The sequence below is a fragment of the Balaenoptera acutorostrata genome, chromosome 1 (genome assembly GCF_949987535.1).
Source record: "Balaenoptera acutorostrata chromosome 1, mBalAcu1.1, whole genome shotgun sequence".
NCBI classification, from domain to species: domain Eukaryota; kingdom Metazoa; phylum Chordata; class Mammalia; order Artiodactyla; family Balaenopteridae; genus Balaenoptera; species Balaenoptera acutorostrata.
This window is the reverse complement of record NC_080064.1, coordinates 118,315,391-118,387,479: the sequence shown is the minus strand read 5'-3', so window position 1 is coordinate 118,387,479 and position 72,089 is coordinate 118,315,391. Positions and strand designations below refer to the sequence as shown.

Below are 72,089 nucleotides of genomic sequence, written 5' to 3'. Positions count from 1 at the left end.
AGTCTATAGCTTGTTGTTTTGGTTTTATTTGTTTTTTTGTTCTGTTTTGTGGTTTTTGTTTTTTTTTTTGCCTTTAAGAGCCCTTCTTTTATTGGGAAATAAATACAGAGTCAAATAGGTGGGCCAGCCAACATCTGTATTTCTGGGGGCTAAGAGGAAGGAGTCTGATTTTCTCAGAACTCAGTATCCTAGCTTCTCCCTCTTCCCTGGACTCACTTCAAGTAAGCCCACTTCTTTGTCATGACAGCACAGGAATCCCTGTTCCGGGCTGCATACATGACCCATGAGCATCTCAGAGGATCATGGAATGACTTCGTGGAGCATGCAGCCCTCATTCCCCAGCTGTCTCTGTCTCCCAGGGAAGCCTTGGTTGGTTGGGGACTGGAACTATTCAGAGACAAAGGAGAATCCAGCTCTGTGCCAGCCTCTGCAGGAAGAGTGCTCAGTGGATGTACCAAAGAGTCTTCTAGAACGGCCAAAGATGCGGCCTTGGTTTGAGCTTTGTACAGAGGGAAGAACAAAGCTGAATGTGGTTAGTCAGGGTTTCTAGGGTACTTCGCAAATTATTGTCATATTTACCACTCTTGTCTAAGAAGGTAGATCAGAGTTATGGGAGGCAGTTTTTGGTGCACAGAAAAGGTTTGAGGTTGGTGACTCAACAGTCACAGTTACTGGTCCCTAAACCCTGTTCCTTCCTAGAAGGTGTGGAATGGTAAGGCCATTTCCCTCTCTCAAGTGGCTTATGGCAGCAGAAAGCAAGCTAGCAAACTACGTGGCTTGCCATGTAGGGTAATTTGAGGGACATTAAAAAGTACCCCCAACCCTACCAAGAATACTTCTCAAAGAGCTGTGGAGGCACTTCTAACAAGTTTCACGTGATGTTGATTTCGCATCCGGGTCCACGCACTGTAAAAACCACTGCCTTGCCCTCTACTAAGGTGCCTGAGTCTTTCTCTGGCGGGCGTTCTCTCCCATCGTCTTACATCAAAAGCAGCGTTCTCCGACCCCCCAAAGGACGTGAAGAGATATCTGCCCACCTTCTGTAAGACAAAACTGAAGTTCTTCTTGAGCTGCTGTGTGGACGAAAGGCTCTTGGTGCTCCAGCCAGGCATCAGGGCCGTGCCTCTGAGGTGGGAGAGCCAACTACAGAACACTGGTCCACAAGAGACCTCCCAGCTCCACGTAATACCAAACGGCAAAAATCTCCCAGAGATCTCCATCTCAACATCAAGACCCAGCTTCACTCAATGACCAGCAAGCTACAGTGCTGGACACCCTATGCCAAACAACTAGCTAGACAGGAACACAACCCCATCCATTAGCAGAGAGGCTGCCTAAAATCATAATAAGGCCACAGACACACCAAAATACACCACCAGACGTGGACGTGCCCACCAGAAAGACAAGATCTAGCCTCATCCACCAGAACTCAGGCACTAGTTCCCTCCACCAGGAAGCCTACACAACCCACTGAACCAACCTTAGCCACTGGGGACAGATACCAAAAACAACGGGAACTACGAACCTGCAGCCTGTGAAAAGGAGACCCCAAACACAGTAAGATAGGCAAAATGAGACGACAGAAAAACACACAGCAGATGAAGGAGCAGGCTCAAAACACACTGGACTTAACAAATGAAGAGGAAATAGGTAGTCTACCTGAAAAAGAATTCAGAATAATGATAGTAAGGATGATCCAAAATCTTGGAAATAGAATAGACAAAATGCAAGAAACATTTAACAAGGATGTAGAAGAACTAAAGAGGAACCAAGCAATGATGAAGAACACAATAAATGAAATTAAAAATACTCTAGATGGGATCAATAGTAGAATAACTGAGGCAGAAGAAAGGATAAGTGACCTGGAAGATAAAATGGTGGAAATAACTACTACAGAGCAGGATAAAGAAAAAAGAATGAAAAGAACTGAGGACAGTCTCAGGGACCTCTGGGACAACATTAAACGCTCCAACATTCGAATTATAGGGGTACCAGAAGAAGAAGAGAAAAAGAAAGGGACTGAGAAAATTTTTGAAGAGATTATAGTTGAAAACTTCCCTAATATGGGAAAGGAAATAGTTAATCAAGTCCTGGAAGCACAGAGAGTCCCATACAGGATAAACCCAAGGAGGAACACGCCAAGACACATATTAATCAAACTGTCAAAAATTAAATATAAGGAAAACATATTAAAGGCAGCAAGGGAAAAACAACAAATAACACACAAGGGAATCCCCATAAGGTTAACATCTGATCTATCAGCAGAAACTCTGCAAGCCAGAAGGGAGTGGCAGGATATACTTAAAGTTATGAAGGAGAAAAACCTACAACCAAGATTACTCTACCCAGCAAGGATCTCATTCAGATTTGATGGAGAAATTAAAACCTTTACAGACAAGCAAAAGCTGAGAGAGTTCAGCACCACCAAACCAGCTTTACAACAAATGCTAAAGGAACTTCTCTAGGCAAGAAACACAAGAGAAGGAAAACACCTACAATAACAAACCCAATACATTTAAGAAAATGGGAATAGGAACATACATATCGATAATTACCTTGAATGTAAATGGATTAAATGCTCCCACCAAAAGACACAGGCTGGCTGAATGGATACAAAAACAAGACCCATATATATGCTGTCTACAAGAGACCCACTTCAGACCTAGAGACACATACAGATTGAAAGTGAGGGGATGGAAAAAGATATTCCATGCAAATGGAAATCAAAAGAAAGCTGGAGTAGCAATTCTCATATCAGACAAAATAGACTTTAAAATAAAGACTATTACAAGAGACAAAGAAGGACACTATATAATGATCAAGGGATCGATCCAAGAGGAAGGTATAACAATTGTAAATATTTATGCACCCAACATAGGAGCACCTCAATACATAAGGCAAATACTAACAGCCATAAAAGGGGAAATTGACAGCAACACAATCATAGTAGGGGACTTTAACACCCCACTTTCACCAATGGACAGATCATCCAAAATGAAAATAAATAAGGAAACACAAGCTTTAAATGATACATTAAACAATATGGACTTAATTGATATTTATAGGACATTCCACCCAAAAACAACAGAATACACATTTTTCTCAAGTGCTCATGGAACATTCTCCAGGATAGATCATATCTTGGGTCACAAATCAAGCCTTGGTAAATTTAAGAAAATTGAAATCGTATCAAGTATCTTTTCCGACCACAACGCTATGAGACTAGATATCAATTACAGGAAAAGATCTGTAAAAAATACAAACACATGGAGGCTACACAATACATTACTTAATAACGAAGTGATTACTGAAGAAATCAAAGGGGAAATCAAAAAATACCTAGAAACAAATGACAACGGAGACACGACGACCCAAAACCTATGGGACGCAGCAAAAGCAGTGCTAAGAGGGAAGTTTATAGCAATACAAGCCTACCTCAAGAAACAGGAAACATCTCGAATAAACAACCTAACCTTGCACCTAAAGCAATTAGAGAAAGAAGAACAAAAAAACCCCAAAGCCAGCAGAAGGAAAGAAATTATAAAGATCAGGTCAGAAATAAATGAAAAAGAAATGAAGGAAACAATAGCAAAAATCAATGAAACTAAAAGCTGGTTCTTTGAGAAGATAAACAAAATTGATAAACCATTAGCCAGACTCATCAAGAAAAAAAGGGAGAAGACCCAGATCAATAGAATTAGAAATGAAAAAGGAGAAGTAACCACTGACACTGCAGAAATACAAAAGATCATGAGAGATTACTACAAGCAACTCTATGCCAATAAAATGGACAACCTGGAAGAAATGGACAGATTCTTAGAAATGCACAAACTGCCAAGACTGAACCAGGAAGAAATAGAAAATATGAACAGACCAATCACAAGCACTGAAATTGAAACTGTGATTAAAAACCTTCCAACAAACAAAAGCCCAGGACCAGATGGCTTCACAGGTGAATTCTATCAAACATTTAGAGAAGAGCTAACACCTATCCTTCTCAAACTCTTCCAAAATATTGCAGAGGGAGGAACACTCCCAAACTCATTCTACGAGGCCACCATCACCCTGATACCAAAACCAGACAAAGATGTCACAAAGAAAGAAAACTACAGGCCAATATCACTGATGAACATAGATGCAAAAATCCTCAACAAAATACTAGCAAACAGAATCCAACAACACATTAAAAGGATCATACACCATGATCAAGTGGGGTTTATCCCAGGAATGCAAGGATTCTTCAATATACGCAAATCAATCAATGTGATACACCATATTAACAAATTGAAGGAGAAAAACCATATGATCATCTCAATAGATGCAGAGAAAGCTTTCGACAAAATTCAACACCCATTTATGATAAAAGCCCTGCAGAAAGTAGGCATAGAGGGAACTTTCCTCAACATAATAAAGGCCATATATGACAAACCCACAGCCAACATTGTCCTCAATGGTGAAAAACTGAAACCATTTCCACTAAGATCAGGAACAAGACAAGGTTGCCCACTCTCACCACTATTATTCAACATAGTTCTGGAAGTCCTAGCCACAGCAATCAGAGAAGACAAAGAAATAAAAGGAATCCAAATCAGAAAAGAAGAAGTAAAGCTGTCACTATTTGCAGATGACATGATACTATACATAGAGAATCCTAAAGATGCTACCAGAAAACTCCTAGAGGTAATCAATGAATTTGGTAAAGTAGCAGGATACAAAATTAATGCACAGAAATCTCTTGCATTTCTATACACTAATGACGAAAAATCTGAAAGTGAAATTAAGAAAACACTCCCATTTACCATTGCAACAAAAAGAATAAAATATCTAGGAATAAACCTACCTAAGGAGACAAAAGACCTGTATGCAGAAAATTATAAGACACTGATGAAAGAAATTAAAGATGATACAAATAGATGGAGAGATATACCATGTTCCTGGATTGGAAGAATCAACATTGTGAAAATGACTCTACTTCCCAAAGCAATCTACAGATTCAATGCAATCCCTATCAAACTACCACTGGCATTTTTCACAGAACTAGAACAAAAAATTTCACAATTTGTATGGAAACACAGAAGACCCCGAATAGCCAAAGCCATCTTGAGAACGAAAAATGGAGCTGGGGGAATCAGGCTCCCTGACTTCAGACTATATTACAAAGCTTCAGTAATCAAGACAGTTTGGTACTGGCACAAAAACAGAAATATAGATCAATGGAACAGGATAGAAAGCCCAGAGATAAACCCACACACATATGGTCAACTTATCTTTGATAAAGGAGGCAAGCATATACAGTGGAGAAAAGACAGCCTCTTCAATAAGTGGTGCTGGGAAAATTGGACAGGAACATGTAAAAGTATGAAATTAGAACACTCCCTGACACCATGCTCAAAAATAAACTCAAAATGGATTAAAGACCTAAGTGTAAGGGCAGACACTATCAAACTCTTAGAGGAAAACATAGGCAGAACACTCTATGACATACATCACAGCAAGATTCTTTTTGACCCAGCTCCCAGAGAAATGGAAATAAGAACACAAATAAACAAATGGGACCTAATGAAACTTAAAAGCTTTTGCACAGCAAAGGAAACCATAAACAAGACCAAAAGACAACCCTCAGAATGGGAGAAAATATTTGCAAATGAAGCAACTGACAAAGGATTAATCTCCAAGATTTACAAGCAGCTCATGCAGCTCAATAACAAAAAAACGAACAACCCAATCCAAAAGTGGGCAGAAGATCTAAATAGACATTTCTCCAAAGAAGATATACAGATGGCCTACAGACACATGAAAGAATGCTCAACATCATTAATCATTAGAGAAATGCAAATCAAAACTACAATGAGATATCATCTCACACCAGTCAGAATGGCCATCATCAAAAAATCTAGAAACAATAAATGCTGGAGAGGGTGTGGAGGAAAGGGAACACTCTTGCACTGTTGGTGGGAATGTAAATTGATACAGCCACTATGGAGAACAGTATGGAGGTTCCTTAAAAAACTACAAATAGAACTACCATATGACCCAGCAATCCCACTACTGGGCATATACCCTGAGAAAACCATAGGTCAAAAAGAGTCATGTACCAAAATGTTCATTGCAGCTCTATTTACAATAGCCAGGACATGGAAGCAACCTAAATGTCCATCGACAGATGAATGGATGAAGAAGATGTGGCACATATATACAATGGAATATTACTCAGCCATAAAAAGAAATGAAATGGAGGTATTCGTAATGAGGTGGATGGAGTTAGAGTCTGTCATACAGAGTGAAGTAAGTCAGAAAGAGAAAAACAAATACAGTATGCTAACACATATATACGGAATCTAAGGGAAAAACAAAACAAAACAAAAAAAGGCCATGAAGAACCTAGTGGCAAGACGGGAATAAAGACACAGACCTACTAGAGAATGGACTTGAGGATATGGGGAGGGGGTGGGGTGAGATGTGACAGGGTAAGAGAGTGTCATGGACATATATACACTACCAAATGTAAAATAGATAACTAGTGGGAAGCAGCCACACAGCACAGGGAGATCAGCTCGGTGCTTTGTGACCACCTAGAGGGGTGGGATGGGGAGGGTGGGAGGGAGGGAGATGCAAGAGGGGAGAGAAATGGGAACATATTGTATATGTATAACTGATTCACTTTGTTATAAAGCAGAAGCTAACACACTATTGTAAGGCAATTAAACTTCAATAAAGATGTTAAAAAAAAAAAAAAAAGAAAAAAAAAAAAGAGCTGTGGAGACTGCGGGGACATGAGAAGTTCAGGGTCAAGTCCCAGGAAGGCCCCAGAAGGGGAGAGATTCCACATATTGGCTCTGGGGTCTGGAAGAATGGCAGGAGCATCAGGAAAGTGACAAGGGTTCGGGGAGAAAATCCTCAGATTACAGATGCTCATGAATCTCTCTCCTCAACCTCCCGACTCCAGTGCTCTGAACCAGGTCTGAACCCTGGAGGAGGCACTGATGTGGAAAACCTGGTAAAAGCCTTGGAGTGGGCTTTCTGAGTAGCACAGATTGGGTAAGGTCCAGAAGGCACTGCCAGTGGGCGTCATCACAGACCATACTGGGCTATGTCCCCAGCTCCCTTCCTTATGCCTGGGCACATCTATCTTCTCAGGAAGGTGACTTCCTGAATTCTCAGGGCAAAGATGCTGGATAAAACCTGGGCCTAGATCTGAGAGAGAGCCACCTCATAGTCTCATTTTCACCCCCATCTCTGCTCAACCTTACAACCCCAGCCCACGGCAGGGCTGTTTGGTACACTGGTCTGCTCAGCCTCCATATCAGACACCTGTCCCCATGGGCTTCCTCATCTCACCCAGCAGGGCTGACCCCAGGGTATTTTTCCCAGTGCTTTCCCCAGGCCAGTTTTAGACTCTGCAATCAGATCTCCTAGGAGATGTTTCAGAGTTTGGGGGAATTTTATACTTTCATTTTGTTTTTGTGGGGGTTTTGTTTTTTGATTTTCTTTTACTTATCCAGATAAATGTACTCATCATGGACTCCAAGTGGCCAGGTTGTCTGGACTGCTTCTCAGTGACCCTTCACTGTGGGGCTGGCTTATATTATAGAGACCTCTGGTCAGAGACCGTGATGAGAACCATCACTGGCTGGGAAGATGGGATGCTCAGGGGCAGCCCAGACCCAGGCACCTTCAGGCAGGTCACTTTGCCATCCTAGGCCTTAAAGTGTCAGAAGGGAGAACAGCAAGTCTCAGGGGGATATTTAGCCTCTCTTGTTTAAGAACAGGAGATGACCTCATTGTGCAGCCCACCTGAGATTGTTTAGGGAGGGGTTTTTCCCACAGACACATGATCCTCTTTGCTTTCAGGGAGGGACTCCACATAGCCAAAGGGAAGGAAGTGGTGCTTTGTCACAAGTGATGAAGGTGTGGGGCAGGAAATGGTGCTCACCTGGGATGCTCTTGTTGCCTATACGTTTCTCTGTGCCAGATGGAATGTTCCACGGATAATGGGCTAGTGACCAACACAAGCTTGAAGATTGGTTAAGGTTCTTGCCAGTGTAATAAGTGGTATGGTGCGTGGATAGAGCACAAACTCTGGAGTCAAATTAGGATTGAATCCAATCCTCCCATTTTTTTTGGCTATGAGCCATTAGACAAGTTATTTAGAAGCTCTGTTCCTCAATCTGTAAAATAGTGATAAATATGCCTGCTTTTTACTATCATAAAGATTAATGGAATAATGTATGTGGAGGCCCTGGACATTTAGGGAGTTGAGTTAGCAGAATTTTCCTCTTCCTACCCTCTTGAATATTCATGGGGAAAATGAGTACACTCCAGGGGAAGAGAAAGAGGTCTTGACCCAGGGTCAGGATTCCCAAGTTTGGTTCAGACCCTGCCTTACACCACCACCAGCACTGCCTCCTTCATAGGGCTGTTGTAAAGATCAAATAAGGCAGTGAATGTGAAGGCCTTTGAAAACGGCTTTGTAAATACAAGGCATTGTCACCTGTGTATCTTTTGTTCTTGGTCTGCCAAAGTCTGTTCTTTATAGCTGATGAAGCAGCTTGGTGTACCAAGCATAATAACTGCAAACCTTAGGTTAGTCACCTTGCCTCTCAGGTCCTGTAACTGTTCCCTGCGGCTGCTATAACAAATTACCACAAATTTGATGGCCTAACTGTAGGATTTTGTGGATATTCTTTATCAAATTGAGAAGTTCCCCACTATTTCTAGCTGGTCAAGAGTTTTTATCATGAAAAACTGTTCAGTTGGTAAATGATCTACCTGGGTTCTCTGGAACTTTAATCTTCTGTGATCTCTAAGAGTAAAGGAGAAAAAAGAGCTTTTAGATTTGTGCAGGAGGACCTTCAAGAAGGCAGAGGAGTAAGACGAGGAGATCACCTTCCTCCCCACAAATACATCAAAAATACATCTACATGTGGAACAACTCCTACAGAACACCTACTGAATGCTGGCAGAAGACCTCAGATTTCCCAAAAGGCAAGAAACGGCCCACGTACCTGGCCATGTGGCTGACAGGGTCTTGGTGCACCAGCCGGGTGTGAGGTCTGAGCCTCAGAGGTGGGAGAGCCAAGTTAAAGACATTGGTTCACCAGAGACTTCCCAGACCCATGTAATATCAATCAGTGAGAGGTCTCCCAGAGATCTCCATCTCAATGCTAAGACCCAACTCCACTCAATGACCAGCAAGCTACAGTGCTGGACACCCCATGCCAAACAACTAGCAAGACAGGAACACAACCCCACACATTAGCACAGAGGCTGCCTAAAATCATAACAAGGTCACAGGCACCCCAAAACACACCACCGGATGCAGTTTAGCCCACCAGAAAGACAAGATCCAGCCTCATCCACCAGAACACAAGCACCAGTCTCCTCCACCAGGAAGCATATACATCCACTGAACCAACCTTAGCCACTGGGGGCAGACACAAAAAACAACAGGAACTATGAACCTGCAGCCTGTGAAAAGGAGACCCCAAACACAGTAAGTTAAGCAAAATGAGAAGACACAGAAAAACACAACAGGTGAAGGAGCAAAGTAAAAACCCACCAGACCAAACAAATGAAGAGGAAGTAGGAAGTCTACCTGAAAAAGAATTCAGAGTAATGATAGTAAAGATGATCCAAAATCTTGGAAATAAAATGGAGAAAATACAAGAAACGTTTAACAAGGGCCTGGAAGAACTAAAGAGCAAACAAACAATGATGAACAACACAGTAAATGGAATTAAAAATTCTCTAGAAGGAATAAATAACAGAAAAACTGAGGCAGAAGAATGGAGAAGTGACCTGGAAGATAAAACAGTGGAAATAACTACCACAGAGCAGAAAAAAGAATGAAAAGAATTGAGAACAGTCTCAGAGACTTCTGGGACAACATTAAATGCACCAACATACGAATTATAGGGGTCCCAGAAGAAGAAGAGAAAAAGAAAGGGATTGAGAAAATAATTGAAGAGATTATAGTTGAAAACTTCCCAATTATGGGAAAGGAAATAGTCAATCAAGTTCAGGAAGGACAGAGAGTCCCATACAGGATAAATCCAAGGAGAAACATGCCAAGACACATATTAATCAAACTACCAAATATTAAATACAAAGAAAAAATATTAAAAGCAGCAAGGGAAAAGCAACAAATAACATACAAGGGAATCTCCATAAGGTTAACAGCTGATCTTTCAGCAGAAACTCTGCAAGCCAGAAGGGACTGGCAGGACATATTTAAACTGATGAAAGGGAAAAACCTACAACCAAGATTACTCTACCCAGCAAGGATCTCACTCAGATTTGACAGATATATTAAAATCTTTACAGAGAAGCAAAAGCTAAGAGAATTCAGCACCACCAAACCAGCTTTACAACAAATGCTAAAGGAACTTCTCTAGGCAGGAAACACAAGAGAAGGAAAAGATCTACAATAACAAACCCAAAACAAGGAACTGATAATAGGAACATACATATCAATAATTACCTTAAATGTAAACGAGTTAAATGCTCCAACCAAAAGACATAGAATGGCTGAATGGTACAAAAAGAAGACCCATATATATGCTGTCTACAAGAGACCCACTTCAGACCTAGGGACACATACAGACTGAAAGTGAGGGGATGGAAAAAGATATTCCATGCAAATAGAAATCAAAAGAAAGCTGGAGTTGGAGAGGGTGTGGAAAAAAGGGAACCCTCTTGCACTGTTGGTGGGAATGTAAGTTGATACAGCCACTATGGAGAACAATATGGAGGTTCCTTAAAAAACTAAAAATAGAATTACCATATGACCCAGCAATCCCACTACTGGGCATATACCCAGAGAAAACCATAATTCAAAAAGACACATGCACCCGAATGTTCATTGCAGCACTATTTACAATAGCCAGGTCATGGAAGCAACCTAAATGCCCATCAACAGACGAATGGATAAAGAAGTTGTGGTACATATATACAATGGAATATTACTCAGCCATAAAAGGGAACGAAATTGAGTCATTTGTTGAGACGTGGATGGATCTAGAGGCTGTCATACAGAGTGAAGTAAGTCAGAAAGAGAAAAACAAATATCATATATTAATGCACGTATGTGGAACCTAGAAAAATGGTACAGATGAGCCGGTTTGCAGGGCAGAAGTTGAGACACAGATGTAGAGAATGGACACATGGACACCAAGGGAGGAAAGCTGCGGTGGGGTGGGGATGGTGGTGTGCTGAATTGGGCGATTGGGATTGACATGTATACACTGATGTGTATAAAATTGATGCCTAATAAGAACCTGCAGTATAAAAAAACAAACAAACAAAACTAATACTAAACTTTCATTGGGTTATTTGTATGGAAATATGTTAATATAAATGTTTCAGACATTACATGAAATTTCTAAAAATCTTATATTTGTATTTGTATGGAAATATGTATGGAAATATGTTAATATAAATGTTTCAGACATTACATGAAATTTCTAAAAATCTTATATGTTCTGGTATAATGTTATAAGTAATAATCCTAGTTATTACTTTAAAATGTATATCTCAGAAATAACTAATTTTCTTGTCAACTGCATTATTATGAACTTTCATCAAATCTTTAACTGCGGTCACTTTTAAGTCTTTTGTCATTTACAGACAGTTCTGGGTGTACTCTGATGCTTTTGCAAATATGTTCCTATAAAAGGGTTTCATCTTCAAGAAATTCATGGAAAAGACTCTGACAAGTACAGGTTTCTGTTAACTGACTGTACTGCTGAACTGAATGAATAAGCATTTTCAGAACTCTAAAACTGATGAACTCAAAAAAGTGCTAACAAAAGATCAAGATGAAAAAAAAATTTAATTACATGGGACTGAGTGAACTGATGAGGATGAGTATAATTTTTGTGACTTTCTGTCTGAATTAAAAAAAAAATCCCACAAGGACTCATAGGCAAAGAATATACAAATCAATTTTCACTGCAAAGTAAAGGAGATGTTACAGTGGAGGATTACTGGACTGAATGTCAATATTATGACATAGTATGAGTGTGTTTCAGGTTTGGTAATTGCAATCATTGTTGCTTTTGTTGTGGTCATCCATGTACAATGCTTGGTGTCAGTCTATTTATCTCTTGTAAAAATAAAATACAGTGTGTGTGTGTGAAAAAAAATAGTTCTATACATTACAATTCTTGGCTTCATGTCCTTCACCATGTTGTAAGAGAAATTATTTAAAAAATACTATTTTAGTCATAAAATTAAAGTTTGCATTGCTATCAGTAAAAAAAAGAAAAAGAAAAAAGAAAGCTGGAGTAGCAATTCTCATATCAGACAAAATAGACTTTAAAATAAAGACTATTACAAGAGACAAAGAAGGACTACATAATGATCAAGGGATCAACCCAAGAAGAAGATATAACAATTGTAAATTTTTATGCACCCAACATAGGGGCACCTCAATACATAAGGCAACTGCTAACAGCCATAAGAGGGGAAATTGACAGTAACACAATCATAGTAGGGGACTTTAACATCCCACTTTCACCAATGGACAGATCAACCAAAATGAAAATAAATAAGGAACCACAAGCTTTAAATGATACATTAAACAAGATGGACTTCATTGATATTTATAGGACATGCCATCCAAAAACAACAGAATACACTTTCTTCTCAAGTGCTCATGGAACATTCTCCAGGATAGATCATACCTTGGGTCACAAATCAAGCCTTGGTAAATTTAAGAAAATTGAAAGTATGTGAAGTATCTTTTCTGACCACAATGCTATGAGACTAGGTATCAATTACAGGAAAAGAAAACTGTAAAAAGTACAAACACATGGAGGCTAAACAATAACTAATAAATAACCAAGACATCACTGAAGAAATCAAAGAGGAAATCAAAGAACACCTAGAAACAAATGACAATGAAAACACGATGGCCCAAAACCTATGGGATGCAGCAAAAGCAGTTCTAAGAGGGAAGTTTATAGCTATAAAAGCCTACCTCAAGAAACAAGAAAAATCTCAAATAAACAATCTAACCTTATACCTAAAGGAACTAGAGAAAGAAGAACAAACAAAACCCAAAGTTAGCAGAAGGAAAGAAACCATAAAGATCAGATCAGAAATAAATGAAAAGAAATGAAGGAAACAGTAGCAAAGAGCAATAAACCTAAAAGCTGGTTCTTTGAAAAATAAACAATATTGATAAACCATTAGCCAGACTCATCAGGGAAAAAAGGGAGAAGACTCAAATCAACAGAATTAGAAATGAAAAAGAAGTAACAACTGACACTGTAGAAATACAAAGGATCGTGAGAGATTACTACAAGCAACTATATGCCAATAATATGGACAACCTCGTAGAAATGGACAAATTCTTAGAAAAGCACAACCTTCAGACACTGAACCAGGAAGAAACAGAAAATATAAACAGACCAATCACAATCACTGAAATTGAAACTGTGATTAAAAATCTTCTAACAAACAAACGCCCAGGACCAGATGGCTTCACAGGTGAATTCTATCAAACATTTAGAGAAGAGGTAACACCTATCTTCTCAAACTCTTCCAAAATATAGCAGAGGGAGGAACACTCCCAAACTCATCCTAGGAGTCCATCATCACCCTGATACCAAAACCAGACAAAGATGTCTCAAAGAAAGAAAACTACAGGCCAATATCACTGATGTACATAGATGAAAAAATCCTCAATAAAATACTAGCAAACAGAATCCAACAGCTCATTAAAAGGATCATACACCATGATCAAGTGGGGTTTATCCCAGCAAAGCAAGGATTCCTCAGTATACGCAAATCAATCAATGTGATACACCATATTAAAAAATTGAATGATAAATACCATATGATAATCTCAATAGATGCAGAAAAAGCTTTTGACAAAATTCAACACCATTTATGATAAAAACCCTCCAGAAAGTAAGCATAGAGGGAACTTACCTCAACATAATAAAGGCCACATATGACAAACCCACAGCCAACATCACTTTCAATGGTGAAAAACTGAAATCATTTCCACTAAGATCAGGAACAAGACAAGGTTGCCCACTCTCACCACTATTATTCAACATAGTTTTGGAAGTTTTAGCCACAGCAATCAGAGATAAAAAAGAAATAAAAGGAGTCCAAATCAGAAAAGAAGAAGTAAAGCTGTCACTGTTTGCAGATGACATGATACTATACATAGAGAATCGTAAAGATGCTACCAGAAAACTACTAGAGCTAATCTATGAATTTGGTAAAGTAGCAGGATACAAAATTAATGCCCAGAAATCTCTTGCATTCCTATACACTAATGATGAAAAATCCGAAAGAGAAATTAAGGAAACACTCCCATTTACCATTGCAATGCAAAGAATACCTAGGCATAAACCTACCTAAGGAGACAAAAGACCTGTATGCAGAAAATTATGAGACACTGATGAAAGAAATTAAAGATGATACAAACAGATAGAGAGATATACCATGTTCTTAGATTGGAAGAATCAACATTGTGAAAATGACTCTACTACCCAAAGCAAACTACAGATTCAATGCAATCCCTATCAAACTACCAATGGCATTTTTCACAGACCTAGAACAAAAAATTTCACAATTTATATGGCAACACAAAAGACCCCAAATAGCCAAAGCAATCTTGAGAAAAGAAAAATGGAGCTAGAATCAGGCTCCCTGATTCAGACGATACTACAAAGCTACAGTAATCAAGACAGTGTGGTACTGGCACAAAAACAGAAATATAGATCAATGGAACAGGATAGAAAGCCCAGAGACAAATCCACACACATATGGTCACCTTATCTTTGATAAAGGAGGCAAGAATATAGAATGGAGCAAAGACAGGCTCTTCAATAAGTGATGCTGGGAAAACTGGACAGCTACATGTAAAATAATGAAATTAGAATACTTTTTAACACCATACACAAAAATAAACTCAAAATGGATTAAATACCTAAATGTAAGGCCAGACACTATCAAACTCTTAGGGGAAAACATAGGCAGAACACTCCATGACATAAATCACAGCAAGATCCTTTTTGACCCACCTCCTAGAGAAATGGAAATAAAAACAAAAATAGACAAATGGGACCTAATGAAACTTAAAAGCTTTTGCACTGCAAAGGAAACCATAAACAAGATGAAAAGACAACCCTCAGAATGGGAGAAAATATTTGCAAATGAAGCAACTGACAAAGGATTAATCTCCAAAATTTACAATAAATGCTGGAGAGGGTGTGGAGAAAAGGGAACCCTCTTGCACTGTTGGTGGGAATTGATACAGCCACTACGGAGAACAGTATGGAGGTTCCTTAAAAAAGTAAAGTTAGAACTCCCATATGACACAGCAATCCCACTACTGGGCATATACCCTGAGACAACCATAATTCTAAAAGAGTCATGTACCACAATGTTCATTGCAGCACTATTTACAATAGCCAGGATATGGAAGCAACCTAAGTGTCCATCGACAGATGAACGGATAAAGAAGATGTGGCTCATATATACAATGGAATATTACTCAGCCATAGAAAGAAATGAAATTGAGTTATTTGTAGTGAGGTGGATGGACCTAGAGACTGTCATACAGGGTGAAGTAAGTCAGAAAGAGAAAAGCAAATACTGTATGCTAACACATATATATGGAATTAAAAAAATGGTTCTGAGGAACCTAGGGGCAGGACAGGAATAAAGACACAAACGTAGAGAACAGACTTGAGGACACTGGGTGGGGAAAGGGTATGCTGGGATGAAGTGAGAGAGTGGAATAGACATATATACACTACCAAATATAAAATGGCTAGTGGGAAGCAGCTGCATAGCACAGGGAGATCAGCTCCGTGCTTTGTGTCCACCTAGAGAGGTGGGATAGGGAGAGTGGGAGGGAGACGGAAGATGGAGAGGATATGGGGATATATGTATTCATATAGTTGATTCACTTTGTTATACCGCAGAAACTAACACAACAATGTAAAGCAATTATACTCCAATAAAGATGTTAAAAAAAAATAAAAGATTTGTGCAGAGGGAAGAAGAAAACTGTTCAGTTTTGTCAAATTATTTTTCTGTGTCTATTAATGTGATCATGTGATTCTTCTTCTTTAGCCTGTTGGTATGATGGATTAATTGTTTTTCAAATGTTAAACCAGTCTTGCATACCTGGGATAAATCCCACTTTGTTGCAGTATATAATTCTTTTTGTACATTGTTGGATTGGAGTTTCTAATATTTTGTTGAGGATTTTTCTGCCTATGCACATGAGAGTTATTCGTCCGTGGGGTTTCTTTCCTTGTATAGTCTTTGTCTGGTTTTGTTATTAGAGTGAGTTAGAATATGGAAAATAATGAGTTCAGAAGAATTCCCTTTACTTCTAGCTTCTGAAAGAGATTCTAGAGAACTGGTATGACTTCTTCCATTAAATGTTTGGTAGAATTCACCAGTAAGCCCATCTGGAACTGATGCTTTCTGCTTTGGAAGGTAATTAATTATTGATTCAATTTATTTAATAGATGTAGGCCTATTCAGATTGTCTATTTCATCCTGTGTGAGTTTTGGCAGGTTGTGTCTTTCAAGGAGTTAGTCCATTTCATTTAGATTTTCAAATTTGTGGGCATAGAGATGTTCATAGCATTTCTTTATTATCCTTTTAATGTTTATGAGGTTGGTAGTGATGTTCCCTGTTTCATTTCTAATATTAGTAATTTGCATCCTCTTTTTTTCCTTATTTAGCCTGGCTACAGGTTTATCGATTTTGCTGACCTTTTCAGAGAACCACATTTTGGTTTCATTGATTTTCTCTATTGATTTCCTGTTTTCAACTTCATTTCTTACTGTTCTAATTTTATTATTTCTTTTCTTCTGCTAACTTTGGATATAATATGCTCTTCTTTTTCTAGTTTGATGAAGTGGAAGCTTCAATTACTGATTTTAGTCCTTTATTCTTTTCTAATACATGCATTCAATGCTATAAATTTCTTTCTAAGCACTACTATTGCTATATCCCACACATTTTGATTAGTAGTGTTTTCATTTTCATTTTGTTAAAAATATTCAAAAATTTCTCTTGAGATTTCTTCTTTAACCTATCTTATTTAGAAGTGTGTTGTCTAATCTCCACATATATTGAAGTTTTCCATTTCTTCTGTTGATTTCCAGTTTTATTCCATTGTGGTCTAAGAGCAGACATTGTATGACTTGTATTCTTTTAAATTTGTTAAGGTGTGTTTTATGGCCCAAAAGGTGGTCTATGTTGGTGAATGTTCCATGTGAGCTTGAGAAGAATGTGTGTTCTGCTGTCGTTGGATGAAGTAGTCTATAGATGTACATTTATACAGTTGATTGGTGGTGGAATTGAGTTCAATGATGTCCTTACTGATTTTCTGCCTGTTGGATTCGTCTGTTTCTAATAGAGGGATGTTGAAGTCTCCAATTATGACAGAGGATTTATTTCTTCCTCCTTGTAATTCAAACAGTTTTGCCGCACATGTTTGAAGCTCTGTTGTTAGGCACATACATGTTAAGGGTTGTTATGTCTTCTTGGAGAATTGACCCCTTTGTCATTATGTAACATCCTTCTTTATCCTGATAACTTTCCTTGCTTTGATGTCAGTATATCCGAGTTTCTGGCCTTTATTATTTTCCTTCTCTATAAAGAACTTCTTTTAACATTTCTTACAAGTCAGAACTACTGGCAACAAATTCCCTCCATTTTTGTTTGTCTGAAAAAGTCCTTATGTCTCCTTCACTTTTGAAGGGTAATTTCAACAGGGTACAGAAAATTATAGGTTGGTGGTTTTTTCCTCAACACTTTAAATATTTTACTCCACTCTCAATTCTTGCTTGCAGTTCATTTTTTTAAGTTAAATAAATGTGGAGACATTTTGAAGACATATATTGTGACCTTACTTGCTCTTTAGCGACACTACTGACTTTATGCTGAATAAGATGATAGTTTTTAAGTACTAGAAAATATTTCCTCAATTTTTTTATGTATTTCACAGTGATCTGATATTTTATCTCCACAACAGAGATACAATAGATGTAAATGTTCTCAAGAGCATAGAGAATAGTAAAATGTAAAATAATTAAGAAGTAATGAGTTTTTATTCCCTTAGTTTTTGATATAATTTATTTAATTGTAAGTTTATATAATTCAATTTTTAATAATGTAATGTTTAGCAATAACCAGCTCACAAGATTTCTGAAAATTTAACAATTGGCTCTCATGAGTTGGTATGTGCTGGCCCCAGCACACCACTGGGTAGTGTTGTGGGGAGGATAGTTGGGTGTCAGGTGTTTGTGTGTGTGGGGGTGATGAGAATAAAGAGCACTTTCACATATATCAGCAGTTCTTATTACCCTTGTCCTCTTAGGGAGGCCCATTGGAAAGTGCCTTTGACCTGTTAAAATGGCCTTTCAGTTTCCTTGTGAGCCAATAATAGCATCTTTCCCATGTTTCATATTTATAGCTTAACTTATGGAAAAGCACAAGATCTTTCTTCTGTCAACTCTAGTCCCTTCTCCTCAACAAAAAATTAGTTACAAATTCTAAAATAAGGTGGCCCCTCCAAACACAGCACAGGGCTCACTAAATTCTACCACAGTGTACCCAGCAGGGAAATTGGGTTTCTGCCAGCTGACCCACCCTTGCCCACCTCCATCTCTCTGTGACTTTGGCACCAGGACCTGACTGCATGGAGAGGTGTTCTCTGAAATTATGAAACAAATCAGAAGTAAAAGTTCCATCAGCTCATTAAAGGTCAGTCATCCAAGTTCAACTTTGAACTAACACATCCAAATTTGGGGTGGCCTGACATGACTACATCTCTTTCTTTATATAATAAGAGTTACCAGACAGAACCGCCCAGAGAGTCTTGACATCCCTTTCCGGAAGACAGCTAAGAAAGGGAGGGGGGAGCACATTTCTGCCCAAGGCTGGGGTTTGACCGAGGTGACTACACAGCTCCCTTCTCGGCTCTTGCAGTCTAAGCACCTGACTTTGACTTCTTGGGAACAGCAGAGTGACTTAAAGCCTGAAAGGAGATGAGCAATCCTCGAGGCACAGGCAGAAAAAGTCCCAGTGAGACAGGAAGCCTGCTGGTTCCTGATGCATAAACTAGACAGTAGAGGCAGCACTTGCCTGACAAAGAGCTCACTCTGCCGTGGCGTCTGCGAGCAGCTGCCGGGCTCCTCACCAGGCTCCCTTCCCTCTCCTCACTGGCTGATGGATCCCAAGGGGCTCCTCTCCTTGAACGTCCTGCTGTTTTTCTCCCTAGTTTTTGAGCTGAGCTGCAGAACAGGTGAGTGCTCATCTGTCTGAGGGCTTGGGTCCCATAATTACCTGCCAGGAATCAGCTGTAGCCCATGGATGGAGAGAAGATGCAGGGGTGACGGGTTGTTTTTCGGCTGCCTCTTCCTCAGAGACTGACTCTGAGTTCTTCCTGCCTCTTTTAAAGAGGAAGGAACATTGTAAGTTACTGGGATCCTGGCTTCTGAGGCTAAGCCCCACCAGTCCTAGTTTCCAAGGAAACCAGGAGCTCTAAGCCAAAGGCACTGGTCACATTCTAGACCAGCCTCTCTGTGTGAGAGGCTCCAGTCAAAGTCCTGGCTGAGTGGTTGGTTTTGCATGAGTATCCTTCTGGCAAAGACCCAGGCTAAGGGAATGAGCTGTAGGGATGGAGCTCTGGGAGAATATTACTCCTACAACCCTGTCCTGGATGGGGATCATCACACACACACAAGCAGACAAATGAAAAGCATGGTCCACCTACATGAAAGGGTTGTAGTGGGAAGAGAGGGTAGAAGTGAAAACCCCAGGCACTGGCTGAGAACAGATAGTGGCCACAGTGTGGTCATACTGGTGGCTACTTTCCTGGAAGAGAAGGCTCCAAGGCAGCAAGAGGGGGAGAGGCCAGGATTTTTGGAGCCCAGGGCTGGTTACAGTAAGTGATAAATGCAAATTGGAAATGCTCAGGGTCAGGGCAGCTCCAGTGTAGGGCCGGACACAAGACAAAGTGTTTGGAGCTGGGCTCTGCTCCTGTCTTTCTGGTTTGCTGGAATTCTCTGTTTAGTAATAGCTGAGCTATGAGAAAATGTGCTTGAGAAAGAAAAAGCCAAGCAATGGGCAGACTTTGGACTCACTATGGAGTGGGTGAGAATCTCCTTTCTGCTTAAATGCCTTGGGACTGTGGGAAGCAGTCTGGAGTGGAAGCGGCATTAAGGGAGGGGAGACGTCCTGAGGCTCCGGATGTTCTGTTCTTGGGGTTTTCAAGCCCACAAATCCATTATGGACTTTTCCAGGAGAAGCCCAGGGATATGCTAGGATTGTCAGAGGGGCTGCACTTGGGATCTCTCTTTTGCCAGATTCCCAGATGAATAGCCCTTCCTTGGCCCCACTTTTCCTCAGAATCAGGCAGACCCATGGCTCTTGCTACCCAAGGTCTCAGAGAGCAATAATTGAACTGAGGGCTCAGAAAGCCAAACAGAACCACTTTAAGCCATCACAGGGAGAGTCAAACTTTACTGGGTGCACCCCATTTGTGACTCCACCATTTTTGGAATTCTTCTTAGTGACTATCAGGCGTGATGGGTTTGAACAGTGAGCTGGACTTTTCTATCTCTGTGCTGGCTTGCCTCCTGGCCAGCCTGGCCCTGGCATTTCAGGTTCTGCTGACAGCTGCTGCACGGAAAGCTTTGAAGGTCACTGGTCAGTGAGAAACAGCCCAGACCCATAGGCATGTCTACCCAATCGGTAGTGTCTCCCTTCCTTGCCTTTGTCTTCTCTGAAATATGTACAAAAATTTTAGTGTTTTGATTTTAAAATATGCACCCTTTTGTGAAACCCCAATAAAACCCAGATGGAAATGCTTTGCAAATGGGACAGGTCATTCATGACAGATTCACCCAACCAAGAAACCCCATTCTTGTAAAATCAGTACCCACTCCCTTTCCCATCTCTACTCAGCTTGACTTCCAATTCCCAGTCAAAACTGTAAAAGTCAAAAAGTCCACATGTCCCTCCCCCCAATAAAGTGAATTTTCCATTTCACCCAATGATACATTTTTTAATAGACTTCATTTTTTTAGAGCTGTTTTGGGTTCACAGCAAAACTGAGCAGAAGATACAGAGATTTCCAACTACCTCCACACAGGCACAGCCTCCCTCATTATCAACGTCTCCACCAGAGTGGTGCATCTCTTACAACTGATGGATCTACCCCAGTGGGATTTTTTATTCCTTCATTCAGGTCCTCCTCACCTCCTTCACACACATAAGGGGAGAGGTGAGGGACAAGTGGGGGCATCCTAGACTTGGCCCAACCTTGTTGTTCACTGGCCCATTGTACCCCAAGATGCAGATCTAGGCACTTTCATCTCTCAAAAGCTTTAATACTGTGATATAATGCCACTACCTTCACTGTCTCCAGTGTTGGACTGGAAATCAGAACCTCAAGGCTATTTGGTTTTATCCATAGATTGCCTTTGAACAATCCCATTCAGCAATGGTCTACTAAGGACACACGATGTGGCTAGCACTATGTGAGGTGTGGGGGAAGTAAAATGAACAACCACAGCCTCTGCCTAGTACTTGACACAGTATCTGGTACATGAGAGCCCTTCCATGAATGTTTGTTGAATGAATAATAATAGCATGTACAGCATCCTGGCTGTATACCAAACACTGTTGTAAGTGCTTTATGTGTATTATTCATTTAATGATCATACCAACCCTATGAGATATGTGTAGTTATTGTTACATTATGATTTTATAAAAGAGGAAAAAGAGGCACAGAGTAGTTAGCAATTTCTCTTTAATCACCCAGCCTGACTCCAGAGGCCTGAATGAATGAAACTCGATAAGCTTATGTTTAGGGAGGAGGAGAATCCTAAAATTTGTATCCAGGTCCCATGGTAAAAATTAGAATATGCTATCTATAATTGAAGCATACGAGTTGATTTTAATTGAATTGAAATGAAATATAGGAATTTTCAAAAGGTGAGAGAAGTTGACAAAATCAAAGAAGGAAGTACAAGGCGTATGGAAGTATTTGATCTGGAATTTGAAAAGTGGATAGAAACATCTTTCATCATGTAGCTTTCATTTAATTTTTTGTTAAAGAGTTTGTTTATTGGAAGAGTATCACATGTATGTCTATAAAACTTCAACAGTATAAAAGGGTACAAAATGGAGACAAATCTCCCTTCTATACCCCTCCCTACTGTTACCAGTTTCTTGCATGTCCTTTTAAATATATACATCAGGTAGGTTGGATTTTTATATAACTTGAAAAGAGTACTCTAGATGAAGGCACAGATGCAGAGGTAAAGTGCTGTGAGTTTTCAGGGGGAACTGTAAGTGGCCTGTTGCACCTGAAACAGAGGTTTCATAGCTTAGGCACTTCTAGCTCCTCACCTGGCAAATAGGGATAAGGGTCCCCTTCACCTCCCTACATAAACAACTCTTATGGATGTTATAAAGATAAAGGAGAGTACATTCAGATTTTGGAGAGAGAGAAATTAGACTCTGTTTTGTCATTTGTTCATTCATTCATTCGTCTCATTCAGTTTTTTCATTCTCTCGGGCAAAAAGGATTTATTGAGTTCCTACCATGTCCCAGGTGGGTATTAAGATTACAGCAGTGAACAAAACAGACACAGTCCCTACTCTTGGAAACTTATAACTGAGTAAGGATGACAAGCATTGAACCAGAGTTAAAAGTGTATTGAGTGATATGAAAGGAGAGATGCAAAGTGAACTGGAAGCACATGGCAGAGAAACCGAATCTAAGCCAAGGGTCAAAGGCAGAGGCCTGAAGGACAGAAGAAGTTAACCCGGCAAATAAAGCGCAGTAACAGGCTTTCAGGCTGGGGAATGGTGAGTGCAAATATTCTAAGATAGAAATATCCAGCAGCGTCAAGGAATGGGACTCGGAGGACAGCTGGTAGGACTTCAGTTTAAAAAGGAGACTTATTAAAGACACATTATCTTTTCTTTGTAAGCCTAGATTTCCCGTAAGAACTGTGAGGGCTCTGAGTCCTACCTGAAAGACATGCTGTAGCAAGATGCCCAGTATCAGGGCTGGGCAAAAAAAAAGTTATCATTAGGTAGAATCCCATTCTGTGAAAGGTTTGGCTAAATGCTACTGATTTCAGGAAAATATCCACGGGCCCAGGTGAATCACTCTACTTTCTAAGTAGAATTGCCCTGGAAGGAAAGTGAGTTGGTGTTAACAGCTACAAATGTTTCCTCCAGACTCTCTTAGTAACCAGGGGCTGACTGAATCACAGACCCGCTGGAAAACACTCATCAGGCAGTAGGATGTTTCAGGAGCTGGGACTCTACTTGAAGGGTTTTATGAACCACTTTAAAGTCCCCACTTATTTTTCCACTCTTGCTTAGGTGGCAATGAGTTCATGTACCCCCTGCAGACCTGGCCATTCACACACTCAGTTGTTACATCATCATTCTTTATGTGGGTTGTAGCGTGTGAGGGTCTCTTCCTGATGAAGTTTTGATTCCACTCCCCATGACTGAGTCTGCCTAAACCACTCAGCCTTTTCTTCTCATCTGCCCTCTCTTTCTTTCCCTCTTTACCCTCTTCTTTTCTTTTTTCAAAATTTTTTTTCTTTTCTTTTTTCTTTTTTTTGGCTACTCCCTGCCCCATCCTCTATTTCCTTTTCCCCCTGACTCCCTTCCAATTCCAAGTTCTGAAAACAACCATGGTGTAAAGAGTCTGTTGGGCTACATGGGTGGAAGGGGCACACGGGAGACACAGCAGAGTGGAGACTTATGGTCTATGAATGGGTATAATTTCCATTTCTTTTTTCTCCATATTAAAATTGATCCAAAATAATCAACAGTATGATGGCAATTCTCAACCTTGATTTGAAGCCCAGACTCCTTTGAGAGATGACATTTATGGCTATGCTCCCAGAAAAATGTACATATGCTTATTTATACCACTTTTGTACACAATTTCAGGGGGCCCATGTACCACATGACGTTTCTCCTTGCATGGATGGTTCTAGTTTTCTGTTATCCCTTTATTGGTAGAAGTTTAAGTTCAGGATTCAAGAGGTTACTCTCTTGGGTACTGTACCTACCACATTATCTGGACAGTCAGGCATCCATAAGTGTGGCTAGAAGGAATTCCAACATGCCCTCCAGTTTATCTTTATAAAAACAGCAACACCAGCACCATGAACAGCAGTCCTTATCGAATCAATTAAGCAACAAGGGAGAGCATTCTGTTTCAAGAGTTGATGTATTAGCAATATGTAAAAGAGCAAATGCCTAATTGTCTTTCTCACTATTCCTTAATAATGATAAGTGTCAGGAATTCCCTAGCAGTCCAGTGGTTAGAACTCGGGCTTCCATTACCGGGGCCCAGGGTTCAATCCCTGGTTGGGGAACTAAGATCCTGCAAGCCATGTGGCACGGCAAAAGAAAAAAAAATACTATGTGTCAACCACTCAAATCCTGATTTATCTTTTTTCCCAACCTCTGAATCTCTAGTCTGATATCAGCTGGGCCCTTTACAGGATCTCAGAGCATGTTGGTGTCAAGAACATCTGAATCAGTTTGCCCAAAGTTCCAACATCCATCTTAACCACGAGTTATTGTGTCTTTTCTAAGTGGCTGCATTACTTAGGCAGACAGTTTTATTGTAGTCTTCTGACTTTCTTATCAACTAGAACAATTTGTGCTCTCTCTGACTCATGGGCTCCTTCTTTTATGAACATTAGCTTATGGTTAAGTTCAATTATTAAGTTCAGTCACATACTGGATAGAGCTAAATAAGAGAGGTTTTAGTCAGGTAACATGGCTTTCAGCATTCATAAATTGAACAGATATTTATTTAAAGCCTACTATGTGCCAACCACAGTTGTGAGTCCTAGGGACAAAGCGGTGAACAAAATCAAATTCTTCCTCTTGAGAAGTTGGCATTCTAGTGTTAAAAAATAAAATGAATAATATATACAGTATAACATCAGACAGTAATAAGCACAACAAGAAGGGATAGGTTAGGATAGATAGGATAGTCAGAGCAGGTCTCTCAGAGAAGATGATTTTTTGAGCAGAAATCTAAAATAAAATGAGGGAATGAGCTCTTTAGATATGTAAGGGAAGAGATTGCCAGAGAGAGAGAGAGAGAGAGAACAGCAAATGCAAAAGCTCTGAGATGAGAATATTCTGGATGAGTTACAGACCAGCCGGAGCCAGTGTGGTCATAGTGCAGTGAGGACAGGAGATGGAGTTGGAGAGGTACCAGGGATTGGGTTATTCAGTCTTTGAAGCAATAACAGGGACTATGGATTTTATTCTATGGGTGCTTAGAAAGCCCTGGAAGATTAAAAGCAGGAGAGAGACAAAATCTGATATAGTTTTAAAAGGTTACGCTGTCCATTGCATGGATGCAGGGAGATTAGTTGGAAGACAATGGCAGGGCCAGGCTGGTGATGATGGTGGTTGAAAGTCCTCAGATGCCAGATATATTTTTAAGGCAGAGCCAACAGGATTGCTGATAGATTGAATGTGGAGTATTAGAGGAAGAAAGGAGTCAAAGATGATTCCAGTGTTTTGGCCTAGGAATTGTAATGTTGTTTGCAGAAGGGGCTATAGAATCAAGAGTTCATTTGCTAAGTTTGAGATGCCCTTTAGACCTCCAAATACCAATACCAATCGGTGTAGGCAATTTGGAGTACTGTGAAGGGTTTGGGTAAGAGATATATCTCTGTAAGCATTCCAGAAACATGTCAAACTATGCAACTAGATAAGTGTGGCTGAGATAGAGAAGAGGTCTGAGTACTGAGTCCTGGGATGCTCCAGTCTTAGAGGTCTTTAAGAGCAGAAGGTTCCAGGCAAGGAGACTGAGAAAGGGCAGCCAATGAAATAGGAAGAAAACCAGGAGAGTGTGTTGCTCCCCAGGCCAAATGAAGGCAGTGTTTCAAAGGGGGAATATGAACTATGCCAAGTGAAAGCAAGATGAGAAAGCAAGGATGAAGATGGAGAAATGACTTAGTATCATGGAATATATGGTAACGTTGACAAGAGTGGTTCCAATGAGTAGTAAGGAGAAGGCCTGTCTGGAGTGGGTACTAGGAAAAATAAGTCAGGAAATGGGGACAGAAGGTATAAACACACATTAAGGGACTTTGGGATAAAAGAAAACAGAGAAATGGGGAGGTGGCTGGGGATGGACCTGGGACCAGGGGAGGGGTTTTTAAGATGAGGGAAATTACATGTTGGTATGTTGTGTGTTAATAGAAATAACCCACAGCATACCATAACAATAACAAAGTTGATGACGCAAGGGGTGGGGGAAGTTGCAGGAGCAAAGCCTTGAAGGGAGTGAGTGCTCCATGAAGGAAGAGGCTAGCCTTATCTGGGAGCAGAGACCATCCATCCAAGTAGGTAGGTTGACTTGGTGGTGGAAACAAATGGAAGTTCTCTTTTGTTTCTTCTCCTTTTTCAGTGAAATGAGAAGCAGGGTCATCAACTGAGGTTGTGGGTTTGCGGAGAGGGGAGGTGTTAAATCATCAGCAGTAGGATCCTTTACAGTGGTGGTTTGAAAGGTTTGGGTTTTTTTGGTTGTTGTTGGCTCAGCTTATTTGAAAAAGAGAAATAAAAAAATTTCTCACCCTTGACATTGTTAAATATCTTAGCTTTTGGGGGAGTTAGGATTCCACAGTTTGAATATGAGGCTCATCTCCTCCTGGACTCCACATCCCTCAGACTTTTCTCTTTCCTCCGCATCTGAAATGATGCTTCTGTAACCTTGGTCTCTTGGGCTCACAAGCTCAGAATTAGTTTCAGTTACTCTCCATTCTTCATGCTATATATCCAATGGTGGTGGGAAGTCTGGCTGAGGAATTAATCCAGTTACTAGTTATATGACTTTAGGCAAGTCATTTAACTTCTCTATGCCTTAGGTGCCTTAACTATAAATCTGAGTTGATAGAATTTCCTCCTAGATCAAAGAAACCCAGTGTCCTAATTAGTCTATACAGCTCTATCATAAGTGATTTTAAGATTTCCACTGGAAGTTTTGAACACTGAGAATATAGTGGCAAATACTGAGAATATAGTGGGATCCTCATGACAGTCCTTATAAACTACTAAGGACCTGGCAACCCCAGGGATTGGCCAAGAGGAAGAGGGAGATTGTCCAGTCTATTATTCCTGATCCACAGACAGGATGTGAGTCTCAAAGGCTTCCATAATAAGGGACTTCGTTCTCCTTCCTCCCACAGGTGAGGGCTCAACGAATTGCCCAGTGATGATCCTTGGGAGGCTGGGAAGCAGTGTGCTGCTGCCCCTGACATCTGAGGAGATAAGTAAGAGCATGAATAAGAGTATCCACATCCTTGTCACAATGGCAGAATCACCTGTAGACACCATCAAGAAGAAAATAGTGTCTCTGGATCTGCGGAAAGGTGACTCTCCACGCCATCTGGAGAATGGCTATGAGTTTCATCCAGAAAACCTGAGCCTGAGGATCCTGAAAAGCAGGAAGGAGGATGAGGGCTGGTACTTTATGAGCCTGGAGGAAAATGTTTCAGTCCAGCAATTTTGCCTGCAGCTGAAGCTCTATGGTAATGATGGTGGCTTCCCCAGTCCCCAGTGGAGGGACAAGATAGTTCCTTGCCTAAGAATTTAGGCCTCTCTCAGAAGCAAAGGGTATTCAGAGTTGGAAGCAACTTGAAAGACGTCTCAGTCCAGGGGTAAACCGTCCTTCAGGAAGAAGTTTTAGAAGTTCACAAATCTTTTTTTTCGTCCAAATTGCACATTAGTGATAGCTGATTAGCACAAGTTACCTTTAACCCCATTTTCTTGGGGGTCCAGGACCTCTTGCCTACAGCCCTGCTGCCTGTAGGCAAGAGGACCTGGAGCCCCAAGCGTCTCAATTTACAAATAAGATTTTATTTGAAAAAAAGGTGTTTTTTTTTAATTAAAAAATTTTGAATACCACTCACTGATCAAGCTCAACCTCGCTTTCATAGATGAGGACACTGAAATCTAGAGATAAGTGGTTTGCACGTTCCTACTCACATCTGCGTAGGTGGGTTCACTGCACTAGGAGTCCTGGGAGAAGGAGGGTTGAAATTCAGCCCACACACCACTCACCAAGCCCCGCCTCCTGGCAGAGGATTGCATCTACCTGGTGGAAGAGGCATATTTTTCTCACTTAAACAAATGCTCTGATTATAAAATTGCTTAGTTGCAGAACTTAAACTAGAAAGTAGGTCCATCTAAATCTAAGGCCAGTGCATTTTTGAGCCTCTTTACCTACCAGCCCCTCTTGAACACACCCAGAGTTTGTCTCTTAAGTTCTAAGGCTCCCTTGAATTCCCAGGGATCCTGGCAGCCATGTGGGCTACCCTGCTTCTTCACAGTGAGTTTCTTATCTCTGAGGATGGGACAGGGAGCCCCAAACACCCAACATTTCTTTAAAATCCTCAGGTACCTACAGGAGAGACAGAAATACCCTCCCTGCCCTTCCCCTGGCCTTAGCATTCCCTTCCCTCCAAACAGTGTATGCAGAATTCCCACAGCCTTCCACCAGGTATCAGGGTGTCCTGATCATTCCAATAGTGTTCCCGGGGCAAGGCTGCCATGAGCACAAAGATTACACATGCATTTTCTAGAACAGTTCACTTCCTTTGTCACATCTTGTCTTTTATGATCAAATTCTTACCTGAGAAAATATGGTTTCTGCAACCATGGTGTTCTTCTCAAGTCAAAGAAAGAGTCTGAATCTTGGAGTCAGAAAGACGTAGTTTCAGATCTCAGTTTGGCTGTTAGAAGCTGAGTAACATTATGTAAGACACTCCACCTCTCTGGGTCTCAGTTTCCTCATCTATAAAATGGGAATAATTATAACTAGGTTCATAATTGTTGAGAAAGTTGTTGAAAAGATTAAAGAATATTATGAATGTGAAATTCTAGCATTATGCCTGTCCTATAGTATGTACTAAATAAATAAGACTTTCCCTTTTACCTTGTCTATTTCACAGCATTAGAGTGAGATAAGTTGGTGAGGCCTGTGGCTATCCCAATTTCAGACACCCTAAAGCACTTGCTATAACACACACACACACACACACACACACACACACAGAGTATAGATGAAATCTCACCAGTAAAAAGTCATTCTTTTAGATCTGGAAGGTAATACTTTAGCCAAGGACAGTTAAAACCCATGGGGGAGTTAGCTGACAGCAAACACCACAGGTAGAATACAGGAGAGCAACCTAGATGAGGAACAACAGAAAGGCAAGGGGAGCCCTAACAGTACTGGTAGGGGGGAACTAAAAGGCAATTTTTTCTTCTCTATTTTATCCCAAGGTGATCCTGGAAAGGAGTATGGGGGAGGGGTATATGAGAGAGGGATGGTACGAAGCAGTAGGTCCCCACAGAAATAAATCACACTGCAGATCCACAGGGAGGGAAAGATGCCATTAGGTTGCATTTTCTTCTAACAAGAAGGTTAAGTCAGCATTCCAGAGGATTCATTTCAGTGATGGCTCCCTTCCTCCTCCTCCTGACAGAACAGGTCTCCACTCCGGAAATTAAGGTGTTGAACTCCAGCCAGGAGAATGGGACCTGTAGCCTGATGCTGGCCTGCATGGTGGAGAAAGGGGACCATGTAGCTTACAACTGGAGTGAGGAGGCGGGTGCCCCCCTGCTGAGCCCCACCAAGAACTCCCACCTCCTGTATCTCACCCTTGGCCCTCAGGATGCCAACAACATCTACATCTGCACCGTGAGCAACCCCATCAGCAATGGCTCTCAGACCTTCATCCCGTGGTCCAGATGCAGCCTCGGTTCTTCAGGTGAGTGCCCTTGTGGCGGCTAGTGTGCCACATTAATGATATGGGCTCAGTCCCCACCTGGACCAATTGCTCTTCTTCCATAGCCATGGTCTTCACCTTGGGAACAACACTTTATATTTTCTCTATAGTTTGTGAAAACCTCCCATGTGCATTCAGTGAGTGGTTACAATTCATAATGACTGGGGTGGCATTATGCTCAGTTCACAGTGGAGGAAACCAATGAGAAATGATGGAGCCAGACCCGGAGCCCAGGTCTCAAGTTGTGATCCTTCCTCTCCCCTCCTGCCGTGGCACCAACCTGAAAGGCTGGCCGGGTGAGGGAGTGCAGGTGGCAGGTCCTGACTCCCAAGTCCATGCTCTACTAATGGTGGGATGGTTCTACACCATCAATAAGAATTTATCAATCACCTATGCTGTAGGAAATTGGGAATAGATATGATAAATGACCTCTCCTCTCCATCAACATGTTATAAAGATAAGACATGACACATGTGCTCAATAATGAAAAGCAGGATGTAATAAAGGGCCACATTTCATGAAATGTACTGTGAATCCCAAAGCAGGTCAGAGGGCCAGGGTAGTCAGTTCTCTGACTAAGACCTAGACTGTGAAGTTTGGGAAAATGATAAATCATAGAGCACTTTATTATTGGCAAAGCGCTTTCAACTGTATGATCTCTTTTGATCCTCACAATGATCTTATCGGATAAGTGTTGTCATCATCTTCATTTCACAAATTAGGAAGTTTAAACTCATAGCATGTAAGTACCCTCCTCAAGTTTCTTCAGCTAATAAATGGTAGAGTCAGCACCTAAACCTAGATCTTCTGACTGATCTTTCTCTGGAAAGATACAGCATCATTATTCTGTTATCAAAAGGAACGAAGGGCTGATTAAGTAAGCTCATCTAACCACTTGAGATTGGAAACAGGATAGACCACTGAGCCTTTTCATTAATCGATCTTGTGTCCATGCCTCAGGTAGGTTCAGGGACAGAAGAACCAGGGTGCTGGCCTTGCAAAGTATTACCTGTGCACTGACATTCTTCCCTCTGCATCCACTGGGGGGAAACAAGAGTCATTCCAAGGAGACTCCTGCCCACAGTAGACTTGGTGTATATTTGGAGGGTTTCTCCAGATGACCAAGGATCCAGGGACAGGGGAATGCAGCCAGGGCATGCCCTTCAGCAGAGCATGTCCAGTCAGCGACTCCCCTGAGGTATTCTAGAGGGACTGCTGGGAAAATCCACCTGGTCTCTGCATCTGAGAGTTCGTTGGTGAGCCTAACCAACTGCCTGTTTCCTCCCCCAGCCATTCATGGCAGAGTCGGCCAGCTGTCCACCCACTCAGTGTGTCTGGCTGCTTGCCCACCTTGCACACAAGCCACATTCACAGTTTCCTCCCCCAGTTCAGACCTCTCTCTCTGCCCACAGCTATTCAGAACATGCTGGTGGGATCAAGAAAGCAGTCTTGCATGAGTGCGGAGTTTACAGAATGTGACTCCAGTTGTCCTAGATCCAATATTACCCTTTTTACTCACAAGGATAAGCCACTTAACCTGTCTAAGACTTAGATTCTTTATCTGAAATAATAACAGCTGAAAGGTCTTAATTGTTTACTATGTGTCAATATGTGGCATCTCATTTAATCCTCCCAGCAACCAAATAGTATTAGTATCCCCACCTTACAGATGAGGAAACAAAGATATGGAAAGGTCACACACAGAGCAAGGGGCAGAGCTGAGTTGTCTGATTCTGAAATCCTCATAGGTACTAGTGGAACAGATAATACACTTTTTAAATGCCTTATAAATCATAATAAAAATGTGTGTTTTTCCCTCAGGGCTGAGGAAGGAGTAGCCCTTACCCCTGCACAGCCTTCTCTGGTCGTAGCAACCCTCTTAGAGTAAAGACAGGGCACCAAATGTTTTACCCTGACCCACCTCAGAAAAGAGGAATAATTCTCTTCATGCTCCTCAATATAGTTTAATGAGAATTTAATCAATATTTTCCAAAGTCTTGGCCATAAAGCTTCGACTAGGGGCACTTAGCTCAGGACATTCTTAAGAAACATATAGGGACTCCCTGGTGGTGCAGTGGTTAAGAATATGCCTGCTAACGCAGGTGACACGGGTTCGAGCCCTGGTCCGGGAAGATCCCACATGCAGCGGAGCAACTAAGCCCGTGAGACACAACTACTGAGCCTGCAAGCCACAACTACTGAAGCCCGTGCGCCTAGAGCCCGTGCTAAGCAACAAGAGAAGCCACTGCAATGAGAAGCCCGCGCACCGCAACGAAGAGTAGCCCCGGCTCCCACAACTAGAGAAAGCCTGCGCACAGCAACGAAGACCCGACGCAGCCAAAAATAAATAAATAAATAAATAAATATTTTTTAAAAAAGAAAGAAACATGTAAAGGTACTTCCCTGGTGGTCCAGCAGTTAAGACTCTGTGCTTCCACTGCAGGAGGCGCAAGTTCGATCCTTGATCAGGGAACTAAGATCCCACATGCCGTGCAGTGCAACCAAAAACTAAAAAAAAAAAAAAAAAATTTAAAAAGTACTCTTTAAAGAAAAGCATGTAAAGATGCTCTTACCCATCTAAGCCACTTTGAGGACCAAGTATGCCCTAGTGTGACCAGATTTACTGGGTATGGAGCAGGCTTTTGTGAGATGGGGAAGGACAAGAAGAAGAGGAAACATGGCACCATGGGAAAGCCCTGTCAGGACCTCAGCTCAGGCATTAAGACAAATACCCAGCAGCCACTGTACTTTCTTGGGCCTCTGTTTCATTATATGTGAAATGAAAATGGTGAACTAGTGACATTCTTTCCAGAGTAAATATTCTATGATTCAGTTTGTATGTACCTGAATAAGAAATGCTAATAAAGCGTTACCAAGGTATATTAGTTTGCTAGGGGTGTTGTAAAAAGATGCCATAAACTGAGTGGCTTATATAACCAAAATTTATTGTCTCACGGTTCTGGAAGCTAGAAGTCCAAAATTAAGGTGTCAGCAGGGTTGGTTCCTTCTGAGGGCTGTGAGGGAAGGATCTGTTCCAGGCCTCTCTCCTTGGCTTGTAGATAGCTGTCTTCTCCTTTTGTCTCTTCACGTTGTCTTCCCTCTATGTGTATATCTGTCCAAATTTCCCCTTATTATAATGACACCAGTCACGTTGGATTAGGACCCACCTGTACTTAGTTTGCTAAGGTTGCCATAACAAAACACCACAGACGAAGTGGCTTAAATAACAGAAATTTATTTTTGCAAGTTCTGGAGGCTAGAAGTCCAAGATCAAAGTTCTGGCAGGGTTGATTTTTTCCTGAGAGCTCTATCCTTGGCTTGTAGATGGCTACCTTCTTGCTGTGTCTTCACACAGTCTTTCCCCTGGGCATGCTCACCCCTCGTGTCTCTTTGCATGTCCAGATTTCTTCTTCTTATAAGGACACCAGTAAGACTAGATTTGGGTTCACCCTAATGACCTCATTTTAACTTGATTACCTCTGTAAAGACCCAGTCTCCAAATAAGGTCACATTCTAAGGACTTCAACATATGAATTTTGGGGGAAACACATTCAACCCGTAACACAAGTAAAGATCCCCTCCCCTGCCTCCAGGGATGGGGAACCACAGCATGTCAGAAACAAATCACACAGCTAGTTTGTGGCATGCCGTTCGCAGTATACCAGGTTGCCTAAATATGGAAAACAGAGTTTTGTTAGTTCATTGATTTGTGTTTGCCAATGAATGTCACTAATTTTTAAATTACTGTGCTTAGTTTGACAAAACATTTACTGAGGTTCTACTATGTTCCAACATTGTGTTAGGTGCTGAGAACACAAAGACAAAAAAAGACACAGTCCTTGCCCTTAAAGAAGGAATACTTCTGTAAATAACTAATTATCCCAGGTCTGGTAGTGCAACAGGTGCAAAACAGAAGTATGTGCAAATTAACCAAGAGGAGGGAATGATTGACACTGTCTCAGGGAATCAGAAAGAGCATCACAGAGGATGTGACATAAACAAGGTTTTGAAGAACAAGTAGAAATTACCCAAGCAGATAAAAGAAAGACATTCCAGGCAAAGGAAAAGGCAGATATAACTGGGTCTTGTTCTGTATTATCTTATAGTATCCTGATGGGAACTAATAGATAGTTTTAGGTAGAGGAGTAACACGATCAGCTTTGCATTTCAGAGAGAAAATTCAGTGATGTGGAGAATAGATTGGGGTGGGGAAGAGGCAGAAGAAAGAGAAACTAGTTATGAGGAGGGCCCATTATTTCAGTCACCCATCAAGAGATGATGAGGCCTGAACCAGAGCAGTGGCTGTTTGTTTAACAAAGACTCCATTCAAGGGAAACCCCAGCCTTGGGCTGAAGTGGTGGGGTGTGAGGGTTTATTAGAGGTCACTTCACCATCTATAATGAGGACAGTGATTTTAAGATATTTTTCACTTTCATTAATGAAAAACTCAAAGTGGTTAATGATGTGATGAGAGCAAATGAGACATGATGTCAGCACTGCTTCTCATCAGGACTCAAACTAAACCACAAAAGAACATATTTGTTCCTCAAAATCTTTTCTTTCTTTTTAAAGGTAAATCGATTTTTATTTTATTTATTTATTCATTTTTTTTTGGCTGCACTGCGTGGCTTGTGGGATCCTAGTTCTCCAACCAGGGATGGAACTAGGGCCCCCTGCAGTGGAAGCATGGAATCTTAACAACTCAACTGCCAGGGAATTCCCTGTTCCTCAAAATCTTTTCTTTCTAACAACTGTCCAGGCTCTCCATCATACATAAATCTTTATTCCAACTGCTATCTCAGTGTTTTACAGCAAGAAACACCTTCATGTCTATTGTTATGATGCCTCTTTACTGCAAAGTCCATTTCCAAGGGTGCTACCAAGCATTCTCTTAGGTCATGCAGTGCATGTCGATGTGGGTCAACACTGGACAGTGTGTGACATGCTGCCGTCCTTCATGACCATGTTCTGAAATAGTTCTTTCTGTGCAAGAATGAGTAATACTAAACCTTAAATAGCTCAACTCAAAGGGAACACCCCTGGAAGCTCATCTTGAAAAGAGGATCCCTTTCTGCAGATTAGCAAAACGTTGGCTCAGCAAGTCTAGGTTAGCTCAGTGGAAGGAAAAGCTGACACCTGCCAGTGTGTTCTGGGGGCTCCCCATTTCTAACAAGGCCATTTCATCAAAAGGGAGCTCTCATTGTTACAGAGTCACCTAGCTGTTCCATGCACAGAGCAGGTCCCTCTCCCTGGTACTCCCAATCCAGGACGCATGGCAACAATCTTGGAAGGATGGAACCTGGACACTTCTCACGGACCAGAGCCTTGTCATGTGACCACACCTGCTACACAGGATGTTGAGAAATGTAATCCTTAGCTGGGCAGCCATGTGACTGGACAAGACTTACATTGTCATGGGAGAATGAAAATGCCCCTGGAGGCACACCTAGTAGCCCCTGCAACACAATGTTGGATAGGATAGGCAGTTGTAAGGGATTTTTCTGGAAGCTGTGAACTCTGTAATAATTTTTACCTGGATGGTCCCAGATCTTAAATTAGTGTATGGTATGGTTTAGGACCACCCTTCCCCCACTAACAATTCTGAGAGGAAACTGCCACCAGCAAAAAGATGTCTCTTGAAGATGGTTGACTTCTTCAAGTTGATGTGCTCCAGGCAGGCGGCCTTTCTGACAGAACCACATGAAAGGCAGGAAAGAGATCTGGCACTCTCAGACGGTTACATTAGCATCTCAGTATCTCCTAGGATTAGCTACATTTGTTTCTCAGATTCTTTTTATTTTCTTCTTTACCTGCCTTAAAGAATAAAGCTTTGGGGACTTGAGAGAGAGGAGCTTTTGTGTTTCCGTGGCAGCAGACTTTCAGAGATAAAAAAGGCCCTTCAGCATTTTCCTTGGAGGCATGTCTACATGCCAAGTTATCAGGTTTAAACCACAGCCAATCTAATAGAAGACCAGGGGTGGAGACTTGTGCAAAGAACTCTTCATAAAATGTACTGGAGTTCTCAACCAGCCTGCTCAGCTACCTCTAAGAGGCTCCAGGGAGGAAAAAGTCCCAAACCTCCTGTTTAAGAATGTTAACATTTTTTTGTGGACGAAGAATGGGACCTGTGGACCCCAGAACAATATTTTCGAGCTGATTTTTGAGCATTGCCATCCTGAGGGGCCTCACTACATGACTGAGCAAAAAGAAGGAGAGCTGGAGATTCTGCCACAGGAAATGGTGGTTTGAAAATAGGAACACAGATGGTGCTGAGAGCACAGATGCACACCTTCTTCCTGGTTCCGTTTTGTTATAATAAAGCACATGCCAAGTAGGTCATTGCTTGTTCCCTTCTACCCCTGCCTTGGGCCATTCAGAAGATGACTCTGCATTCCTTCCCAGACTTTCTCGTACTTAGTGCTCTGATAATTCTTAACGAAAGGTACATGACAGAATTCTCCGAGCTTCATTCTATTGCCTCTAAATTAACTTAGCCCATCACGTGTATATTGAGTGCCCTCCTGCCTTACACAGAGTCATGTGGAAAGGGGAATGCATATGAAGCATAAGGTACAGCATCTACCTTCAAGGAGTTTACAATCTAGATAGGACTCAGAAGCTACTAGTAGAAAAATATGATCATATTAAGGAAACTACTACTAGAATTCCTCTTTGGAAGGGAACAGAGTTTGTTTAGGATAGTAGCTTCATAAATGCTAGACTGCAGAAGGTGAGACCCCGCCCCCAAAGAATCCAGCTGTAGGTTAGATAGTTCTGTATTATAATGGGGGAAGATGTTGCTTGTGCAGATATAGGAAGAGAAAGAGAGGGTCTGAGCCTGTCAGATGGTGGGAAGCTGCCTAGTTCATGATGGAATCTGCTCCTTGTGACCCTTCAAATCTACACTAGAGGATTTGAACCCACACAATTCTTAGTGTAGGTTTTTTTGTTTTGTTTTGTTTTGTTTTTTGTAGAAACTGATGAAGGCACTGAACCTTGCACCCAGGACAGCCGAGACTAGAACAAGTAGAGCTGCAGGAGAGAAAACTTAGAGGACCATGAGGAAGTTATTCCCAGAAATTACAGAAATCATGGGCAGCCTGACCCCAACAAGCTGTAAAAGTAGCATTTTGTTCATATTTACCCAAGTTCCTGACAGCCTAGAGTCTCTGACATTTAGTTTCCATATACATATCATAATTGAATAAGAGCACCAAAAAGATGAGCAACAAGTGTAGAAATATTTGGGCCTGGTAGACAGAGAAATTAGGTCATAAGCAAATGACATGATGGTGCTGAAGCATCCCTGAACATCAGTGAAGGGACCCCTCTGGACTTGAGATCAAACCTATCTCCTTGTCCTTATAATCAACCAGCAAGAATTTACCAAGGACCTCTATGTGTCAAGTAGTAAGAGAGCTGCAAAAGAAGTAAAGAGGTGGTCTCTGGCCTCCAAGACCCTAGCAGCTAGTTAGAGAATTGAGGCAAGTGGAGCTGACATTTATTCACCACGTGCTGGATTGCAGGCATTGCTCTGAGCACTTTCCATACATTATTTCATTGGTTCATCAGAACAGCTCTGTGAACTGAATATTTTTATGTTCATTTTGCAGATGAGGAAACAGGGGCCCCAGAGAGTAGGAGCAGCCTATCTGAGGTCACAGAGCTGTCAAGTGGTAGACCCAGAATTTGAATCCATCTGTCTGGCTCCAAATGCCCTCACTGAAAATAGTCTCCACAGCAGAGATAATTCTAAGATGTAGGACATAAACCAAGGTGCTTCAGAGTCCAAGGGGGAGGGAAGAATGGGAGCTGGAATGGTCAGGAAAAGTCACACAGAGGAAGTAAGATTGACCTGGGGGGGGGTGGGTCAGGACTCAGCGGGGGCGGGGGGTGCGGTGGACCGCTGAAGGTGCAGCGGGAGGGAGAATAGAGGACCGAGCACATGCACAGGTGTTGGATGGAAGATGGTGAAGGGACTAGTTGGCACCTCAGAGGGCTTTTGACTCACGAGGTCTCCCAGGCATCCCAGCCTTCTGCTGCTTTCCATGTGGAGGCCTCACCACCACAGGCTAAAAGACAAACTATAAATTCTGCAGGTCTTATGTCACCTGGCTCGACCATCACCTTCTTCTGTGACTCTAGGTACATTTGTCTGAGTCTCAGTTTCCTCAACATAAAATTAGTGAGCTGGGTGAGATAAGCACTACAGTTCCTTTAAGGTTACAAAAGTCTATGGTCCTGTAACTTAAATCCTCCAGTAGATTCATATTACTTTGTATCCAAAGACTAGGAGAAAACTTGGACTTCTGAAATATCTTTCAGGACTGTGGCCAGGTTGCCTCTCAGATCTGGTTGGACTGGCCGAAGCTGGTCATGTATGTCATAGGACAAGTGGAATAGATAGCTTTCATCCTCCTGAGACCCTGAAAAGAAAGAGAGGGCTGGTGTCATTGTGTCCTCTGGGCCAGTAATATGTCCCCATCGTTTTTAGTTTATGTGAGTAGGTGGGCAGCTGAGCTGTCAGCAATAGGAAAAAGTCTCACTTGGCAGAAGTGTTACAGATGCACTTATGTCATCTGCTATTTCCTAATTTTATTTTATGTATGTATCTATGTATTTATTTATTTTGCTATTTTCTAGTTTTAGATGCACCACCTTGTTGGTTTTATTTTATTTTTATCTGTATGAAATTTGAGAGAACTAGTATTTTTTAAAATGACCTAAATAGTTGTAGTGTTTGTTCTTAAATTAACCGTTGTTTTAGAAGGTCTCAAAATACATGAAGGAAGAAAAAAGAGGAAATAGTCTTGAAATATAAAATGCTACTATAACTATTTGCTGGGTCAGTTCCATGGGCTGATGAAACCTGGTGGTACTTAGGCTTCTGGCTTTGATTCTTTATCTTAGGATCTGAAAGCTTTCTCCATGGGTTTCTGGTGTTGGCAATATCAATCTGAATAATCAGTCTCTCACTGTTTCTTGGACAACACACACACACACACACACCTGTGAAGTGGATTCTCAGCAACCATAAGCCATTCAGAGTGGTTACTCAGGGTACAGCTACTCACAGGGCAATTCCAGCCTCAGCAGTGATTTTGTGCTCTTATTTCATGCTTTATATAAATTCAGGAGTCTTACTACAACTCTCTGCTTGCCCCCTAGCTTTTTTGATCAGGGGTCAAATGACTGCTGAAGTTGGTATCTGGCAGGGTTAAAACATGTTTAATTCTGGGAAGAAACTCTATCATCAAGATCTTTACAAACCCAGTTCAGTGAGATTCCCTGGGATGACAATGTGTGAAACGCCTAGAAAGAAAAAGAGAATATTTTCAAACCCAGGAGGCAACTTCTGGTTATCTAACAGGCTGAAGGCCCACTTGGATCTTGGTGGGGTGCGTTTCATCAATTTGTTGAGACTTTAGTCTGTATCTTTGGTTAACTCTGTAAACATCTGAATAGTGTCTGCAAGCACCCTACCCCTTTGTACCCTACCTATTTCTTCCTTTCAGTTTCTTCCCAACAAATCCATCATAAGTTCAACAACAAGCAGGCTGATTCCACAACCATCCTTATAAGTTACCCTTACACATTAACGTTACCTCCTGGTATTATTCTATTTAGAACGTGCATGCTATTACTTAGAACCCTAGTGGTGCTTCAGGTTGTCCCCCACCGTTAATTACTCCGGTGTAACTTACCCCAAGCCCATAAGTCTCCCTGACTCTCCAAGAAGTCTGTCTTCAGTATTCAGCCATGTTTCTACTCCTAGACCAGCCTCTAGTTCTTGAGGATCTCTGTGCCAGCTTCCTTATCCATAAAATGGGAGTAATAAGAGTATCTACCTCATAGGATTTTTGTGAGGATTAAATATATTACTAAACAAGATACACTAAAAAAAAAAATGCCTGGCCCATTGTAAATGCTCAATAGTTGTCTCTTATTATCTTATTGAGCTAAACGTCTTATTTACTGGGGTAAGAGGTCTCGTCCACTGTTTTCCAAAGTGCTGCTCCTGGTTCAGAAGGATTTGGTAAAGGGAGCAAAGAAGAAATAACAATGAAAACTGACTCTGATTTTTAGCCTGCATGATGTACTCTAGTGCTAATATTAAACACAGGACAGATTCAGAGGAAAACTACATGACTTTCTTTCAGTTCAGGTCTAGTGGGTTCAATACAGTTATTTGCATGGAAGGACAATAATAGCACCATTATGTTTATTTTTAAAAAACATAAGTAGATCCTCCTTCCTCCCAGTGTCTCATGAGAATGGTGTGGGAGTATGGAGACAACACATGGAGACATCATGCTCTTTCTACCAAAATGGATACAGGACACATTAGAAATTTAAAAACAGAGAAACTGAGCAGAGAAGTTGACTTAGAAAAAACAAAGATAAGTTTAATTTTAGTCATGTGGTAAACTGTCTAAAGTGAAGTGAAAAATAAAACATTTGAATAGAAGAATCTTTAAAGAAATTAGGAGTATGAAAGTCAAAAGTAGTGAGAGAAATCGGGATAAGAAAACAGATCTGGAGCTCTTCAGTGGTCTAAAGCTGATCTCTAAAACCATAAGAACGAATGTCTCCCTTGAGAAAGAATGTAGACAGAAAACATGAGGCTAGGTCTCCCCACTTCTACATGGGCTGTTTTTAAACTCACAGCACTTTTGAGACTGCCCTTTGACTTTTTTTTCAGAATCAAGACAATGGGGACTGTATGCTGGGCTCTTCTTAGGGGTCATCGTTGGTGTCATCATGATTCTGCAAGTGGTAATACTGCTGTTGAGAAGAAGAGGTAGGTGACAATAGATTCTTATCAGACTCCCTGTGGTAAGCAGGGGACCTCTCCCCACAAACACTTGCTCTCACCACTGTGGCTTTCTGCGGGAATGTCTTTGCAAAAACACTACATAAACCTATCCTGGGATCTTGTTCAATTCAGTTTCATTCAACATGTCTTGCTTGATCCCGCCACAGTAGCCTGTGGGGATAAAAAGATAGATGAACCACAGGTATTTAACATGGGAGACATGACACAGATAATTTAAATTCAGTATGACTAACACTGCAGCAGAGGTGTGTACAGGAAGGGATCCAGATAAGAAGCTTAAAATATTCACTAGGAGCAGAATACAGAGGACCCTTGAATCTTGTTCAAGTAAAGTTATAACTACTGACTAATAAAAAGGATGCTTTTACACAAGGGTTGAAACCTTTCTATAATTTCTTTTTTTAAAATTAATTATTTTATTTATTTTTGGCTCCGTTGGGTCTTTGTTGCCGTGCACGGGCTTTCTCTAGTTGCGGCGAGCGAGGGTTACTCTTCGTTGCGATGCGCGGGCTTCTCATTGCAGTGGCTTTTCTTGTTGTGGAACACAGGCTCTAGGTGTGCAGGCTTCAGTAGTTGTGGCTCGCGGGCTCTAGAGTGCAGGCTCAGTAGTTGTGGCGCGCAGGCTTAGTTGCTCCACGGCATGTGGGATCTTCCCAGACCAGGGATTGAACCCATGTCCCCTGCCTTGGCGGGCGGATTCTTAACCACTGTACCACCAGGGAAGTCCCTATATTTTCTTTTTATGCTTACAATATCTCTCTGAGAAAAGGAGGATATAGTTGCTTCTATGTGACGTAGCAATGGGGTAACTAAGGCACACAGAGGCTGACTCCTGCAAAGTCACCCAGCTGGTTGGTGAGGGAATCAGAACTGCAACTATGTGTCCCAACTACCAGGGTGTGTTCCTCTAGGAAGGCCCACAGGTTATCAGAAGACAGAGAGAACACACTTTATTACCATTTTAGCACAAATTCTGACTCACCTTGGACAAGTGTGCAATTCATGTGGTCACTTAAAGCCAAACTAAATAGTTATGGAAAGTTACCCAGGGTAGACTGACACCATTAGGGCCCAGTTACTCCTTTGCAGTTTCAATGCTTAGAGTTAGTATCTCCTGGCCTCTCCTCCAAGTTGTCCTATGATTCAATATCCAGGGCAGTGTGCTCCCCTCAGCCACACTACCCACCACCCACCCACATTAGCATCAGAAGGTCCTGCCCCACGATCAGAACAGATCCCTGGGCTGGTCTTCCCATGGGGAGAATAGAACTTGATCCTCACACCACAGATCTGATGGCCGATCTCATTTTCAAGTAGATCAGTGTTCTCCACATATAACCTTCTTGGAAAAGCCCTGTCTCAGCACTCTGATGTTGGTTTTGCTTATATAAAAAAAATCTAGGTCATAGCAAGCCACCTACTTTGTCTCATTTCCTCCATCTAAGAGGTAGCTGGAGAGGAGTGGGAGGAGTGTGTCAATGCAGACAGAAATCATGATGAGAGTCTATGGGGATGGGCCAGGGCAACCACGTTTGTCTTAGACAATAAGGAAGCAGTGAAGTACCAGTGATGAGAAAACTGAGATTAACATACCGGCATTAACCCAGCTAGTGAAGGTCCTGGGATCCTAACCCCCACTCTTTCCTCAACTACATTCTGCTCATCACATGGTTGTCTCTGAAGGGAATAGTGCTCCCCACCCCACTACAATTCTCTACTACTTTTCCCAACACATGTACCCATCCTTGTTTCTAATCACCGTGTATTCCTTGTAAGCCAGGAACATACAAAACCCTGCGGGATAAGTCTGTGGGAAAAACTTATACTTAATTGCTGTACCCCCATAAGACTTTGCTCAAGAGATTCTGTTGCCAACTTCTAATGGTGTCACCTCCAGAATGCAGCCTGACTCTGAAGGTTTTCAAATGGACTCTCTGGAAATTTCGTGTCCAGGAGATACACTAGATCAGAACATAGATTTTTAGCATTCTAATGCAGACTTTGCCACTGACAAGCTCTGTGATCAAACGAAATGCAAACAAATCTGCAAAATGGGAATAATATTATGTACTTCATGGTATTGTTTTGGGGATCCATAAGTCAATACACTGAAAGCACTGAACACGGTGGCTTCCATGGATAGATGATGGATGAGAGATGGACAAATAGATGGATAGATACATACACACACACACACACACACACACACAGAAAGATTAATCTCTTAATGTAGGCATCAATATTTAATCCCTATTGCCAACAGAGGGCAGCACTGGAAGGATCTGGGAAGGGCACTTAGAGCAGATTTAAAGTACTTGAGGTTAGCGTAACATAAGACAACTTTATGCCTCTGATGAGAGCTGAAAAGGATACTAGACCGACTATGCTTTCATTTTACAGTTATGGTAAGAGAAGAGACCCATTGAGATGACATGTTGTCCAATGCCACACAGCTAATGAGGGCTAGAAGGTGGATGCCCCAATTCTAAGGTCAAGATCTTTTTCATTAGATCCTAAGGCCTCAGTGACTAGAGTTGAGTTGGCTCTTGAAAACCTGTTCCTGCATTGGGGGAAAAAATCATGAGACTGAATTATCTTGATCCAGCGGTCTTTTTGTGCAGCAACATCCAGCCTTGCTTTGTCCATCTCTCTGACCATTTAGGACTGTCCCCTCAATTGTAATTTTCAGCTTGAGCTGACCTGAAAGACGGAAAGTCCTTAAGGACCGAGGTCTGTTCTCTACACTATTTGTTCCCCTAGGACAGTGCTGAGTGGGGGCTTCTGACTGTGCAAACATTCATGGTTTTGAACCGAAGGATGTATTTCACAGAACTAACTTGTGCCCCCTCTGTTATCTCCTCTGATCACCCCAAACCCTATCCTCCCTCCCTATCCCCCCCCCCCCACACGCATCCTCAGCCAGTTATCAACCCTGACCAAAAAAGTGAAGTTGGAACCACCAGGCAGATACTCCACGCCCACACATGCACAGGAAAACCATACGTTGGCTTTTTTGAATTCTTTGAGCTTCCCAGCGGCTGCCCATCATTTCCTTCCTAAGCGTCACACCCTCATGCAGCACCTTCCACCACCTTCATCATGTACATACATACAAGGCCTTTCCCTTCCAAATAAAAATATACCTCTCCTAAGTGCTATTCCCTCAGAGACATGCTCCTAGTTTTTTAACAGAATAAATTAATTGGTGTTAAAATGTCTACCCTAAAGACTTCATGTGATTTCCTCTGAGTCAAGTCTCCATTGCTTTTGCCTGGACTTTGCAATAGTCCCAAAACAGGCCTCCCTGCTCCCATCTGTTTTTTACCCTCCATCCTTCTCACTGCTACATGATATATACAAAGAATACCACAAAACATTAGAAAGAATGAGATAGGTCTACTGCACTAGCATGGAAAATGTCCTCTACACATTTTAAGTGAAAATGTCAAGTTACAGAGAAGTGTATGGAATGACTGTATTTGCGGAAGAAATATCTGTATAAGTATAGCAGGTGTCCAGAACTGCACCATCTAATATGGTAGTCATCAGCCACATGTGGCTGTTTAAATTTAAATTAATTAGAATTAAACACAATTTTACAAAATTTTATTGAAGTAGAGTTGATTTACCATGTTGTGTTAATTTCTGCTGTACAGCAGAGTGATTCAGTTATACATATATATACATTCTTCTTCATAGAATTAAAAACAATTTAAAATTCAGTTTCTTGGTTGCATTAGCCACAGTTCAAGTGCTCAGTAGTCACTTGTGGCTTGCAGCTACCATATTAGACTGCAAATATTGAACATTTCTATCATCAAAGATGATGTTCTATTGTACAGAGCTGATCTGGAAGGATATACATCAAACTGTTAAAAGCAATTACTTCTGAAAATGAAATTGTACTGGTTAATGGGGGAAGGAGGACATACTTTTTACTCTCTATTATTTAAATTTTTGTAACAAGAATGAATTATTCCTATAATTTAAAAAGAAAAAATTTAAAAACTGGTTAAAAATTTAACTGTTCTGCAACATATTAATTTCCAGAGAGCCTAGGCTCTGAGCACAAAAAGATGGTAAGCATTAGAATGACATTGCAGCTTTATTCCAAATAGTCCCAGGCAGATCATCTCTCTTACACCGGTTCCACCTACACATACACCAAGTCCCCCAGAAACAGGGAGGTGAGAAAGCTGTGAATGAAACAACATGCTATGAGCTGAAGAATTCAAAAGAGGTATAAGTAACTTGCCCTGCCCCTAAAGAACTTAGAATTCTATTAGGAGATCAGATATGCACATCAAACAATAGAGATTAAAATAATTGAATGGCATATCAATTACACCTAACAATTACACCTAACACTATGTGCCAGGCACTGTTCTAAACACTTTACAAGTAATATGTCATGTAATCATCACAACAGCCCTGTGAGGAAGGTATTTCAATCCCATTTTACAGATAGGGAAATAGGCCAAGAGAGATCAAGTAACTAACCTAATGTCATATGACAAATGTGCATGGGGTTTGGGACTCAGTGCTTTGTTCCTGTGGTACTTCTGGGGAAGGTGGGTGTGCAATGGGGTGTAAAGACCAGACAGGTCTGAGCAGAGAGTTCGTGCTGGGGACCAGAGGGAGATAACCACTATGGTTTCTTTTCCCCAGGTAAAACAGACAATTACCAGCCAACAATGGAAGCAAAAAGCCTTACTATCTATGCCCAAGTCCAGAAATCAGGTGTAAGTCCTATACTGTCTTTGTCTGGGGTGGACCTGTCATGTTTCCCATGGAATCCCTGACCATTCAGTTCACTTTGCATGTCTGACATTCATGGTTCTACATGGGTTCTGAAGCAGAGGAAATTAGGAAAGCAGAAGTCAAGAACAAGAGCTCTCTAAAAGCACATTAACTTCGGTGTTAGATGGGAGTATTTATTATTTGAAACAATGGGAAACACTGGGTAATTTTCTGGTCATCTGTTTCTTCTTAGGAACAATTGAGGAAGCTAGAAACACGTGATGTATGACTCCTTACAGTTCTGGCATTCTAGGAGTCTACAGTTCTCTGTTATCAAACTCTTTCCTTCTCTATGGAAAAGGGTGCTGGCTTGAGGAGAGAGGGGAAGATTGAGAAAGTCTATTGTGTGACATGTTGGTCTGATCCACACTTAAGAGTTTGCAAACATCAAAGAGACAAGGAAGGAAGATCTTGAGGATTCTGCCTAGAGAGTGGTTGGTGAGATGGAAGATGGTATGTAGGCAGCAGATGAAAGCAAAACTGTGACGGAGTGATGGTTGGGCTGAAACAGAAGAGATGGATTTAAAAAAACTAGAGTCATGATGAAGTTCAGGAGCAGATAAGTTAGAAGTAAGAGGGAGGCTAAAGAATGATGGCTAGATATGAAGATATTATAGTTTTTCAGACATGAAGACAATTCTAGGTGATGTATAGGCCAGAATATGGCCATTCAGGGTGTAGGGGAAGGCAAATTCTTGAGTAAAAGATGTGAAGGTAAAGACAGCTTTGATTAGCACTTTGGAAAATTGCATCAGTTGACAGTAAATGCATTTCTGATAACCAGAGATAAACTCTTGGACAAAGCCTTTCTTTCTGCTGTCCCCTAGTGGCCTGGAGGGTTTATTACACAGGCCATGGCCACTGTTGAGAACCAAACTCCATTTAAATATATGAGTCCCAAGAGCAACCTCTTTTGCATATACACATTTAGGTAATCAGGTTCAACTTAACCATGGTGCCTTCCCTATCTATTCTATCCCATGTTGCTAGCATCCCTCTTTTTACTGTAAAGTATGGCATCCATACCAAAACGTGCACAATGTAAAAATGTCAGCTCAATGAATTACCCCATCTTGATACCTAGTAAAGCAAGTCTCCCCACCTTGGTTTTCTTCAAGAGTTTTTGGCTATCTTTGTCCCTTTGTACTTTGATATGTATTTTTGAATCAGCTTCTCAAGTATCACAGAAAGGGGAAAAATCCTATTAGGATTACATTGAATCTGCAGATCTATTTGAGAAGAAATTATATCTTTCAGTATTGAGTCTTCTAGGACCATAAAACTACCACCCAGATTAAGGAACAGAACATTGGCCCCACCCCCAGAAGACCTCCTTGTGTGTCTCCTAATCACTATCTTCTCTCTCCTCCCCAAAGATTCCCTATCCTGATTTCCTGAAAATATAGTTTACTCTTTTTTTTTCCTTTGGACTTTATAAAAATGGAATCTTATAGCATTTTTCCTCCTGTGTACGGTTTCTTTTGCTCAATATTACCTTTTATGAGATTCATGCATGTCTTTGAACTTAGATATAATGCGTTCATATTCATTTTTTTATGGAATATCAATGTATACATATACAAGAGTTTATTTTTCCAGTTGACTACTGATGGACATTAGTGTTATTTCCAGTCTGAAGCTATTATGAAAATTGCAGCTATTTACATTCATATTCATATGTGTGCTTCTTGGTAGATATGTGCACATATTTTTGTTGGGGATATATCTAAAGGTAGAATTGCTAAGTCATAGAGTATGCATATCCTCAAATTGATTAGATAAGGCCAAACTGTTTTTCAAAGTGGGTGTACCAATTTACTTTCTTGCAACTGCATACAGGAGTTTCAGTTGCTACACATTCTAATCAAAACTTGGTGTTATTGGTCTTTTAAATTTTAGTCATTCTTTTGGATGTGTCTTTTTATAGTTCCATTTTGCATTCCTCTAATTATTAAGAAAGTTGAACAATTTTTCATATGTTTATTGGCTGTATAAATATCCTCTTTCTTAAAGTGACTGTTAAACCTCTTGCCAATTTTCCCTTGTGTTTCAGTCTGTTTTGGGTGGGATTATTATGAGGCCTTTAAATATTTTTAGCAAATACCTTCACCCATCTTGTGGCTTGCCTCTGCAATTTCTCAAAGATACATTTTGATAAAGGAAAGTTCTCAATTTTAGTGTAGAAAAATTTCATCATCTCTTCCTTTGTGTTATAAAAAGATAACACTTTTTATATTCCTGTTAAGAAATCTTTCTCTACTCCCAGGTATGAAGATATCCTTCTATCATCTTCTAAAAACTGTATATATTATATATATTTTTCCATATGGATATCCTATTGACTATTTATATTTAAAAACTGTCCTTGTCCCACTGCAGTGCCACCTCGTTATAAATCCATCTGTGTGTGGATCTATTTTGAAGTTCTCTATTCTGCTCCATTGGTTTATTTCTTTACAATTGCACCAGAACCATACTGTCTTAACAAATCTGTGATTGCAGATTTATTACAAGTTTGATATCTGGTAAAACAAATCTTTTTACTTGTCCTTGTTCATCAAGTTCTTGGCCGTTTTTGGTCCTTTGCATTTTCATCTATATATTTTAGATTCAGTTTGTAAAAATCCTCCTTAAAATCCTGCTGGAATTTTAATTAGAACTTCATTGATCAATTTCAGAAGACCATATATGTTTTCCTACTGAGTCTTTCAATTCACAAAATGATATATCCTTTCCTTTATTTAGATCTTCTTTAATTTTACCCAATCACTCCTTGAATTATCTTCTGCAACATTACTTCCAAAGTGCTGGCTAGCTCCTTTTTACTAAAAGGACCTTTTTACTAAAAGGGCCTTTTTACTAAAAGGACCTTTTACTAAAAGCATTACCTGGGACCTAATTAGAAATGCAAAATGTCAGGCCCCACCCCAGATCTTCTGAAATAGAACCAGACTTCTAACAAGATTTCGGGTAATTCATATGCACATTAAAGTGTGAGAAGCCCTGCTCTACCCCAAGCACTTCCAGTAATGGGAAATTCACTGCCTCTCAAGGTAATTCATCCCACATTTGAGCACTTCTTACTATTAGAAAGATCTTCATTATATTGAACCAAAATATTACCCTAAAATTTCCAAACTTGGTCTAAAGCTGACAGACCATACAGAACAAATGTAATTCCTCTTCTACATAGCAACCCATCAGCTATATGAAGAGAAAGATCATGTCCCACCTTGAATCTTCTTTCCTCCAGTAAAGTTTTCCAATTCCTTATCTCTTCCATCAGATGACAAGATTCCAAGTTCTCTCCCATTATAACCCATGTACTTCAGTTTTAAGGCTTGTTCTATGTCCAGGAAAGGCAGAGAATAGCATTATCCTACACCAGTACCCCCAAGTATGTTGAAAAGATGACTTTCCAGGCATAAGATATGTCATCTCCATCTTAGAGGGACAGGGTCTCAATTTATGCCTACAGTGATTTCGTCCTGGTATTGTGGATTTTAATTCATTCTAAGTAACATTAACAAACATCAACTGAAGGTTCTTATGTGCCTAGCACTGTTTCGTGGGGAATGCAAAAAAAAAATAGGCTATTTCTCAAAGAATTGATGGTCTGTTTGGAGAAGCGATGTGTAAATATATCAGAGTGTCTTAAATACAGTGTACAGTTAAGTGCCATAATGTGTGAATTAGACTTTAGGTACCTGAGGAATTTAGGTAAAGGAGAGGTCATTATAAGTTGGGGTAACCAAAGAGGAACAGTATAATGGAAAATACATGTGCTTTAAGTTAAAAGATATTTTAAGTTAAAATCCTGGCTTTGATTCTTCTTGCACGTGCACATTAAGAAAGTACTAAATCTTTCTGGGCTTTAGCCTCTTCATCTGTAAAATGTGAGTAACAGTATTTAACATATAGAGTGGTTGTGAGACAAATGGGAAGATATATGTGAAGAACTTGGTAAACTTTAACACACTTGCACATGTGTGGTTATTATTAAGTTCAATATTTGGACAGGAAAGAGAATTGATGAGAAACCATATTAGAGTGAGAAATAGCAGGACTTCTGCATGTTGTGGGTGATATGCATGAGACTTAAATACTATAAAAATCCCATTCCCTTCAGCTGTCCATGTAAGAACCACACCAATTTCAGTTCACTGTGAGGAAGATGTTTAAAACATCTGGGAAGTGGTTATGATGAATCAGGCTGCCTCACAAGGCTGTGAGCTCCAAGATGTCACTCGGAGAGTCTGAGCAAAGCCCAGAGAATTGAGTTCCAGGGAATTTGGGGGAGAATTTTCACCTGGGAAGGAGGCTGGACCAAATGACTCCAAGGAGCTTTCTAACTCATAACTTCTTGATGCTACGCTTCTCCATGGGGAAAGTTGAATGGGAAATAACTTGCTGCTCAGCTAATCGCCTGCTTTCTTTGCTTCCCTTGTAGTCTGTTCAGAAGAAACCTGACTCTCTGCCAGCTCAGGACCCCTGCACCACCATTTACGTTGCTGCCACAGAGCCTGTTCCAGAGCCCGTCCAGGTGAGGCATCGCTCTGTGCTTCCTCTCTGTAGAGAGGGAATAGGTGGAGGAGGAGAAAGGGCGGAACCTGTGTAGAGCTGAAATGGAGGACATAGGCCCTTGCAAGCAGGTAGCAGGGAGCATCTGCAGCCTCAATTTCAGGGCTTCCAGGAAACCCCTCATGGCTGCTTACATGGGGTCTCTGCTCACTCTCTGCTCACCAGGGTTTCTCTGAGAGCTGTCACATCAGAATCAACTGGCATATTTGTTAAAAATAAAGATTCCCAGGACCTTCTACCTAGGATTCTGTTCAATCAGAATGTCTATGGTGGGTAACCAGGTATCTACATGTTAAAAAACAACTCCTCCTGGTGATCCTGATGCACATTTAAGTTCAGGAATCACACCTTGAGTCCAGGAGTTCTCAAGTCCAGCTGCATAACAGAATTGCCAGGGGAGCTTTGTAAAAATGCTCATGCCTAGTCTCCATTCAGCCCTGTTTAATCAGAACATTTAGGAGTAGAACTCTGCATAGGTGTAAAGCCTAGAAGAGAGTATGACACATGGCCCACCTGTTCTACCCCATTGCAAGATCAGCATGGATTAAGTTTACTTGACAGGAATCTTTCCTTTTACTAAATGAACAGAAGTAAATTCTGGGTTAAAATCTTGGCTCTAGTTGGGCCCTATCAAATAAAGCATTTTAGGAGACAATGGAGGATCAAAAGGCCACAGAAATGCCTACATTTACCCATTTTCCTCAAAGCTCCTACTGTACACATACCCAGCAATGCTTGGGAGGATGTCTTGTCTTCATCTTGAGGTGTATTCACAGACCACTCTCCTATCCAAAGGGAAGTAAAAACATAAATCTGACTTTAAAAGCTTTAATAAATAATGTAGATTTTTAATGATGTTTTCTTGGGGAAGAAACACAGCGCTCTGTATATTTCACATTTTACAGCAAAACCACCTAAATTCCCTCATTCCTGTCTCTTTCTGTCTCAGACTCTTGAATCTCCTCTCCCTGGGAGAGGTCTTTGCCCACAGTCTTCATCTCTTCCCCATCCCTCTCTTGCCAGAACCACTTCTTCCTTCTCCCTTTGGGTCTCACTAATCCCCCCCTTTTTAAAGCTCAGTAATTTAGAACTCTTTTGGCTTCTCTAAACTGAGTGCAGGTCCTCAGATGACTGGGACAGGTCTCCTAGTCTCCCTGATGACATGCGTATGCTTGAAGGGAGCTGTAACCCATCTTGTGGGTGAGCAGGCAGTCTGGGAATCTGAGTGCTACCTCTAGCAATACCCCGCTGTGGCAGACCCTGAGCAAGTTGCAATGCTACATGATTCTTGAGACCCTTTCCTTTTCCTAAGCATCACTGTTTCCGTTTGCAGCCTCTGAACCCAGTCCTGGTCCCTCCACCCATAGACTTGTTCTGTTTTGCCCCCAGGAATCAAGCTCCATCACAGTCTATGCCAGCGTGACACTTCCAGAGAGCTGACACCACAGATCCAGTGAAAGGACTTTCTGAAGGAATACGGAGGAGCCAAAATAAACACTGAACTTGGTCCCAAGTCCCAAGTTTCTTGTGACATCTACACATCTGTACTCTTCTCGGATCGACTCCCTGGTGATGTTTCTCCCACATCTACCCGCGAGATAGATAAGGAAGTGAGGCTTCCCAAGCACTTAGCCTGCTCTGTGGGAGGCACAGGCTCAGAGCAAAGAGCTACCTGGAATAGCTTTCCATCTCTGTGGTGTAGCAGACGAAATGGATAATGCCGGTCCAGTGAGGTGTCTCACTCTTTGCTGCAATTGGGTAATAAAAGCCAAAGGCAGAAAGCCAGGACAGGACATCTAGTACCTATCTCAGACAGCTGACCACCAGCCACAAAGTCTGGAACAGCTTACACTTGGGTTGCCTGTACTCGGTCTGGGAGCTGCTCTCGATCACCATGCAGACTTGATCAAGGCTCTGGGCCTCAGTTTCTCTCTCTGGATAGACAATGAGCTTATTGTCTCAATGAGATTAATAAACACTCTGAGATTATTCCATAAAAGAAGCTAATAAAGTATTTTATTTGTAAAACATGGAAGCTAACAGTCAATAAACTGAAAATATGACTTTGAGGTCTCTGAGCTTTGAATCATGGAATGAAAAAAAATCTAAGATTCTTAAAAGTACAGTTCTGTGCAAATGATGTTCAGATTTAAAGAAAAGTGGTAAGAGTATGGTGATGCTGTTACAAAGGAACTTGGGATAATCGGAACTTGTCCCAGAGTGATTTTTCACTTCCCAAAATGATTTTTAAATCCTAGTTCTCTGCTTACTCCATTGAACAACAAACCTGGAGCCTCAACTAAGACTCTTCAAACTGATTCTGAGTCCATTTTACATCCATGGCCTCACATCCTCAGGGTCTCTACCAGACACTTCTTAATCCTTGCATACCTCTTCCCATCACTAAATTTATCCTGAAGTAGACAATAACATATATTGGCCCAACAGTTTCAAGTAATTGAATGCTTAATAACTTAAATTATTGGCTGCAGACAGAAAGAGCCTCTTCCATTAAAGTCCTATTTCCCTTCTATTCTCACTCTCAGATATGCCTTCTTCAATTTAAGCACTTCTTTCTGATAGCGTCTTGTGTGACCCTAGTGAGCACTTTAAGAAATCACCAAATCTCTTACACCCATATAATAAGAGTCACCAACTTTCCAGCTCAAAACTCTGAGCTCCTTATAGCCTTGTACTTTATCCCCTCTATTCAGTCAAATCACATTTTAGTTCTGTTGTTTGGAGCATCCCACTTCCTGGAACCAATGCCGTAGTATTCTTTTTTGTGAAGAACAGAAACTGACTCTGCATTTTTCTATGTAGAAAAGGAATCTACGGAAAAGATACTGCTTGGTTCAGATAACTGCTAGGAGGTTCTGTAAAATGATGGTTTGAAAATGAGCAAGCAAGGGAAGACTTGGACTGTGGCTAGGGCCACAGCCCCAAATCACAAAACCAGCCCAGGGATGACAATGCTGGGCACCAGTTGATTTGCTATTGTCCTCCCAGCACTAGACCCAGACTCCATCATTCCCTCCCTGCTTCAGCTGGACTTGAAAACTCCAAATTGCTGTTGTACTGTCTGTACCAAAGTGACTTCTCCAGGGTCCATTCTTCATCTTTTCATCTTTATAGTTTCTAAATCAGAGTCCGGGACCAAGCAGCCAATCCTAGGTCACACATCCATGTTCTACCTCCAAGGGAGGTTGGGAATTGAATACCTGGCATTTTCCATGTTCATAGTGGTGGTGGTGGTGGGGTCTGTCTCTTATGAATTAGGGAATTCCCCAAACACAAGCAGTGAGATTCCATGCTGGACAGGCACACACACACACATACACACACACACATACACAATGTCCACTATACCACCCTTGTATAATCTTAGGCTCATTAGCTGTCTATACTAAAAAACCGAGGAGCTACTCACCAGGATTTGTAAACCCTGGGGTTATGAGCAATCATTCTTTTACTATAACTCAGATTGTTTTAACAGCTCAGTTCTCAACATTTGGGTTTTCCCTGTGGCTGAATTCTACCTGATGGAAGGGCAGAAACAAAGAGGGAAAGAAGAGGCTATCCCCTCAAAATTCTCTGACAAGACTCAATAGCTCACTGGGAGGATGGCTGTGATTAGGGGTCTTTGGAGCCATTCTTCAAACAACATTTGATGTATGTCCTGCACCACCAGGTCCCAGGTTCAAGTGGGAAAGCAGAGAACCCCTCAGATTATTCTCTTACCATTCTCCAATTTTCCCCTAAGGCACTGTGCATGAGCTGAAGTTTTCTTCTTCCTCAGGCTTAAAATAAAACTGATACGTCAGTTTCTGTTTTCCCCGTGTTTCTTCTCTAATGTTTTCTTTTGACTGATCATATCTGAACTCTGGAGAACTCAGGAGGAACAGGCCCATTCTCAGTTTTAAGGGGCTGGGGTTCTGAAATACAGCTGGGCATAACCTTGAGCTTCCTTAGACACTAACTCTAGTCACACAACCAGGATGTGATTGGTAAAGAGTCCATATGCTGACCAAGGAACCACTGATTACAGTAAGTTACTTCTCTTCCTCAAGATTTTGTTTCTACCTCCTGGAAATGAGTAAAATATGGACAGTCCATCCAAGAAATTGCACTTTTGTCTTTGTGTTGTCCAGAGAATGCATAACATAGCAGTGTGGCAAAACATGTTTCATGACCTTGTGTCTCTATAGCTATGGTGTGAAGCACTGAAGGTGGCTGATTTGATATGATGAAGTATGAGGTTGTCCTTATCCTAGGGGGGAGGTCAGAAGTCACACTCCACATGGAGAAGATAACTTGTTTTTAAAGGCCTGTTTAATTTTTGTCATTGCCAGGGTAATTGCCTTCCCTGAATTTCTCCAAATTCCCCTTGTGGAGCAAATCTAGACTGGGTTTCTCAACTGCAGCACTATTGACATTTTGGTCCAGATAATTGCTTGACATGGGGGCTGTTCTGTACATCATATGATGTTTATCAGCATCCCTGGCCTCTGCCCACTAGATGCCAGTAGCACATCCCCTGTCCCTGGTCAGTACAATCAAAAATGCTTCCTGACATTGACGGATATTCCTTACTGGGCAAAATCTTCCCACTGATTGAGAACCCCTAAATTGAGAGCTGCTAATCTAGAAACATACTGGCTCCCTAGTCATCTTTTTTTTTTTTTAATTTATTTATTTATGGCTGTGTTGGGTCTTCGTTTCTGTGCGAGGGCTTTCTCTAGTTGCGGCAAGTGGGGGCCACTCTTCATCGCAGTGCGCAGGCCTCTCACTATCACGGCCTCTCTTCTTGCGGAGCACAGGCTCCAGACGCGCAGGCTCAGTGATTGTGGCTCACGGGCCCAGTTGCTCCGCGGCATGTGGGATCTTCCCAGACCAGGGCTCGAACCCGTGTCCCCTGCATTGGCAGGCAGACCCTCAACCACTGCGCCACCAGGGAAGCCCCCCCCTAGTCATCTTTGCATAGACTAAGTACACATCAATATACCAAGTAGTAGATCTATCAAAAATCATATTTTGAAAGTGGCCACCTAGTCACTTAAGCATGACCCACATCTGCCAATATTACCAAGGGTATCTAAATATTAGAGCTCCCTGCCCAAACCCTACCTCAAACACAAATGAAATCTGGGTGAAGATCTATAGCAGCGGTCCCCAACATTTTTGGCACCAGTGACCAGTTTTGTGGTCCCGGGCTGGGAGGGGTGGGAGGTAGGAGGGGGGAGATGGTTCAGGCGGTAATGCAAGTGATGGGGAATGGCAGATGAAGCTTTGCTCACTCGCCTGCTGCTCACCGCCTGTTGTGCGATCCAGTTCCTAACAGACTGCGGACCAGAACCGGTCCGTGGACCGGGGGTTGGGGACCCCGATCTATAGAACCACCAACTTAGAGGCTATGGTTATAACCAGAGGATTTTGTGAAGAGTTCCACACAACAACCACAAGAGGGAGATGTAGCAATATAGTCCACCCCACACCAGCATCTCCAACACCACTTTGCTTGCATCTAAAGGATGTGGACTTAGTCATAGACTTGCTGAAATGGTGGCTGGATTCTCATCAGTTCACAGCACTTACAGGCTGGAAGGAGAGTTGACCCCTCCCCCTAGAGATAAGGAGGCCCAATGTGAGTTGATAACAGACTGTAATCAACGTTAACTGCAATAAGTTTCTTTCACAGAAGACTCCTAATTCTACTCAGTGCTTCACTCATTTAACAAATAGTTATTAAGTTCCCACTAAGCATTAGGGGTTGTCATCCAGTAGGAGATACAAAGAATACAGGCAATTAAAATACTACAATATCCGATATCTGGAGAAAACCATAATCCAAAAAGATACATGAATCCCAACGTTCATTGCAGCACTATTTACAATAGCCAGGACATGGAAGCAACTAAATGTCCATCAACAGAGGAATGGATAAAGAAGATGCGGTACATATATACAATGGAATACTACTGAACCATAAAAAAGGACAAAATAATGTCATTTACAGAAACATGGATGGACCTAGAGATTATCATACTAAGTGAAGTAAGTCAGACAGAGAAAGACAAATGTCATATGATATCACTCATATGTAGAATCTAATTTTTAAAAAAGATACAAATGAACTTACTTACAAAATAGAAACAGACTTAAAGATATCAAAAACAAACTTATGGTTACCAAAGGGGAAATGTGGGGGGAGGGATAAATCGGAAGCTTGGGATGAACACACACACACTACTATATATAAGATAGATAACCAACAAGGACTTACTGTATAGCACAGTGAGCTCTACTCAATATTCTGTGATAACCTATGTAAGAAAAGAATCTAAAAAAAGAATGAATATATGTATAACTGAATCACTTTGCTGTACACCTGAAACTAACACAACATTGTAAATCAACTATACTCCAGTAAAATTAAAATAAATAAATAAATAAATACATACATACATACTACAGTAGGTAGACAACCATATGCTCTACTGGGACTGCTTGAAAGTAAAAGGAGGTGCTGTTAATAATTATACTGTGGCAATGGCTGGGCAAATCAGAATGTGTAGTCCCCCTAAGGACAGAGAGGGTAAGGGATATTCAGTAAGCACAGAGGAGGTGCACAAAACTTAGACTTCAGGAGTGAGGAGAGTAAGCTTATTTTAGTTAAAAAGTTTTAAGTAACAATGGAAATGAAGACCTCCTTCTCCTAAGATTCTATTGTGTCTAAGTCTCCCTTTTTTTCAATTATCTGTTACATGACACATGCCCCTTACATGTCCCTCCCACCGTCCTGACTGCTCTCCTCTGAACACAGTCCAGTTCGTCAATGCCTCTTAAAATTTACTGCTCAAGATTGAACTCTGCTTCAGATGTACCAATGCAGACAAGAGTGGAACTGTTATCTTCCATGATATGAGCAATATACAGTCATTTTGGTTTTTAAGTTGGCCTCAGGTCTACAGAAATGGATGAATACATTTAAGCATATTCCTCAATTCATGGTATATGATCATCACTGGTCCATGTACCACACCTCTTTTATCTCATTTTAATTTTATTCTTATTTTTTCCCCCTTCATACCACATCCCTGTTCTCTGTCCCACCTCCATGTCCCTGAATAGAATCTATCTAATGTGTGCCCTTTTAGTTCATTATCTATATATTTATTTATGCGTGTGCTTATAAGTATACATGAATATCTAGAATTGTTTTCAAGTTACATATATAGGCATCTCATTCTGCTTCTCAGCTTCATTTTGGTTTTGTTGCTCAATGTTGTGATTTTTAGATCTTTCTAGGCTGAAACATGTAGCTTTAGGTCAACCTTTTTCAATACTGTATAGTATTACATCCTCCAGACATGCTACATTTTCATCTATCCATTTCCCTATTGATAGACATTGAAGTTTTTCTAACTCTCTATTATTTCAAACAATGCTATGATGAACGACCATATATCCATCATTTTATATCTCTTTTGCCACCCATATAAGTGATTTTCTGGGTAGTAACAGGGGTGGAATTGCTGGGTAATAAATTATGTAAATACTCAGCTCTCTAGATATGTGCAATTGTTCTGCAAAATTTATACTCTTGCTGAGAGTACATTAGAGTTTCTCCTTTTCCCCATCTTCAACAGCACTTGATATTATCTGTTTCGTTTGCTTGTTTTGGCCACTCAAGTATGTGATATAGCATAGTTGTTTTAACTTTCACTCCTCTGATCCCTATTGAGGGATATTGCATCTCTCCATATGCTTGTTTGCTGATCTAGTTTCCATTTTTATGAATTGCCTATGCATATTATTGACTCAGTATCATGAGATATTCTGTTCTGTTCTTGGTAATATGCAGGTTATTCCTATATGTTTGGGATATTAAGTCTCAGTTGGTTACATACACCTCTCTTTTTTTTTTTTAAAGAAACATGTTGGCTCTTTAAATATATTTTATTTATTTATTTATTTGTTTATTTGGCTGTGTTGGGTCTTAGTTCCTGTGCGAGGGCTTTCTCTAGTTGCGGTGAGCGGAGGCCACTCTTCATCGCGGTGTGCAGGCCTCTCACTGTTGCGGCCTCTCTTGTTGCGGAGCACAAGCTCCAGATGCGTAGGCTCAGTAGTTGTGGCTCACGGGTCCAGTTGTTCCACGGCATGTGGGATCTTCCCAGACCAGGGCTCGAACCCGTGTCCCCTGCATTGGCAGGTAGATTCTCAATCACTGCGTCACCAGGGAAACCCCACACCTCTCTTTTAACACTGTGCATAGTGTCTTTCTCTACGTATAAAACTTAAATTGGGGCTTCCCTGGTGGCGCAGTGGTTGAGAGTCTGCCTGCCAATGCGGGGGACACGGGTTCGAGCCCTGGTCTGGGAGGATCCCACATGCCACGGAGCGGCTAGGCCCGTGTGCCACAACTGCTGAGCCTGCGCATCTGGAGCCTGTGCCCCGCAACGGGAGAGGCCCCCACAGTGAGAGGCCCGTGCACCGCGATGAAGAGTGGCCCCCGCTTGCCTCAACTAGAGAAAGCCCTCGCACAGAGGCGAAGACTCAACACAACTATAAATAAATAAATTAATTAAAAAAAAAAAAAAAACTTAAATTGATGTAGTTATAAATTTTCACTTTTTTGTTGGCATATACTTGATTTACAATGTTGTGTCAGTTTCGGGTGTACAGCAAAGTGAATCAGTTATACAGATACATATATCCACTCTTTTTAAGATTCTTTTCCCATATAGGCCACTATAGAGTATTGAGTAGAGTTCCCGGTGCTATACAGTAGGTCCTTATTATTTATCTATTTTATATAAAGTAACGGGTATATGTCAATCCCAATCTTCCAATTTATCCCTACCCACTCCTTACCTCCTGGTAACCATACGTTTTCTTTCTACAACTATAATTCTATTTCTGTTTTGTAGATAAGTTCATTTGTAACTTTTTTTTAGGTTCCACATATAAGTGATATCATATGATATTTGTCTTTCTCTGTCTGACTTAGTTCACTCAGTATGACAATCTCTATGTCAATCCACATTGCTGCAAATGGCATTATTTTGTTCTTCTTATGGCTGAGTAATGTCCCACTGTATATATGTACCACATCTTCTTTACCTATTCCTCTATTGATAGAGATCAGTGGAACAGGATAGAAAGTCCAGAGATAAAATCAAGCACCTATAGTCACCTAATCTATGACAAAAGAGGCAAGAATGTACAATGGAGAAAAGACAGTCTCTTCAATAGTGGCATTGGGAAAACTGGACAGCTACATGTAAAAGAATGAAATTAGAACATTTCCTAACACCATACACAAAAATAAACTCAAAATGGTTTAAAGACCTAAATGTAAGGCAAGATGCTTTAGAACTCTTAGAGGAAAACATAGGCAGAACACTCTTTGCCGTAAATCGCAGCAAGATCTTTTTTGATCCATCTCCTAGAGTAATGAAAATTTTAAAAAAATAAACAAATGGGACCTAATGAAACTTAAAAGCTTTTGCACAGCAAAGGAAACCATCAACAAAACGAAAAGACAACCCTCAGAATGGGAGAAAATATTTGCAAATGAAGCAACTGACAAGGTATTAATCTCCAAAATATACAAACAGCTCATGCAGCTCAATATCGAAAACACAAACAAACCAATCAAAAAATAGGTGGAAGATCTAAATAGACATTTCTCCAAAAAAGACTGACAGGTGGCTAAAAAGCACATGAAAAGATGCTTAATGTCATTAATTATTAGAGAAATGTAAATCAAAACTGCAATGAGGTATTACCTCACACCAGTCAAAATGACCATCATCAAAAATATCTTCAAACAATAAATGCTGGAGAGGGTGTGGAGAAAAGGCAACCCTCCTACGCTATTGGTGGGAATGTAAACTGGTACAACCACTATGGAGGGCAGTATGGAAGTTCCTTAAAAAAATAAAAATAAAGCTACCATATGACCCAGGAATCCCACTCCTGGGCATATATCTGGAGAAAACCATTCAAAAAGATACACGCACCCCAATGTTCATTGCAGCACTATTTACAATAGCCAGGACATGGAAGCAATCTAAATGTCCATCAACAGATGAATGGATAAAGAAGATGTGGTACATATATACAATGGAATATTACTCAGCCATAAAAAAGAACAAAATTTTCACTTTATTATTTGCGTTTTTTATATTTTGGTTAAAAATTTCCTCACTCTCAAGGTTATAAAGATATTCTTCTATTTCATCATCTAATAGGTTTAGTATGTCAAATTAATTTTTTTAATAGATTCAAATTCTCTGTTGAAATTCTCCATCTTTTCATCTATTGTGTACATCTTTTCCTCTATTTTCTTCAAAATATTAATCATAGTTATTTTAAAATCTTTATTTTATCTATATCTGTAGGTCTGCCTCTAATGTCTATTTTCTTTCTTTATTATCAACCATAGTTTTGTCTGCATAGAATTTTTTCAATATAATGCTGTATATTATGTATAAAAGAACCAAAGAAGCTTCAAATTATGTTATCTTTTAGCAGAAAAGGTTCCCTTTTTTTTCCTGTTAGGCAGATAGGGTAAGAGGCTGATCACCTCAGTGCAATCAGAGAGTTTGCTTGATTGGGCTGGGTTTCAATTTAAACAAGACTTAATTTATCTCTGCTTTACCCTGTCCTTTGGGTGTGGCTCTCATGCACCTTTGATTAAGGCATCCACCTCCTCAGATCTGAAGGACAGTGGAAGATCTAGCTCTTCAGCCTCCATCCCACACAGCTTCAAATATCTAGCAATGAATTAAGGGAAGGACCATCATGGCAGGTCTCTTTCACAGGGCTGCAGGACTGTGAAATATTTCACTCTTCTCTTAGAAGATGTCAGTCTAGCTCGTCACCCTCCTATGTACTCCTGGAACCAAGCAAATATCTGTTCAGAAAATCAGCCATGTGTTAGAGACTGCCTCAGGTTTCCAATTTTCCCTCTAGATTTGCACAGTCAAAAATCCTTACTGTCCCTCCCTTCCTCAATCTGGACCAAGTTCAATATTCAGCTAATGAATACAGTAAACCAATCTCCCCTACCTCCAAGTGTAAAAATGGCTGGTGATTGTCAGCTAACTTCAGAAAAGTTCTGCCTCTCTGGAATTTTAGGTCATGGGGTCCCATTCTTTCCACAGTCTTCTGATACCTTTAAAAATAAGACTTTTGTAATTCATCTGGCCTTTTAAAATTTGTTTAAAATGTTTGCAGCATTGACCTGGTGCAAACTGTTACATCCCACTTGGAAGTGGAAGACTTCTGCAAAGAATTTCTGAGTCAAATTATTATTTTTAATTGGTTACATTTTTATTCTGCATAGGATTTGAATGAAATTAATAAGGCTTATAATTTTGTAGCACTTAAATTTAGCAAAATAACCAAAGAATTATAATTAGATATAATTTATTTGACAAACATTGTATCATAAATAATATTTGTAAAAGAAAATATTTTGAATGGAGGTACTACTATGGAATTTGAAAATATTTGGGCTAAAATGTTCACAGGCTTTCATGTAAAAATTTAGAATTCAGAGTATCCACTTAGCAGAATTTTCTCTGAGTTTACCATGAACCTCAGCACCTATGGAGAGATCAGCTTCTTAACTAAAAATATTGTATTTCTAGAAAAGTCATTTGAAGGTGCCAACAATTCAAAATAATAATAAAATGTAAACTTGAGGAAGCTTACAGGTCATTTTATAAGAGAATTAACCTAAAATGAAAAGATAAATGTTAGCTTAAAACACATTTTTCTTAAAAATTCCAGTGACCTGTCCTTAAAAATCTAAAGATAGAACTACCGTATGACACAACAATCCCACTCCTAGGCATATACCCAGAGAAAACCATACTTTGAAAAGATACATGCACCCCAATGTTCATTACAGCACTATTTACAATAGCCAAGACATGGAAGCAACCTAAATGTCCATCAACAGAGGAATAGATAAAGAAGATGTGGTACCTATATACAATGGAATATTATTCAGCCACAAAAAAGAACAAAATAGTGCCATTTGCAGCAACATGGATGGACCTAGAGATTGTCATACTGAGTGAAGTAAGTCAGACACAGAAAGACAAATATCATATGATATGGCTTATACGTGGAATCTAAAAAAATGGTACAAATGAACTTATTTACAAAACAGAAAAAGAGTCACAGATGTAGAAGACAAACTTATGGTTACCAGGGGATAAGGGGTGGGGGGAAGGATAAATTGGGAGACTGTGATTGACATACACAATACTCTATATAAAATAGATAACTAATAAGAACCTACTGTATAGCACAGGGAGCTCTACTTAAGACTCTGTAATGGCCTATATGGGAAAAGAATCTAAAATAAGAGTGGATATATGTATCTGTATAACTGATTCACTTTGCTGTACACCTGAAACTAACACAACATTGTAAATCAACTATACTCCAATAAAAATTTTTTAAAATGATAAAAAATTCCAGTGACCTGATATTAGAGACAGATATAACTGAAAAACTAATGAAACTCTGTGACTATGTTCCAAGGATAATTATTCTATTTATGTTATTTTAAAATTTTATTTTATGCTATTTTTGATGTTCAGATGACCAATAATATAAATATAATTTAATGTACAAATAGTAATAAAGAAAGTTTTTATTTTACTTCAATAAACATAAACATGTCTTTTTAGAAAAAAATTTCATTTTGAAAATATTCTTACAAAACTATTTTACCAGTTCACCATCATAATAAAAATCAATTTGTCATCCAAAATACTAATATTTCAAAAAATCAAATAGTATTAAAGTGCCCCTTTAAATCTCAAACATCTGGTTTCGATGATAAATTATACAATTATTTTAAAAAGAAGAGAACAAAGAATTGACCAATACAGTTCACAATGTGGAGGTTACAGATTAACTTGACAAGAAGAGTTTTAGCAGAGTCGAGATTTATTGGAGAGGGCTGAAATAAGAAAGTAAAGTAAGGACATGAAGACAATGACAATATTTTCATAGTTCAATAAGTCTTGCTTTTAATAGGAGGAAAGAAAATGAGATGGTATATGGTAGAGCAGTGGTCCCCAACCTTTTTGGCACCAGGGACCAGTTTCGAGGAGGACAATTTTTCCACAGACTAGGGTGGGAGGTATTGTTTGGGGATGATTCAAGCACATTACATTTATTGTGCACTTTATTTCTATTATTATTACATTGTAATATATAATGAAATAATTATACAACTCACCATAATGCAGAATCAGTGGGAGCCCTGAGCTTGTTTTCACTTGCCACTTACTGATAGGGTTTTGATATGAGTCTGCAAGCAATTGATTCATTATGGTCTCTGTGCAGTCAAACCTCTCTGCTAATGATAATCTGTATTTGCAGACACTCCCCATTGCTAGCAACACTGCCTCAGCTCCACCTCAGGTCATCAGACATTAGATTCTCATAAGGAGCGTGCAACCTAGATCCCTCCCATGTGCAGTCACAGCAGGGTTCAGGCTCCTATGAGAATCGAATGTTGCTGCTGATCTGACAGGAGGTGGAGCCCAGGCGGTAATGCGAATGATGGGGAGCAGCTGTAGATACAGATGAAGCTTCACTCACTCACCCGCCACTCACTTCCTGCTGTGCAGCCTGGTTCCTAACAGGCCATGGACTGATATTGATCCATGGCCTGGGGGTTGGGGACCACTGTGGTAGAAGATGTGAGGTTAGCATATGATACTGTGGGGATTAGTTTATAAAGCATGTTTGTGTGTGTATTTACATTGCTGTCCAGTGATGAGGTAGAAATTGGTGATGCAGGATGGAGAGAGGTAAAAGGGTAGAGTCCAAATAACAAGGAGGAAGATTGACCTTTCACTCAGAGCCACCATACTGTCCCTTCTGAAAAGCATATTTGTTTTCTCTTCTTTATTCCACTTAATTTCCATGATTATTTGTCTTTTTTTTAAAGTCACATAAATAGAATAACATAAATAGAATAATTATCCCCGGTACATAGTCACAGAATTTTTTTAGTTTTTCATTTGTATCTGTCTCTAATTCCAGGTTACTGGAATTTTTTAGAAGAATATACTTTTTAAACTAACATTGATCTTTCTGTTTTTAAGTTAGTTCTCTTACCTTCTCTTCAAATAATTTTTTTTTAAAAAGTAAGAGAGAAATAAGAGAGATGAGGAGGAAGAAAAAAATGAGTTGTATTTAAAAACTGAACCTCTCCCTATGCACAGAAGATATGGATTAGATGCTAATAATGGACTCTGAGCAAATAACTTAAGGAAGATGTGCACTTGAGCATGTGTGTGTGTGTGTGTGTGTGTGTGTATGTAGGGGGCTTACTGTTCTCCACATGTTTTTTTCTCCAAACAACTGGAGAGAGCACTAGTAAGCTTCAGGTGTTTCACACTGTCTATGATTAACTATTAAACGTAAACATCTTTGTTTTTCATGACCCCAAAATAGATTTCCATATGTTGATATAAAAAGTGATTGGTTTTAGTTTGCATGTTGAAAATATCAAAATTGTTGCAGAATTTATCCCCTCCTCCATTGATATTTATCATTTTAGGTTACCCACAAGCTGCTGATGGTTTTTTAAGCCAGCTAGAGAAACAAAATCTATTAGATAAACAACCTCTAAGTTCATGGCCCCACACACTAAGTAGCTAGGGAGGATTTCATAAGAATGAAACACAGAATTTAAAAAAATTTTGTTTGGGTGCATTCAAGATTCAACTACGAAATGAGACATTCCCACAGCAGCATCTGCTTACTAGAGGTCCAGGTGTAGTCCTTGGGGAATGACTACACTTGTTGGTGGAGGCAGGAGGACCGGCAGGAAACATTATGTTGAACTGAAGTCCGCTTCCTGGAACAAGATCCATGGTGACTAGTTCTGCCTTAGGGAGACACCTTGATGCCATCAACCAAACAACAGTGTTTCAAATATCTGGCCACAGTTATTACCCTGTTCCACTCCCCACCTTAATCCCAGCCCCCTCACCAGATTTTCTCTTTTCCAAGCTAATCAACCCCAATTCCTTCAAATATTTCTCATCTGGAATTGTTTAACATAGTCCTGGGAAAAAACTCAGCAATAAATAAATGATAATTATGTCTTTCTTATTGTTGTCAGTGCCTCATGTTTCACCATCAGTTGCCCTCTGGTGGACAGTTTCCTGATCATTAATTTTGTTCAAATGATATGCTATTTATTATTCATTTCTTAGTAATGATAATATTAAGAACTAACACTTATTGAAAGCTCACAATGTGCCAAACACTTTGCTAAGTGTTTACAGACATTCTCATTGAATCTGCAAAACAAACTTAGGGTACTATTATGGTTTGTTCTTATTTTACAAATCAGGAAACCAAGGCCTAGAATGGTTAAAAAAACCTGATGGGGTAATATGGCAAAGGGGTGGGGACTGTGGTCTTCTGCATTTTCTCTCATGTTTTCAACAATTTGTACAACATTGTCATCTTATAACTTTCCCCTTGTTTCTCACTTAAATTGTGGTATCCTCCTTTCTCTTCCCTCTTGACAGTTTTTTTTGGGGTTTTTTTTTGTTAAGCTCAAAGCTATGGCCATACAGGTAAATGGATTTGGAGCTTTTTTATGCCACTTGGTTATTTGGTTTATTTCTTTCTCAGAACCTAAATTTTGCTTACATTATTTTAAAAATTGCATATACTCTTTCATTTCTCATTCAATTATCTGCAGAATTAAAAATGCTTCAACATTCCTTTCTTATGTAAACCCTTCTTTGTTTGAATTTCATGACATTACCTCTCCTGATTTCCTCTGAGCACTTTAACAGTTCTTTCACAGTTTCCTTCTCTTCCAGTCATAGTTGTTTCTTACAGGGTTTTGTTGTTATGTTTTAGTTTTTTAGTATACACTTTTTCTAGTGTAGAGAATTCCCAAACATGGAATTAAAGATAATCATAAATCAAGAGTCAGGTGCAAATGGAGGCTAAGAAAAGACTCTTAGAAATCAATTTATATTACCAAAATTTAAAGCTCAAGCAAAAAGCTGAAGAGCAGTATGAACATGGTTGAAACCTGTGTTTGGAAGATGTTCCATAAGATGTCTATAAGGAATTATATCAGAATGTAAAACAGAAAGACAAAGAGAAAACTGGGAGATGTTAATTCATCCATATAGAGGATAGCTTCAGATATTTTAATAGGAATTTCAGTAAGAAAAAGTAGAGAGGCCAGAAAAGATGTAGTAATCAAGGAAACAGAAGAAAATTGCCCTTTACTGAAGAAAAAAAAAAAATCAGTGCCATACAGGAATATATTGAAGAAAAAAAAAACCACACTTGAACACATCCTGGTGAAATCTAGAAATCCAAGTGTAACAAAGCAGGACCCTATGGGCCCTTCCCAGAACACACCCCGCCCCCCAATATCCTCTGCTTGCCTTTTCTCTGTAGAAAAATTTTAATCAAAGAACAAAATGAATCAAGGAAGTGAGAGAACACAGAAAGAAAGGAAACCAGTCAAGCAAGACAAAATAATACTTGAGCCATTAATCAAAGTCAAGGGCTTTTAGTTCCTCCTCAAGAACTATAGATAATATTCTGAGCCTTGTCCTTTGAGCTGTTTTGCAGATGCTGAAACCCCCACCAGGTGGGAGAAGTTAACTGTATGCTGCCCACAAGCATGTAGACCCCAGACCAGTTGGAACCAGAAGGTTGATGGTGTTGCCTCCTGATTACCTCACCACCAACCAATAAAAAGAATGTCCATGAGCTGATCACATACCCCACAACCCTCTCCTTCACCCTATCTTTAAAAACCTTTCCCTGAAAACCTTCCGGGAGTTCAGGCCTTTTAAGCACTAGCTACCTGAACTCCTTGCTTGGTGCCCTGTAATAAACGTTACACTGTCCTTCACCACAACCTGACGTCAGTAGATTGGCTTTACTGTGCACAGGCAAGTGGACCCAAGTTTTGTTTGGTAACAATGTTGGCACCCCAGATGGAGTGGAAGTCCCAAGTGGGTGTCTTGCCCATGGCACATCGGCGCCTGGATGATGGTGGCTCTTGAATCCTGTTCAGCAGCTGCCTGAGCACCTTTGTCTTGGGGACAGCCCCAAGTGCTTGCCATTGACCAGACATTGTTGACTTACAGTGCTTTCAATTCTGTGATGAAGGAAAAAAGCTCTGGTTTTGATTTGTCTCTACTAATGAACAGACATTTGGGAGTTGAAAGACTCAGTGTAGGAGGGTAAGATGCTTTTGTGTGTAAAACCAAAAAGTCCTTACCTCTCTACCCTCGGCTTTTCCTCCCCAGAATAAGCCTGTTTGTTTCATGTTGGTGTGGGGTACCTTGTTGGAAAGAGGAATAGTTGTTGGACTTCTACCCTATTTGTGAACTGGTTCTTTGTTTATCTGGATGCTAACGTTTGGTTTTGGGGACACCATTTGTGTTTTGTTTCTCTTGTCTGGGGAACATGCCCTCTGGGGCATATTTTGGAAAAATGATCTTATTAGAGCTATGAACATATGACTAAGGAAAAAATGATTTAAAACTGTGTGGCCACAATATTGCTTAGACTCTGGAGAAAACGGGTTAAGATGAAACTCTTTTGAAATTCCAAAACTGGTTCTTTTTGCGCAAGTAGTTAGAAAAAGCTGGCTTGATAAAATACTTCAGAATTCTGACCCTGAGAAAACAAAAATATTCCTAGGAAAAAGCTTGAAGTTTTAACTCTTATCATGTCCTTGAAATACAAATACAGCCCACTTTGCCTGAGACTTTGGCCTTGGGTTAATTAATAGAACTTCAAACCAAGGAAAAAAGTATAAAGAGACCTTTTAAGCTCAAGTGAGTAAACTTAACTTATTCCTAATGTTATTTTTTTTGATTTTGCATTTGCCAGGTAAATTGCCATGACACATGTGGTCATGATTCCCTATCTTTCCATTTACATGTTGTTTGTTGTTAAAAAGAGGGATCCTTGTTTGAAAAACTTTGAGAAAATTGTTGGACTTCACCTTTTTGTTTTTGTCCTGCAGGAATTAGATTTTGTTCTTTGTGTGTATGTTTGCATTTTATATTGTGTGTAAGTGTGCCAGCTGTGGGAAACTCAAATTTGTTTCCCAGATGCAGCGCCTTGAGGTACATTCTCCAGAATTGGAGAATTTCATTTATAAGCCAGTGAAATATAAAAAGATGATTTTCCCTTGTAATATGGCCTGGCGGTAATACTCTTAAGAGTCAGGGGAAAAAGTGACCCACAAGTAGATCCCTGAACTATGCGACTTATGCAATTACAGCTGTTTTACAATAGAGAGGGAAGTAGGTAAAATTTATAAACTAATAAGTTTTATATTAAAATATCTTATTCATGATTAAATTTTAAGATGAGGCTATGAGATCTCTGTCTGTCTGGATATATGCATGTCTCAATATGATTATGTGTCTTTCTTTGGATAATATTGCTGTGGTTAATTTGTAAATGAGCTCTATTTAATTGGCTTAAAGAAAAGTAAATGTTTACAAATCAATCATTTTAAAATACAACAGAAGAGACCTTCAAGATGGCGGAAGAGTAAGACTTGGAGATCACCTTCCTCCCCACAAATACATCAGAAATGCACCTACAAGTGGAACAACTCCTAGAGAACACCTACCGAACGCTGGCAGAAAACCTCAGATTTTCCAAAAGGCAAGACTCTCCCCACATACCTGGGTAGGGCAAAAGAAAAAAGAAAAAACAGAGACAAAAGAATAGGGATGGGACCTGCACTTCTGGGAGGGAGCTGTGAAGGAGGAAAAGTTTCCACACACTAGGAAACCCCTTCACTGGCAGAGTCGGGGGGTGGCAGGGGGAAAACTTCGGAGCCACGGAGTAGAACGCAGCAATAGGGGTGCAGAGGGCAAAGCAGAGAGATTCCCGCACAGAGGATCAGCGCTGACCAGCACTCACCAGCCTGAGAGGCTTGTCTGCTCACCCACTGGGGCGGGTGGAGGCTGGGAGCTGAGGCTCGGGCTTTGGAGATCAGATCCCAGGGAAAGGACTGGGGTTGGCTGCATGAACACAGCCTGAAGGGGGCTAGTGCACCACAGCTAGCCAGGAGGGAGTCTGGGAAAAAATCTGGAACTGCCTAAGAGGCAAGAGACCATTATTTCAGGGTCTGTGAGGAGAGGGGATTCAGAGAACCCCATAAACGAGCTCGAGAGATGGGCGCGAGCTGCAGCTATCAGCGCAGACACCAGAGATGGGCATGAGACGCTAAGGCTGCTGCTGCAGCCACTAAGAAGCCTGTGTGCAAGCACAGGTCACTAACCACACCTCCCCTCCTGGGAGTCTGTGCAGCCTGCCACGGCCAGGGTCCCGTGATCCAGGGACAACTTCTCCAGGAGAACACATGGCGCGCCTCAGGCTGTTGCAACGTCATGCTGGCCTCTGCTGCGGCAGGCTCGCCCCGCATTCCATACCCCTCCCTCCCCGCAACCTGAGTGAGCTAGAGCCCCCGAATCAGCTGCTACTTTAACCCCATCCTGTCTGAGTGAAGAACAGATGCCCTCAGGAAACTGACACGCAGAGGCGGGGCCAAATCTAAAACTGAGCCCCAGGAGCTGGGCGAACAAAGAAGAGAAAGGGAAATTTTTCCCAGCAGCCTCAGGAGCAGCAGATTAAATCTCCACAATCAACTTGATGTACCCGGAATCTCTGGAATACTTGAATAGACAATGAATCATCCCAAAATTGAGGCAGTGGACTTATGGAGCAACTGTAGATGTGGGGTCTGCTTTCTGCATCTAATTTGTTTCTGGTTTTATTTTTATCTTAGTTTAGTATTTAGAGTTTATTTTCATTGGTAGATTTGTTTATTGATTTGGTTGCTCTCATCCTTTTTTAAAATATATGTAGATATATACATATTTTTTCCTTTCTCTATTTTTGTGAATGGGTATGTGTATGCTTCTTTGTGTGATTTTGTCTGTATAGCTTTGCTTTAACCATTTGTCCTGGGGTTCTGTCTGTCCATTTTTGGTTTTTTTAAAATTATTTTTAAATTTTTAATAATTTTTTTCTATTTTAATAACTTTATTTCATTTTCCCTTTCTTTCTTTCTTTCTTTTTTTCTCCCTTTCTTCTGAGCCATGTGGCAGACAAGGTCTCAGTGCTCCAGTCGTATGTCAGGTCTGTGCCTCTGAAGTGAGAGAGCTGAGTTCAGGACATTGGTCCACCAGAGACCTCCCGGCTCCATGTAATATCAAATGGTGAAAGATGTCCCTGAGATCTCCATCTCAACACTAAGACCCAACTCCACTCAACGACCAGCAAGTTATCATGATGGACACCCTATGCCAAACAACTACCAAGAAAGTAACACAACCCCACCCATTAGCAGAGAGGCTGCCTAAAATCATAATAAGGTCGCAGGCACCCCAAAACACACCACCAGAGGTGGTCCTCCTCACCAGAAAGGCAAGATCCAACCTCATCCACCAGAACACAGGCACTAGTTCCTTCCACCAGGAAGCCTACACAAGCCACTGAACCAACCTTAGCCACTAGGGGCAGAAACCAAAAACAACGGGAACTACGAACCTGCACCCTGCAAAAACGAGACCCCAAACACAGTAAGTGAAGCAAAATGAGAAGACAGAGAAACACACAGCAGATGAAGGAGCAAGGTAAAAACTCATCAGACCAAACAAATGAAGAGGAAATAGGCAGTCTACCTGAAAAAGAATTCAGAATAAGGATAGTAAAGATGATCCAAAATCTTGGAAATAGAATGGAGAAAATAAGAGAAACATTTAACAAGGACCTAGAAGAACTAAAGAGCAAACAAACAATGTGAACAACACAATAAATGAAATCAAAAATTCTCTAGAAGAAATCAGTAGCAGAATAACTGAGGCAGAAGAACAGATAAGTGACCTGGAAAACAAAACAGTGGAAATAACAACCACAGAGCAGAATAAAGAGAAAAGAATGAAAATAATTGAGGACAGTCTCAGAGACCACTGGACAACATTAAACAAACCAACATTCGAATTATAGGGGTCCCAGAAGAAGAAGAGAAAAAGAAAGGGACTGAGAAAATATTTGAAAAGATTATAGATGAAAACTTCCCTAATATGGGAAAGGAAATAGTTAATCAAGCCCAGGGAGCACAGAGAGTCCCATACAGGATAAACCCAAGGACAAACATGCCAAGACACATATTAATCAAACTATCAAAAATTAAATACAAAGAAAAAATATTAAAACCAGCAAGGGAAAAACAACAAAAAACATACAAGGGAATCCCCATAAGGTTAACAGCTGATTTCTCAGCAGAAACTCTCCAAGTCAGAAGGGACTGACAGGACATATACAAAAGCAAAGTGAAGAAAGGGAAAAACCTACAAGCAAGATTACTCTACCCAGCAACCATCTCATTTAGTTTTGACAGAGAAATTAAAACCTTTAAAGACAAGCAAAAGCTAAGAGAATTCAGCACCACCAAACCATCTTTAAAACAAATGCTAAAGGAACTTCTCTAGGCAGGAAACACAAGAGGAAGAAAAGACTTACAAAAACAAACCCAAAACAATTAAGAAACTGGTAAAAGGAACATACATATGGATAATTACCTTAAATGTAAATGGATTAAATGCTCCAACCAAAAGACATAGACTAGAGGTAGGGGCAAGATGGTGGAAGAGTAAGACGTGGAGATCACCTTCCTTCCCACAGATACAGTAGAAATACATCTACACGTGGAACTGCTCCTACAGAACACCCACTGAACGCTGACAGAAGACGTCAGACCTCCCAGAAGGCAAGAAAATCCCCACATACTTGGGTAGGGTAAAAGAAGAAAGAAATAACAGAGACAAAAGAATAAGGACGGGACCTGCACCAGTGGGAGGGAGCTGTGAAGGAGGAAAGGTTTCCACACACTAGGAAGCCCCTTCGCGGGCACAGACTGTGGGTGGCGGAGGGGGGAAGCTTCAGAGCCACGGAGGAG

General features: G+C 40.6%; 1 protein-coding gene across 2 annotated transcripts; it reads left to right on the top strand.

Moving 5' to 3' along the window:
• The first annotated feature begins 19,103 nt into the window (after positions 1–19,103).
• SLAMF1 (signaling lymphocytic activation molecule family member 1) lies at positions 19,104–52,092 on the top strand. Of its 2 annotated transcripts, XM_007171753.2 has the most exons (7): positions 19,104–19,292; positions 27,247–27,588; positions 29,545–29,829; positions 40,550–40,648; positions 45,353–45,426; positions 49,935–50,027; positions 51,455–52,092. In XM_007171753.2, the coding sequence occupies exons 1-7, from the start codon at positions 19,217–19,219 to the stop codon at positions 51,503–51,505; spliced, it is 1,020 nt and encodes a 339-aa protein (XP_007171815.1). In that variant the 5' UTR covers positions 19,104–19,216; the 3' UTR covers positions 51,506–52,092. The 2 variants fall into 2 exon arrangements, 1 of the variants encoding a protein (XP_007171815.1); XR_450135.3 differs by lacking the exon at positions 45,353–45,426.
• Positions 52,093–72,089: the final 19,997 nt, after the last annotated feature.

What these genes read in the sequence shown, in the direction of transcription:
- SLAMF1 (XM_007171753.2), top strand. Translation starts at nt 19,217, where the DNA reads ATGGATCCCAAGGGGCTCCTCTCCTTGAACGTCCTGCTGTTTTTCTCC. An exon ending in ATGCAGCCTCGGTTCTTCAG is followed by an intron (nt 29,830 to 40,549) that starts GTGAGTGCCCTT and finishes CTTTTTTTTCAG; the next exon opens with AATCAAGACAATGGGGACTG. An exon ending in CCCAAGTCCAGAAATCAGGT is followed by an intron (nt 45,427 to 49,934) that starts GTAAGTCCTATA and finishes CTTCCCTTGTAG; the next exon opens with TCTGTTCAGAAGAAACCTGA.